We start from the raw sequence: 72,089 nt of genomic DNA, 5'->3' as shown, positions 1-72,089 counted from the left end.
TCCCCAAACTGTTCCTACAAAGTTGGGAGCATGAAATTGTCCAAAATGGGTTCATATGCTGCAGCATTAAGAGTTCCTTTAATTCTTTGCATTTATATAGCGTGTTTCTCACTATTCAAAGCGCTCAGCAATTGCAGGTTAAGGGCCTTGCTCAAGGGCCCAACAGAGCAGAGTCCCTATTGGCATTTACGGGATTCGAACTGCAACCTTCCAATTGCCAGTGCAGATCCCTAGCTTCAGAGCCACCACTCCACCACTTCCTTTCACTAGAACTAAGGGGCCAAGCCCAACCACTGAAAAACAGCCCCACACCATAACCCCCCCTCCAAGTACCATTCTCCTGGGAACCACCAAACCCAGACTCATCCATCGGATTGCCAGACAGAGAAGCAAGATTCGTCACTCCAGAGGACACATCTCCACTGCTTTAGAGTCCACTGCCGGTATGCTTTACACCACTGATCCCGATGCTTTGTAGCTGCTCAGCTATGGAAACCCATTCCATGAAGCTCTCTACGCACTGTTCTTGAGCTAATCTGGACGCCACATGAAGTTTGGAGGTCTGTAACTATTGACTCTGCAGAAAGCTGGCGACTTCTGCACACTGTCTACCTCAGCATGCGATTTTACGTGGCCTTCCACTCCGTGGCTGAGTTGCTGTTGTTCCCAATTGCATCTTTGTTGTTATACCACTAACAGTTGACCATGGAATATTTGGTAGAGAGGAAATTTCACGAATGGACTTATTGCACAGGTAGCATCCTATCATGGTACCACACTTGAATTCACTGATCTCCTGAGAGTGGCCCATTCTTTCACAAATGTTTGTAGAAGCAGTCTGCATGCCTAGGTGCTTGAGTTTATACACCTGTGGCCAAGGAAGTGATCGGAACACCTGAATTCAATGATTTCGAGGGGTGTCCCAATACTTTTGGCAATGTAGTGTAACTACAATACATTTTATACTTTGACATTCTATGGGGTGTTAACATGTATGTATTTAATAATTAATAAGTATATTACCAGTGCATGTTTTATATTATTTGTAATAGCAAGTCTATACACATGTAAATGCTAAATTTAAGGGGATGCAGATTCTACCTCGCTAACACAAAAGTAAGGGAGGAAGTAACTTGGACATGGCGGTTGTTGATCTCAGGAAGTAGGATCAAATACAAGTTATATTTATAACAGTCTAAGTCAAGAGTTAGGGTGAATCAGACCATTCTGCACAAATTCTAGGAAGAATTTATTCTGCTCACTTACACTCAAGTGTCTGAAACTGTAATTGTAAGGACAACTACCAAGTGCTATCACAAATTATTGTGTATTACTATGGAAGCAAAGCCCTGGAATGTTCTTGCAATACTTCCTTGATGAGCAAAAGCACTGCAGTACAAAGCTGAGCCTCTGTAGTGGGTAATGGAGAAAATAAACAAAGTGAAAGCATCTGCTTTTAGTTAAATCTCTCACTTGCGGCTAATGAAGGAAGTGTTACTGTGATGAAATTGTGGAAAAGTCTCCAAAGATCTCATTGCTATGCAGGTGTCATATATTAAATATTTTATATTGTTAATCTGTAATCGTTTGATTGACAATAGCACTTCTGCCTGCAAGTGATGAACCATCAGATCACTGCTATGTTAATTGGATTTCGTGGCTTTTGGTGCAGACAGTAGAGTGTATAAAGTAAAAGATATTGGAGCTCACCTGCTTGAGGACACCTCCAGTACACAGACCCTCGCATTGACTAACTAGGCTGGCTGCACATCGCCATCTTCACAGCTGCTGTCAGGCTGCCCTGCTCTGGCCTTCTCTCCATTTGCTGCACACTGTGCCCATAGTTTGCCTTAACGGTTCACCTGTTTTGCAAAGATGCCTGGCTCCCTACTGTCAGAGTATAAAGAAGAAACATCTAATTATTTTTTTCTTTTAAAACACCTTTGTTTAATAAACTCTAAACATAATTAAAATGCATAAATGACTATGCATTACTGCTATGCGTCTTATTATTTTCTGTTTTTTTTTTTAACTGGCATGTCATGAATTTACTGATTGTCATCAGCAAATCTAGTTATAAAGAAATATTGAGTTCCTTAGAGAAAATCAGTGCCTCTAATATGAATGCCATTTGTAAAATGATTGTTATGCAATGTGTTTATTTAATGAGCTATTACGGTTAGATAGCTCTGAGGAAAGAACATCACTAACTGCTAGTCATTAGAGATACTTTAATATCTAATATTAAATAAAGTCTTCTTTTTCTGTCTGTAAGCCTGACAATTCAGCACAAAAGTATATATTATTGACTTTGATAGTTTGCGTTTTTTTTTTCCCTGACAATTGAAAAAATGTTTCAATCTACTTTAATTGACAAGGAATACCGAACAAAGAGAAAGCTTTCAGCCAGTGTTTGGTCATCAGCTTTATAAAACTCTGCTGCTGCTGCTTAATATGTTTAAATGTGGTAGACGCAGAATATCTTCTGATGCTGGCCTTTTGTAATCTCAGGGCTCTGCTGAGAACTCTAACTAAGAAAACTTGACTGATCATGTCCTTTTAAATGTACTACCGCATACCATTTAATGTTTTTAGGTGCATTGAATTGTATTGTTAACATCTTTACTTTTTGAAACACTCTGTGTTGGTTCTTCCATGTGAAAGGTGCCATTTAAAGTAGCTAACTAATCAATCACTCTTTACCAAATTTCTTAAGAGTTTTTAAATTCTACCATGTTCTAAATTGAGTAACAGCTCAGTGCCTCACCAAAGGATATTAAGGTACTGCAGTAACAAAAAAAGAAACAAAAGAATTTAGGTGTCATCCTTCCATCTATCATTGATCCAATTTAACCCCATTCAGGGTCATGAAGAAAGAGACTATTTTTGTAACATCAAGCACCAGATCATCATTGGGCTAATGCAGAGTTTCCAAATAACAGAAAAACAGAGTACATGGAGAAAACACCCTTGAATACATGGGTAGAAAGTGTAAGCTCCACAAAGATAGTTACCCAATCTATTCAAAAAAAGAAAAAAGCCATTATGTGGTTTTAAAGAGTCTGCAGATGATTTGGGTAAAACAGGATGGACCCATTGGATAAGTTGAAAAGCTAAGAGTCAAATCAAAACTGGTGATGTAAGATGCACATCAGAACTTATCACTCGTATATAAATATATTTATTTTTTATCGGGTGGATAGAATTGCATGAGTCGCTTTGAAATGCTTTAATTGATACAAAATATGAAACAAAACCTGTGCTCAATGGCACCAATAGCAGGAAATCAAGGTGTGTTTACTGGCTCATCAAAAAAGGGTTCCTCTTGTGGAAGTCCAGGTTTTTACTTTCTTATATACGAAGTATAGGGAAAGTATTTTAATCGTCCAAAAATTCGATGTCAAGACTTCGACATTTTAGACCTTCCTCTGATTGAAAATACCATTTTTGGAATTATGTCTGTGTGAGTGTGTGGGTGTGTGTATGTAAACACGATAACTTGAGTACACTTTCACTTAGGTCAACCAAATTTTGCATACAAGTATTAGGTACAAAATGTAGATTTCTTTCAAGTTTTAAACTATTTCCACTAACCGGAATTGGAACCTCACCTTTTATTCATGCAGCTGCACAGTCCGATTTATTCAACTTTACTTTTATAATAATTGTTCAAAATATTATTCATTTGATTTGATTTTTTGTTGATGGTTCTTTAATGTACATATTATAAACATATAATCATTGTCTTGTGGTTTATTCCTCAAATTTCCATCCCCATATCTGACTATATGAGAAAGTCTAGGGGAGACCACTCCAATTTTTTCATTAGCAGACAACCTCCTCTGGGGACTGTTGGGTTTTTTATAGAGACCTGACAAGAAAGGTGGGGCCAGCTCTGGGTGCTGCGGTCAGGTCAGTTGCCCTCTCCAGGTGACTTCTCACAATATATATATATTGTGATAAAAACACAGACCAGACATCATAAAAAGGTTTGGGGCAGCCACCCGTATAATATCCCTGGCTGCAGAAGGTTTTTAAATTGACAGAGATGTTCGCAATACTGAGTCCAAAACAGAACTGATTTCTTGGTGGTAAGATGGCGGCTTTAAAGGCCCATATAGGAAATGACGTCATCGAAGGGGCCGGACTCAGAAGTGATGTCATAGAGGGCCCAGACCCGGAAGTGATGTCATTGCGGGAGGGCGGACCTGGAAGTGACGTCTTCTGAGGTACTGGAACCTGGCAGGATTTCTCGGGAATGGTCTGCAGGGAACTGAGAAAGACAGTTAATGCACCCTTCCACCCCCTGGTCGGATGTGGTATTACCATTACTTAAGCCCTTCATATATATATATGTCCATGACCCTGTATAATGAAAATAAATAAATTACAATGATTTTTTACAAAGATATTGATGTCTTTTCAGTCAGAGGTAATTCAGAGTTGGCTGAACTGCTGGTCCTATTGGTTCCAGGCAGGAAGGAGCAAGTCCAAGAGGGCAGACGACAGAAGTGATGTCAGAGGTGGGATGGCCGTCAATCTTGCGTTCTGCAGAGAAACCAAGAGAGAATGTATTAGCCCACAGCACCAACCCCTGGTTCGCTGGGTATTGGTAACTACCATCACCAGAGCCCATAAGCACATGCATGTGACAATATATAAAATGTTCTTTTATATTATAACTACATTCAAACATAAACAGTAGTACACTCCAGTTTTATCAATAAATGTACCAGGCACAATGTTATTAAAATAACAAAAAAAGCACATTGTGATTGAAAATATACATGATTTAAATTATATTAGATAGATAGATAGATAGATAGATAGATAGATAGATAGATAGATAGATAGATAGATAGATAGATAGATAGATAGATACCGTAAATACCCGTATATAGGACGCATTTTTTTTCTTAAGAAGTAGGCCTAAAAACCCAGGTGCATCTTATACATGGATACTTTTATTACAAAAATTATAAATCTATATATATAATTCACGAGCCCCGCCCACCAACAATTCACTACGCACGACATGACAGAGCTCCACCTGCCAAATCTAACCCTCCTCCTACCACACTCGCAAACTGCTTTACACGCTGCATACAGCGATTCCCAAACGCGAAAAACTTTGATGGCTTGCCGGCCTGCCCACCTGCCTGACTGTTACCAGCATTCACCACAATGCACTGGAGTGTTAAACTATCGCAGCTGATACCTCACAAACTGTCCTTATTCCCCGGATGTCCCTGACCCCATCAGATTCAAATTTACCTTTTACTTTTACACGCAGACAATTTCCTGTTAGATTGGCATTTGCAATGACAATTACGTAATACGGTAAGGCACAGGGACAAACTTTCAAAAACATATGCCTGTATCTGCCAAAACCAGTTTCCAGTCATGGACAATTGTATGTTGCTCTCTCCAGAGTTCTATCTTTTCATTCACTCACAGTAATATCCTCAAACCCACCCCATTTGGACAACTGTGTCTTTCAAGAAGTGTTCAGTCATCAATAAATAATTATGCGGCGTATGCTACGCCGCGGGTTGGCTAGTTTATTACCGTATAATATCAGAAATTTATTATAAAAATTTCAAATTACAATACCATATTCATCAATATTTATCCTCGTCGTCACTGTCCTCATTAAACAAAGCATCCCACTCCTATTGTGCTATACAGTCATCATGATAGTCCAGCTCTTCCTCCTTTTGGTCATCGTCATTGTCGTCGTCGTCAGTGTCGTCCATCCAAAGAATGTCGTCTTCCGTGCCATCTAACATGTTACTGATACAACATTTCTTGAATCCCTTCACCACGGTCTTGATTGGCAATTCTTTCCAGGCGTCTACTATCCATTGGCAGATTGTAGGCATGTCGACTTTCCTCATGTTGCCGCCCTTGGTGAAAGAGTGTTCACCATTAATCATCCATTCGGCCCATTTTTTCTTTAGTGCTGCTTTGAATGGCTTATTCACGATGGCATCCATCGGTTGCAGAATACTGGTCATGTCACTGGGGATGATGACGAGGTCTGTATTGTGTCGCTTCAATCTGGATATTAAACATTGTCGGTTGTATAGCATCGGAAGGCATCTAACACCAGCATCAATCAATCGTTGTTTCCCTAGACCAATGTCACGTTTCATCCATACTGTTTTCAGCCAGTCGTCCATTATGCTGTTATTGAACCATCCTTGTTCTTGCACCCTGACTATCACACCACTCGGGAACTTGTCTTTGGACATGGTTTTCCTCTTGAAGACGATGTACGGTGGTAACTTTGCACCATCAGCCATACACCCAAGCATCACGGTGAAACGGTTCTTTTCATTTCCAGTCGATCGCATAGTGATGGTCCTTGTGCCTTTCATGTTTACTGTGTTCTCGGATAGCAGGTCAAATGTCAACGGAGTTTGGTCGGTGTTTCCAATCTGGCTCATGTCGTAGTTGTATTTCTGACGCATCTTGATGACATAACTTTGAAATTTCGTTAATAACTCCTCGTGGTCGCTGGGTAGTCGCTGACTAATAGTAGTTCTTCGTCTTATTGAAAGCTTATTTCTTCCAAAGAATCTCAGACACCAGTTCATTGACACCTTGAATTCTATGATGTTTTGCTCTTTCGCCAATCTTAGAGCCTGTAAACGAACGGTAGTGGTGCTGACCCCAAGGCAGTCTCGACGGGTATCTTCAATCCATTTAATGAGCGCCTTTTCCAGGTTAGGGTGGTGAGCCTTCGAGCCTCTGTTCGCCCTCTTTACTTTTCGCATTTCTTTGATGGTACTTTCGGCTTTTCTCCATTTTCTGATTACGCATTCTGTCGGACCAAATTGCCGCTCAGTTACCCAGTTCCCGTGTTCTTTTGCGTACGTGATCACTTCCAGTTTAAACTTTGCAGTATAGCTCTGTCGTGTTGTCTTCGCCATGTTGACTGGGTAATAATGAACAGCTATCTTTAAAACTACGTAATGGGATATTGGACTTTATGATCGTGTGAGCGTGTGTCAGTGCCTCTCCTTCGCCTTCGATGGTTGTGTGACGGGAACAGAGAGGAGTGGTTTGAATCCAATTTGAATTTCAAGGTTTGTTTTCAAGCGACAGTCAGTTAGCAGTGCTGCAATTGTAGCTACCGGGGTATGCCTCAGTCCGCACGCGATTAGCCGTTGCCCCCGCACTGGCATTTCACACCATTTCAAATTAATGTATTTTTCAGGTGTAGCATCGTTAATACTGTATCGATTTTGGAGAATGACACAGTGTTTGAAAGCTCATTTTACTATACATCCACCCGTATGCCTTATTGTAACGTTTGGAAATTGTTTTATTTTGAATTTTCACGTCACAGATATGTCATTTTCACCGTCTAGTATGTTTCTCGCTCTTTGTTGTTGTTCAGAGATACTCCAGCCTAACACAAACGCATGGATACAATCACTGGCGCTGGCGGCAGCAGCTTTTAATTAGTACCCTGGTAACTCAAAATCAGGATGTGTCCTATAAACAGGTACACAGGTTTTTAGGGTCAAAAATCCACTGCGTCCTATATATGGTATCGTCCTATATGTGGGTATTTACGGTAGATAGATAGATAGATAGATAGATAGATAGATAGATAGATAGATAGATAGATAGATAGATAGATAGATAGATAGATAGATAGATAGATAGATAGATACTTTGTTCATCAGGTAAGTAGCCAATTTCTGTAGCTTTCTTCTCATATATTCAGTATTTTCATCTTGAGATGCTTGCTATGCTGTATTCACAATATGTATACAGTATATATATATTTTTTTGCTTTAGCCTCTTATCTGTGAATGAGATGCTTGTGTTTCTCTCGTATTTTAACAGTTTGGTGACATCTAGTGGAAAGCACATGGAGTGCAGCAAATATCTTTTTCAAGGAAAACGATAAGTTGTGGATGGCAAAATACAGCAAGTATTATTTGAAGCAGATACTTCAACACAAGTGTGGTCACTGAAATAAATAACTTGCATGAACCTATCCTATGAACCTATAAGAAGCACACAATTCACCTACACTTGTCCAATGTGATCTCAATATCAGAGTCCCTGTTCTGGTGGCACAACGTGTGCAATTTTCCTATCTGGCAGCACCAAGGAGTGAAAAATACTGGGGGCAAAATTTTTTTTCTAATTTTCATTTGATCCTTTTTATGCTTCTGTTGAATTTCTCAATTCAATACAAAATAATCACAAAAAAGTTTCTGTGCTGCATTTTATAATAAACATATAATATTATACAATAAATTATAAAAAATGTGACTGGCACTTAGTGAGGTTATTTATTAATGTCTGAATTTTGACCTTTTCTCATGAATCATTTTTTGATTGTATAAGCAGGCTTCAACATTCAAGCCAACGTTTCTTCACTCCACTTTCAATCCATTTATCCTAGTAAGGACAGTGGTGGCAACATGTTTAAAAAAGCTAGACATTTATTCCAACCGCACCCGAGAAATTTCCTGTAGCTTCCAAGCTGGTCCAAAGATACAAACCCTTCATAATCTCTTGGGCCTCCCTCTCAATCTTTTCCCAGTGGTCCAAGTTCTGTAAACCTTCTGAGGCAAGCATTCACATACCTACTTGAAGACCACCTCAACTGTAACCTCTTGATGTGAAGAAGCAATAGTCCTCTTCTGAGAGTTGTAAATTTATACAGTCATTATTATCACACATGCAGCACCCTCTCATACTACTGAACTCTGTGTTCTGTTAGGGTGTCAGGCTCAAAATTCATGCACAGAACCCTTATTTCACCTGCTTGTAATTGCAGTCTTATTTTTTTGATCACTATTCAAAGGCTGTGACTATAGGTGAAGGTAGGGATGTAGAGTGACCAGTAATTTGACAGCTTCATCTGTAGACTTAGCTGCCTCTTTTGTCACCAAGGTCTTATACAACTTTTGCAAAAATAAGGACCCTTCACTGATTCATTAGTCACAATCACCTCCACCCTTACTCATGAACAAGACATTGAGATACTTGAACTCTTCCACCTGGAGCACCTGTTGTCTGCTAGACAACCCCCTGGCTGGACACCTCCTACAAGAAATGCAGTAAATAAGAATATTAGACTGGCTAAAGGCCTATTGTTTAAAACTGAATTTATCAGAGGCACCAGATTACACGGGTATTGTTGGTAACATATTCACAAGTGATACAATAGCTCCTGTTAGAGCTCAAAGTGCCTGGTGGGGAATGTGGCTCTCCCCTTGTGAAATGAGCTGCGGATGAGAAGTAAGGGTAGGCATTGCACTTTGTTCAATGACCTGTGGGGAAAAAGAGAGATTTAGGGTGGAACGTGAAGACCAGCAGGATGCGAGTTTCATTATTGGGTTTCTCCTAGAATGGAAGTCATGAGGTCTACTCCTGGTTTGATTTGAGGGCTCCGTCCACAATATGAGACAGCCGTATATCTCTCTATTATATAAAAAAAATTCTGTGATGAGACAAGACTTTTTTGAGAGATTTTTTTCAAGTCCCACAAGATGAGACTTTTGACATGAAATTGTTTCAAGTCACCCCCTCCTCTCAACCATATTCAAACACGCACACAGTCCACTCACATCTCATTCGTGTGAATGTTTTTGAAAGACACAGTTCCTGCTCTCTCAGCTCTTATAAATTTTTTCATTTTCCTCACTTTAAGTTCCCAATTAAAAAAGACGTATTATGTCCAAATCTTATTGATGAATTTCATCACAAAGGGTTATCAACAGAAGAAATGAGTACACGGGCAATCCTAGCACCGAGAAACGATGAAGTCAAATGAATTAAAGTGAAAATTGTCGATCGTTTACACGGCAGATTGGTTAAATGTGTATCAATAGACTATGCTGAAACAGTTGGTGGTGATCATGCGAAAGATGAAAACATCAACTTACAATATTCTGAAGAATAACTACAACCGTTAACACCATCAGGTCTACTGTTGAAAGATGGATGTATTCAAGAAAGGTAATGTAGTACATCTTCCCTGGATAACATTAGACAACAGTGGAGATCTTGATATGCCATTCATATTAACAAATCACAGAGACAAACATTTCAAAAAGTCGGTTTATTTATTAGAGAGAAAGAAAAAAAATTCTCTTATGGGCAGTTATATATTGCATTGTCACGATGTGAGTCCAAACACAGAATCAAAATTCAATGCGATATTGACGAAAATTTAATTAACTATGTATATACAGGGTGAGTCAAAATTATGTTAACATTTGAATTGAATGGTGGAAACAATTTATTCACAAAACATACTTCATATGCGCAAGATGATTTACAGGAATGTCTCAACCTGTTCGCCATCATGTTCCACAAATGTACCATATGTGGCACATAAATTGTCCACAAAAATTGTACATAAGTATACCAGCAGAACCATTAGTGTTAACATAATTTTAACTCATCCTGTATATAAAATCACAGTTTTAGCAATCTCATTTTGAATGCTGGTTCACTCACTCTTAAAGTGGACTCTGTACATCCTGCTCCTGACAGTTTCCTTCTATATGCTGAAGATATGCTTGAAGTCCTGAAGACTTTGGCCAACTGTCCACCCACCAGATCCTGGGTAGTCAACTGTAGAGTCATCTGATAGGAAGATGAAATCTATTCATCCTTGTATTCCACAGAATGGACCAGAAGATGAACATAGAAGTAGAAGTAAACAAGCCAATATTCGTGATTGGAAACTACTAATGTGAAAAGTAATCTTTTGTCATAACCAAAACAAGAACAGAAACTAAAAGCCACAAAGATACTTTCCCCACTTTTTTAACTGGGAAAGCCTTCAGGAAAATTGAAATGCAAACTCTGCAATGTGATCCAATATCAGCTACTGAGAATAGTGCTGCCCCCCAGCTCCAACCCCCCGTGTGATGTTACAAGGTGACTTCCAGGTGGGCTCTGTGACAAATAAGATACTACCACAACAGAAAATGGTGGCATCCTTAAATTCAATCAATAATTCAATCAATAATGGTGCAAAATATTTTAACATTGAGAAAATGAAAATAAAATAAAAAGCAGGCCTCGGTTTTGAAACCATAATAACACTGTAAATCAACCAGAAAAACGTCAATAAAGCAAGAAAAATAAATAGGTTATCTAATCATAACAAATGCATGTTTTGATTTGAATGTATTGATTATTCCAGATAGGTACGTAAGTCCTAGACCATGTAAAGCTACATATATAAGATGGAGGATATAGAAATCAGCTCTAGCTAAACTGGGAGCCAGTATTAAGATATATGGACAGGAATTATGTGGTTGTACCTTTTAGTTCTTGTAATGATTCTTGCATCAGCATTTTGAATGAACCGAAAGCTGCATATAGAAGGTTTGAACAGCATGTGAATATTTAAATGTCGTATTTGATCCTACTAGAAAGAGATGCAAGAATTAACTTCTCACTATTGCCGCATTTAGAAAAAGTATAGATTTTTTCCAATTTCAATTTTTCATTGCTTTGTGATGTATGTTTGAAAACAGAATCTGGTGTCAAAGATAATGCCTGAGTTGTGTGCCTATTCATTAAAACTAATGTTTAGCCCTACTGACTTAAAAAGTGAAATAATATTGTTGCAGTCTGTTTCATTCCCCTGAAATAACATTTCTTGTTTTCTGTATTCCAACACAAATAATTATCATTCAACTGCTCTTTTAATTCGCCGACATGATTAATTAAGAACACTATAGGAGAAATAATGCCTTACTGTGACAGACTCAGAGAACTAAACCTGTTTAGTCACAAGCAGAAGAACCTGCAAGGGAACCTAATCTAGGTCTTCAAGGTTCACAAAAGCATTGATAAAAAAGATTATTTAAATTTATCGATGAATATTGTACATGAGGACTGCAGTGAACATTAAGGTGAAGTGAATTTAGTACTGAAGCCAGGAAGCAATTCTATATGTAAACAGTTTTAGAAATCAGGAACAAACCACTGAGACACTCATTTGAAGCAGAAACCTTGACAACGTTTGAGAAGCGTCAAGATGAAATACTGGAACAGTTAAGCTATTAGCTAAAAAAACAAACTTGATGGACTGAATGGTCTCCTCTTGTCTGTCAAATTTCTTATATTCTCATGGTCTAAAGAAACAAACGGGTGAAGTGGCAACACTCTCGTCAATCCATCATAATGAGCTATAATCAACCAAATGGTTTTGCAGTTTATACAACGGGCCTAATATTGGTGTATGCACAAGTCAATAAAAATGACCTTTTAGAATGTTTGCTCAGGGTAAAGCGACAAGAACATAGTGTGTTTTGTTTGAATCAATGACCTTATAGTTTCCACACTATTTTCTTATTGGTCTCACTTCATGCAGCCTTTTAGGGCCTATAAAATTGAGTCCAGAAAGCACTTATTTAGACAAACAGTTGTAGAAGTCTGGAACAAAGCCCTGAGACATTTAGTTAAAGCAGAAACCTTAAAAACTTTTAAAAACAATATGAATGAGATATTAGGGACAATGTGTTATAGATATTAGAGGAAAAAAGAGCTTGATGGACTAAATGGTCTCCTCTCTTTGTCAAATGTCTTAAGTTTCTTGTGTTTCTTCAGCTGGTCTCCTAGCTGTCTGTTAGTTATATGTAGCTTGATGAGTTTGCTGTACTTAACAAGAAGGTTACATTTTTCAGGTTCAAGTTGAGGTTTATGGCCATGTGTACATTGTACAATGAAATTCTTACGAGCCTCTCACACTAGTGACAGTAGTATAAAACCATCAACAGATAATGAATAAAACATCTCATATTAAATTGATACACAGTAAGAAACAAATGAGTATGCTCACACGGTGGCTAAAAGATCAAATTCTAAATTCTTAATCCAGTGTTTAAAAGGGTTTGGCCATCATGAGAATAAGTGTGGATATGGACTGTACAGACAATGAAAACAACAGCATTATCTTGAATAACAAGGATTGACCACAACACCTCACCCCTCTGCCCGGGACGTCCTATTTTCAGGCTGTTACACATGAGAATTGTTAGAAAAAGCAGATGTTTACCATGTTTTCAGTAGTAATTCTACTTTTTTCAAGAGGGTGATGGGCATGGAGAAGGCTGAAAATGTGAATGCCAGTGGAACTTGACTTATAGAGAAGAATAACAAGGGAAGATATTTGCCCCAGTATCTCATGATAGAAGTTAATGCAACCTGTTTTAAATTATTCTGAGCTTTTGAATGTGCAATTTTGGCAACCTGGAATGACACTGTTTACAAAGTTTAGATACCTGTTGTAAATCAAGAAACATCTGAAATGTTTAATGGAGAACTTAACAAAGGTGCTCTGTGAAAGCTTAAAAAAGGGGTCTACATATTCCTTCTTGTCCAGGGCTTTTTTATTTCACTTAGGTTGTTTGAGAAACATCTTGAAGTTATCTGACACCTAGCTCTGGCCCTGAAATAATAATCATATGTCGTAAATCTTAAATAGAATTAATGGAATTCTTGAGCCTCTTGATGATCAGTCTTAGCTTCCACCAACTCCACCTGATTACCGCTTTAACCTATTCTGAATACCAGGCACCTCTTTTGTAGCATTCCATAAAGAACTCAGGTTTCAGTTGTCAGTTCACTCTGAATCTGGCACTTGTACTTCAGATTTTCAATCCTGATTTGACGTTTCACTTCCTTTACTTCCTTTCATGTCCATTCATGGTTTATAGTTTGTTTACAGTTTTAAGTGCTCATTTCTCCATGTTTTGTAGTGTCTTCAACCTTTTCATAATCCACATTATGATGTTAGTATATACGCTAACTGACTGAACAAGGATTACAACACCTCCACTCAGAAAGAAGCGTATAGTATCCATCAAATCATCAATATCAGCATGTGATACTTAACAGATGATCCATTCTGCATATGCAAAGCAGCCTTTCTGGCACTTAACAGAGTCCTGAAGACCACCATATATACTGCAATGAGATGGACAGAGTTATGGAATGAACCCACGTAGGGTTTGGCTTTAGATTTATAACAGCTTCTATTATTCCAATAACTCTGATCAAACACGCTTCAGTGATGAGCTGGGCAAGTGAAATACTGGTAATATGAAGCGATTTCTTCAGAGAAAACTCGTACAAATTGCGCATCCTAAAGTATGGGTGGCAGTGATTCACCCTGGGGATACTGTCAGGAGTCTCATGTACTAATGCTCCTGGATGAATATTATCAGTTGCAGTTTGGGCATGAAAATCTGGTGGGGCCAAACCAGAATTTTCCTTTATGTATACAGCCGTCTCTAACATATAAACTAACTTACTTAACTAATAATATTTATCCCTTCATTGATAAGGACTAGCAAAACAAATAGCAAAGCAAGTTCACACACATTTCACTTGACAAAAAAAAATCAAACAACATGATGCTAGTGACTGTCTATCTCTAAAGGCTCAAGATCAGTGTGGTACCCTAAGACATCATCATCATTATCATTTGACAAAATACATCCATATAGATTTAAATGGTAAGTAAACAGAAATAAAGCGAGACTCACAATCAAATAGGCAATAGATCGAGTGTCAAACCAAGAACGTTAACAAAACACAAAAGTCAAAATTCTCTAAGTTCAGAAACCAGAAATTCAAAAGCAACTGTGTATGCAAAAGATTCTTTTAGAAATTGACCTCCAATTTCAGGCAACCTAGAAGTACATGATGACGACCTTTGCGATGATCACATCAAATGTCACACACTTCCAGCTGTCCTGCAATAGCAATGAGCAGTAGACAAAACAGTCCTCAGTGTGGTCGTGCCTATAAAAAACAAAAAGGTGGTGCAAAAAAGACATGAAACAAAATTAAAGGTGAAAATAACAACAATTAATTCTTCATAGGAAAAACCCTTACACACATTAGATTTTATATACTTGATTTATACCAGAAGGTAAATTAAAACTTTACAGAAGCATAAGAGTAGAAGAAAATACTTTATATATACTAGGGGGCTTTGCCCCCTGCTCGCTTTGCTTGCCAACCCCTGGGTCGCTGCTATGTGTTGCAGTTCTGCTGCTCGCATATGGAGATGCGGATGTACAATTTGAACAGATTTTTATTTTCATGGGAATTGTTACATATGCATAATAGAACTAAATATTTTACATTACAGCAAGTAATTAACCAAATTACAAAATAGTAAAACGTAATAATTTGAAAGTAAATTATGTTTCATGTTGCGTTAGAATTATTTGTTGTATAATACGAGTTTGTTCTGTTTGGCTTTGAAATTAACACGCAAATACTTTTTAAACATACACTTTTACTGTAAAACTTCAGTAAAAACAATCTTTTGAATTAAATTTTCATCAATATCGCATTGAATTTTGATTCTGTGTTTGGACTTTCATTGTGACAATACAACCTATAATGCCCGTGATTGAATTTTGTTTCTTTCTATCAATTAAATAAAACGACTTTTTTGAATGTTTGGCTCTGAGATTTGTTAATTGTCTTTGCAAAAGCTATTCTAACGGGAAACTGTTAATGTTTTAATACGAATGGCATATCAAGATCTCCTTTGTTGTGTAATGTTATCCGCGGAAGATGTACTACATTACCTTTCTTGGGTGCATCCTTCTTTCTACAGTAATTCGTGCGGTGGAAGACTGGACTGTGTTAAAGGTTGTAGATATTCTTCAGGATATTGTAAGTTGATGTTTTCATCTTCCTCACGATCACCACCAACTGTTTCAGCATAGTCTATTGATGCACATTTAACCAATCTGCCATGTAACCGATCGACAATTTTCAAGGAAAATGTTAAAATTTATTAGAACTGAGAGAGCAGGAACTGTGTCTTTCAAAATCATTCACACAAATGAGAGGTGAGAGAACCGTATGCGTGGTTGAATATGGTTGAGAGGAGGGCATGATTTGAAAAATTCTCATGGCCAAAGTCTCGTCTCGCGGGACTTGGAAAAATCTCTTGGAATAAGTCTTGTCTCGTCCCAGGATTTTTTTATATAATACAGATATATATATATATATATATATACATATATATATATACACTAAAGTCAAAAGTTTTAGAACACCACAGTTTTTCTAATTTTTCTTCTACTTTAATCAGTTGAAATGCAATGAATGACCTTCCAGAGATTTAAATTTAGATTTTAGGTTAACAAAAACTGGAAAAAAGGAAACTTCAGAATATTACAAATGGGCCTTCTTCAGGGAACAATTTATACATTACAATCTACAAATATTCTGCAGCAATAAAAGTAAATTTAGCCTTGCAAGTTAAAACAATTTGCACATGTAATGGAAGTCAAAAAGCCATTTGGCCTATATTGTTTTTCTAATTTTAATTAGATTATAATGGCTAATAGAAACAACAACCCAGATATATATTTTTTAACTTTTATTTTTTCATATTTAGTGGGACACGGTGCAATTGTAGAACTGAGACATAATTAACACCAACACCCCTGGAATGGAACTTTCCGAAAGAAAGGAAAGGCAGGTAAGGTTGGGTGTACCCGCAGTTCTGTGATGTCCACTGTGAGGTGAGGGTTTTTTTCATATAGTGTTTCATTTGCTTATATTTTAATATTAAAATGTACATATTTTGCATTACGGTGTACAGTATCTAAATGTTGAGACCCTTTTTGCATTTTATGTTACAGGTATTTTATTTAAAACTTTATATGTTTCTTTAAAATGAAAAGCAGTTCTGTGATGTCCGACGTGAGGGTATCTAAATGCAGACACCCTTTTTGCATTTTATGTTACAGCCAGAGAAATAAACTAATAGGAAACGTTGACAAATAATTGTGTGGTCTCTGTCTTACATCTAAGGAAAAGTAAATAAATGAATCACAACACAGAAGGGTGACAGAGACAGGGGTACCACACAGGTGTCCCAACTTCTTAAAAATTTTCTGTCTGTCTTAAAGCAGAGTTGGAAAAGACCTTGTTTCTACACCCTCAGAAGTACTATTTGGACAATATTACATGGTAGAAAATTGTAAATTCTAGTGATAATGGCAAGAAAACAGCAATTAGCAAATGTAATGAGACAGAGCATTCTTACCCTATGAAGTGTAGGCCTTTCATTTAGAGAAATTGCAAAAAATATCAAAGTGTCAGTGAGTACAGTGGTGTCCTACACAATCCAAAGGCAACTGAAAACTGGAAGAAACTCTGATAGGAAGAGATCTGTCAGACTCAAAGTCACAACAAAATCAGAAGACAAGTTTCTGAGGGTCACCAGCTTGAGTGACAGGCACCTCACAGCACAAGAGCTTCAAGCCCAGCTTAACGGAGGCTGAAAAAAGCAAGTGTCAGTTTCTACTGTGAAGAAGAGACTTTGTGCTGCTGGTTTGACAGGGCGAATGGCAGTAAGAAAGTCATTCCTTATAGGACAAAATAAGAAAGTGAGGCTTGCCTGAGCCATGAAATACTAGCTGTGGACTACCATAGACTGGAAGAAAAATCTTAAGGACTGATGAATCAAAATTTTAAATCTTTGGTTCCTCACACAGGATGTTTGTATGCCCTCGAGTTGATGAAAGGATGGTTCCTCAGTGTGTGACACCAACTGTCAAACATGGAGGAGGAAGCGTGACAGTCTGGGGTTCTTTTTCTGGTGGCAGAGTTGGTGACTGGCCTTCTGAATCAAAATGGTTACCACAGTTTGGCCGTTTTATAAGCAAAAGGTGGCTACTTTGATGAATCAAAAATTTGAATAAAACTTCATAAACTTAATGAAATTTAATAATTATAAATGATTCTTTGACTTATTCTTTAATTCACCAATTTTCATTTGTTCTATGCATTGATTTCATGAAACATTAAGACATTAAATTGTGTGCATTTCCATAAAAACTGAAAAAAGAGGTGTTCTAAAACTTTTGACCGGTGGTGTATGTGTTGTAAACTGTAGGGGTCGCTGTTGTCCCATTAACCCCAACAGACAGATAATCTGGACACCATGTAAAAGTACCAAGAAGTATTTTAATCCTTTGTCTTCTCAGTGACAGTTCCTTATGTACCACAGCCACAATAACACAGGTAAATAAACAATAAATCAATCACAAACACAATATAATTCTCTCCTCCGCACCTCCCAGCAAGCGCTGTCTACCTCCTTCCGACTCTGGCTCGCTTGCTGGGTTTCCAGTAATTCTTTTTATAGTCCTTGTCCCGGAAGTACTTCTGTCCTTCTGCCCATGTGACTTGGTAGCACTTCCTGGTCAGATGGAGAACTGGTCTTTTCTACAGTCCAGAAAAATATTGGAGCTTCCACCCTCGTCACCTGGGAGTACTTCCGGGCTATAGATGAGGCACGAATCCTCCTGTACCTTTACAGCTCCCACTGGTAGCACCCACGGCACCCAACAGGGATGAGCAAACGAACTCCAAGTCCCAAGATGCCCTGCAGGAATCCTAGGCACCACTACATTCCAGGGAAGCTGCCATCTAGTGTTTTGGGTGAGGCAGTGTCCAAAAGTATCTGCCTTTTCCCATCCTTCCATTCTTTGGGTGTCCTGGCCGGGTTGAGCTGCTGGCTGTCCATCACAATATATATTACTAGCAAAATACCCGCGCTTCGCAGCGGAGAAGTAGTGTGTTAAAGAGGTTATGAAAAAAAAAGGAAACATTTTAAAAATAACGTAACATGATTGTCAATGTAATTGTGTTGTCATTGTTATGAGTGTTGCTGTGTTTTATATATATAAAATACACACACACACATATAAACATATATATACATATACATATACACATATATATACATATCTACATATATATATATATATATATATATATATATATATATATATATATATATATATATATATATATATATACATATACACATCCACATATCAACATATATATATACACATATATACACACACACACGCTTTATGGGTGACGATTGTTTTACTGTTTTTATCTTTATTTTATTTTATTGTAGAATCAACTCCTATCTGCGCACACCAGGGCAGCCGTGGGCGGATGCGTATAGTGTATTCACTCCATGTTATCGTGCATTGCGCTGTCAGTGGTATTTTGATAAAAGAATTTGAACAACATATAAGAAGCGTATAAATTATTAAACAGTAAAACATTAACATTTAAGAAGTAAAGTTACATTAAGTACTACTGCAGTGCCTTCGGGTATACCTCATTTTTTGTTTGCCCATTACATGCTTAAATGTATACATTTTTTGGTGCACCTACCGGAGAACACGCGACATATAACCGAGCGTGGGAGAAGCATGGATTTTAAACACGCGTTGAGTTCATCTGCTGGTCTCCCTCGTGGAATAACTGGTAATGTTTGACTAAAATGTACAGCGAGTAAAACGACATTACCTCCTATTTTTTTTTTTACGATCTCTGAGATCTTGCTTTTTTCGGTTCAAGGCTTCATAAGCTGTTTTATGTTGTATGGTGTACTTATCCCAAACCATCATCTTTGAATGTTGCAAGACTTTCGCCTTGTATGTAGATCGGGGTAATTACATTCATTGCATTCCTAGTCTGAATCACAATCTGATTGTATGGGTGGTTACCTGGCACTGTAGGGTTGGCACCCGTCCTTTAAAATACGGAATCGTGCCGCGTTTGAGAATGAAATTGCGCGTCCCGTTTTGAATCAATACTGGACGGGATTTATCCCGTATTTTTTTTATCATTTTTTTTTTAAAGCAGCGTCTCATGCAAATCATCCCACACGCATTTTATGAAGATGCCTCCTTTCCTACTTTTGATTGGGTAATACTTGATGTCATCGTTAGTTTGATTGGTGTTTTTAACTGTCCAGTGAGGAGGGCGTGTCTTTTAAGTAGAGTCTGCAAAGTGTTGGCACTGAGATGTGGCGTCAGCGCCATAGTTGAAGCCCCTAACGTTGCGGTCAGCAAGTCGGCTAACATCCGCCATGTGCCGTCTTTTAGTTGCGAGAAGCAGATCATAGAATGGTTGAAACTGTTGCCCCTAACGTTGCGCCACGGCGTGTGGTTCGTTTATACCTCATGTCTTCTCATTAAACTTTTATCTCGCGAATATGTTATTGCAATCCGCAGCGGGAGCGTTTCTATAAACTTAATTTAAACTTACGTTTTACACCGTGCTTTGTTTCCCTTATGAACATGCTTGTATGCTTAACTCGCTCCGTTCTCAATTGTTTAATTAATTTTTTGCTCTTCGCTGTTTGCGGCTCTTCCTCCATTTCCCCCTACTTCGTTCTTTTATCTCGCGAATATGTTATTGCAATCCTTAACGGGAGCGTTTCAATAAACTGATTGAAAATAGTTTTGCATTTACCTTTTTAGTAAAAGGCGAGCTTTTAAGCCTGAGAAATCACCCCGTAAATGCACACGTTTAATTGGACATGTGTTAATATGTATGGTTACACAGTATTAAAAGACAGTGAACAACGTCAGTTACCTTTGTTCCCGCGTTTGATAAAAGGTGAGCTTTTAAGCCTGAGAAATCACCCCGTAAATGCACACGTTTAATTGCACATGTGTTAATATGTATGCTTACACAGTATTAAAAAACAGTCAAAAATTAACGTCATTTACCTTCGTTCCCGCGTGCGACTCGTGCTGTAAATCTCTTCCTTGTTTTTAGTTCACGTGATTACGTAGGAGGCGTGATGACGCGATACGTGACTCCGCCTCCTCCATTACAGTGTATGGACAAAAAATATGTTCCAGTTATGACCATTACGCTTTGAATTTCGAAATGAAACCTGCCTAATTTTTGTAAGTAAGCAGTAAGGAATGATCCTGCCAAATTTCAGCCTTCTACCTACACGGGAAGTTGGAGAATTAGTGATGAGTGAGTCAGTCAGTCAGTGAGTCAGTCAGTCAGTCAGTGAGGGCTTTGCCTTTTATTAGTATAGATAATTAATCGAAATATACTGTATAATTAATTATGATATATTAAGTACATGTTATAATAAACGAATAGCAACCCCTCAAACACATAAGAACTTCTGGCTTGGATAATGAAAAGCTGGTGTGGTCAACAACAGGTATGTAGGTGGCACTAAGAAGGTGGGACCAGTCCAAATATACCACAGGTAAGACATTACCATTTGAATAATCAGGTCCAGCTTGGTGTGTCCACAAAAGAAACAAGCCGTTCAGGAGTCTGTTCCATCCAAAGTTCAATGGTTGAAGACACCAGCAGTTAGAATGATTCATCTTAAGAGTGTTCACAATGGAGTGAATCATGAGTTTCAAACTAAGCATCAACAGGCTGGTGCAACCCCTTCTAGTTGGTAACGTGGGCAAATTCAGACCTGCACTTCAATTTCTGGATCACACATTTTAGCTATAATTGCAATGTGCTTGTTTTTTTAGTGTATTGTACTCTCATAAGTCTCCACTTCATCTTATCCTATCAGATGTACCCGTGCAACATTAAAAATCATCTGAAATAGGAGGCTTATGCCAGTTCTGCAATACCCAAAATGCCACAATACCTGAACTTGGCGTAACTCGTCATGAGATGTGATATTTCTTTCAACTTAAAAAGTGATAGAGGCTGGCCAGTTTTGAATCGTGTCCACATTATATTTACCCTTGTGATATCTTCCAGCAATGACAGCAGCATATCCTCAATTTAAAAATACATTTTAAAAAATTACAGTAACATAGCAACAAGAAAGAAGTCAAATCGTAATATACCTATAATTAAAAACAAAACAAAGTTGACCAAAATTCAAAAAAGGAAAGCGAGCTTCTGTAAAAAGGCTGCCACATGGTGTGGCATCTAAAAGTGAACTCAGTGATACAATATAAGTTATAAGGGAAAGAAGCTCAAAATAAAATTTAAATACTGAGACTCATAACAAAATGAATGTTCTGCATGCTCATTATGTACAAGTTATTGTTTCTATGGTCCAACTGTTTGACTCTTAATGATACAAAATTCACTAAAACTATAGTTGTAGCTTATTCTGGCATTCAGCTGCCCTCTGTAAATATGTAAATGCCAGGATGGCCTCCTACAGCACCTGTCCAAATTTTTTCATTATTTTCTCACAGCAAAAAAGCGTATGCTTAATAGATTCTTGTGCAGAAACCTCCATCCATTTTCAGAATGTTTATACCAAACTGCGCAATCCACCCAATTCAAGACTCTGCATCTAGAGATTATTCGCCATCTTGTTAGTAACTGATCTTCACTGGAGTTGTACATTTAGCTGTGAAATGTGCACGTCTTTCCCATGTCCGTGAGTTTTCTTCTGGGCTTTCCATTTTTCCACCCACATCCCAATGACAAGTGTGTGAAATTAACTGACAACTCTAGATTAGCCCAGAATGAGCGAAATTTGGTGTGTGACTGTGTTTGTCCAGCAACAGACAGGAGATGACTTGTGCTCAATGCCGCCAGCATATGCACCAGGTCTCCACAACCCTGTAGTGAATAAACCAGTTAGAAAATGGATGGATGTGCAAAATACACAACAACAAAATCATCATACCAAAAACATCTTCTAGAGAAATGGATGAGTCTCGTTCACTTATTTAACTGAGCCATGACTATCAAGTAAGCACTGCTGTTCCAGCTGCATACATGAAAAGAGGAGAACTGCTGAGTCATTGTTTGTGAGCCACAGTCTGGATCCATATGGATTTAATTTGGGGAAGGGGCATACCACACAAATTCTTCAAAGCTGTCACTGGGTTGAAAACTTTCACATCGTGTTTTTATTTTTGAGAAAAACTAAATATGTAATCATTGAGAATTTGATTAACTGTAAAAAAAAGAAAAGTGATTCAAAAGACAACAAATAGTCTAAATAAATATAGCTAATTAGTTTAATTAATGAATTAATTAACCATTAATTTAATGGTTTATACTATATCCCAATCCAGTACAATATTAAAAACGATTAAGAATTGTATAGTTGAGGGTGATGCCCTGCGTTTGCTAACTAAACTCCCCGTTTTATCACAGACCTGTAAAAAACTATCCTGCAGATCAATGAACTTTACACTGTTTACACTGTTGGCTTTTTGCCTGAATGGCAGGACAAAGTGCGCGGCAACTAAGCTCGGTATGAGCGTCTCGGTGGAAGCGCGTAAACCCGTTGCTCTGGGGAATAGCAGGTTAAACGAATAAAGTTCTATCTATCTATATAAAGAAAAATATCATCACTCGCCCATTGCATTCTGAAACTGCTATACTTAGAGAACTGTGTGGTACCTAAAGTCCATATGAGCAGCACCCGGTACAACGAAGGGACCAGACTTTCATAGATGGGGTGCCACCCCGTCTGAGGACACAAACCCCTGCACTATTTTGAGAAGGATCTGCAGTCGACATTTAGGTGTGGGCAAAAAACGAAAAAAAACGGAGGAAAACAAATCACTCGAAATCGCAGAAAATGTACCGACTCCACACAGTCCCTGACCGGAGCTGAAATCCAACCTTTTAGGAACTGTGGCTGACCTTTCCGCTGAGCCACTGTGTCTCCTTCAAAGAATTCCAGCATTATAATATGCCTGCGATCGTGCGTTGCGTAGCCACCACACTATGGCAGCGAATCACCACCCCCACCACCAGCACTCCACCCCCTGGATGATCCTCAAAAGCAGAGTGCGGAAGCCTAACTGCTTCTTCTTACTTGTGGGACTCAAGGGAACCAGCAGGTAGACAGCGACCACTAAAGCGCAAGCATGTCCAACCTCAAGGTACTCTAAGCTCTTTTTTACACGTCTACAAATAAAACCAAGTAGTTTAGCTCCTCTTCTTTCTTTTGGTCGTAGTTAGCATGTCACAAAAATATCTGTGGTTTATACATTACCTGCATGAATATGTGGATGTGTCAGAACAAAGTTTTCACGACTTTGCAAAAAAATTGTTCGAAGTAATACATTTAGAGTGATTTCATTTTAAAATGATTATCATCAGATTGAGTGCAGCTCCGCTTTATTATTAATATATTTTTTTAAATAGCTATTGCCAATTAGCTAAGTAGCCTATTAGATACTTTAGTTTCCGCACACGACAGTGACACGCAGAGACAATGAACCCTTTTTCAAATTTACTGTGACTGGTTTAGTATTTTGCAGATATTAATAAATGTGGAAAAAACTGGCATGGAAAGTTAATGTTACTCTTCTGATACGTGTACAGTATTGTACAAGTACATGTTTCTCGAGCTACTGTGATGTTTCTCTCCTTGCAGAATTAGTTTCATCTGGTGGGCGTTCGTAAAGCAGCCAATCACATAGCGCGAAAGCACATCTGCCCAGCTGTTCGTACTTGTTCGATCTTCGCGAGTTTTCGTAGCTTCGAGTAGCATCGGTTTTGGTTTCTACCTTTAATACATAGTAAAGTATCCCCGTTTTTCAGTTGTAGTATCCAATGCCATTTACCTCCTAAAACAAGTTAACGTATTTTCGTCGTTCACAAACATCTGTGGATCACTTGTATAATTTCGATAATGAATGGATGCATCTTGAGTACATGATTTTGCAAAAATATTATAAAATAGAACGCCGCCTTCTCTTTTATTTCGCACAGTACTAGCATATATCATATAAAACTATTCAGAGGCGTAGCTAGGGTTTTCAGCGCCCAGGGACAACTGAAGATTTCGCGCCACCTCCTGTTTGCCAAAATGCAATGGGGAACATCAATTCGGCGCCCCTGAATGCTGCGCCCGAGGACAGATGTATTATATATATATACGCTATATATATATAGCGAAGGGCGGCACTGACGTCCCAGGAGGCTCCGCGGCGCTGCACCTAAAATTCGTCTGTTATGTTGAATTTCTTTCATGTTGGGTTTCAATCGTGTTTAATGTTGGTTTATAGCTTTAGACAATGGGAGTGTTTAAAGGATTGGGATGCTGCCGGGAATAAAGGATGGGTGTAATTTGAATGTTGCCTTTTGTAGTGATTGTATTACATGCTCAATATTTTAAAAAAATGCTTTTTGCTAAATCGTGTGTGTCTTTTTGTCACTATATATATACCCAAATTGTTATTATGATTTCCACTTCTGTAAAACTTTGACGTGCCACAAATAATTGTTTAAGCAGAGGAATTAACTCTACCCATAAAGACAAATTGGGTATTTATTTTCTTAATGTTAAGAGAATAGCTCAGAAGTTCTGTTTAAAAAGAGTGATGAAATTAGTTGCTTGATAATGTTAAGTTAGTGAATCAAATTTTTTTGCAGTGTTATGTATATATTGTGTGCGCTCGTCCACGCGAAGAGATAGAATGTAATATAATTGTAATTACTCCATAAACACTGACACAAGTACGGCGAGGTGACAGAGTGTCGACGTTTCTCCAAAAGTCATTCTAAACACGTAAAATTACATTTTATTTATGTGCTACCTAAACTATTTCGTCATCGCAAGACGCATTAAGCTCAGCGAATCAGCAGGCGCTTAGTCAGATCCGCTCTGCTGAAATGTGCTGCGAGAAGGCAGCCAGGTGACAACTGCAACTTGTGGAGTTTCATCAATTTGTGTTTTTCTTTTAAAAATTCTATAGTATTTAACTGGATTTGGCAATGAATTCGCCTCTGAAGATCCACGATGCCCTGGTGCACTACCAGAAGGACAGGTAAAGAATGAACTATGCTTACTTCTAGTAATATATGAATAAAGTAAAATGGAGATACAGTAATCAAAGTGTATCGACAGTCATAAATTGTTTTCTGTGACGGTATAATGCAATAACAAAATAAAAATTACTGTAGGAAAGTTTAATCCCAGACTTCCACTTCAGAGCCCAGAGCACTGTGCACCAACAGTTTGTCTAAAAGACATGCAACAGAAACACACAACATAATGCTGAAAAATAAACAGAGTAATATAAATACATTTACACACATATGTACAGGATGGTCTTTGGTTTTGTATTTATTGTATTATATTTATTTATACATTTATTTTGTAGTTACCTCTTTTAACATGTTGTGAAAATCATTGTTTCACACTGTAGGGATGCTAGCATTTGTTCATCAGGTAACTATTATAGATTTATCATTATCATACAAATGACCAATTTGTGAAGTCTAGTTACTGCAAAGGTGCCAAAATGTCAGATGCAGCCTGAGCTTTTGTGTTTAATGTTTTTTATCCATATTGCACAATAATGACTTCATTTCAACCCATACATCTGGTCCAGGGGTGGCACAGTGGAGCAGTGGTAGTCCTGCTGCCTCACATGAAGGAGACCAGGGTTCGTGTCCTGGGTCCTCTCTGTGGCGACTTTGCATGTTCTCCCTGTGTCTGTGTGGGTTTCCTCCAGGTGCTCCAGTTTTCTCCTACTGTCCAAAAACATGCAGATTAGGTTAACTACTAAGTTGCCCCTAGCGTGTGTGTTCACCCTGCAATGGCCTGGTACCATGCCTTGGCTTTGTTCCTGCCTTGCACCCTATGCTAGTTGGGACAGGCTTCACAACACCACCAACCCACAACCCCAGTCTGGATTAAGCAGGTTAGAAAATGACACAACGTCTGGTGTTGTGTGTTTGCCAATCAAAGATAAAACAGCTTAACCGATGTTCAAGAAATTTTGCATGTAGATTGCTGTTGGTCCAAATTAAAATAAAAGCAACCTGAGCTTTTAGAAATTTAAACATTTTGTGCATTATTTCATAAATGGTCGAGATGAAATTCATGACATTTTGCATGTACAGTAGATTACAGTTAACCCAATTTATTATGTAGAATTTATGAAATTTGAAAAGTTTCATTATGGGTGTGGGTGCAATACAGAGAACAACACACAAACTGGTAGCTTTACCCAACTTACATGTCATATGAATGATTCAATTATTCAACCAGCCATCACATTTATTAATGTGGGATTAAACATCTATTCATGAAACCGCAGTAAATGAGAAAATACAAAGGAGTCCTCACAGGTGGCACAGTGGTAGTGCTGCTGCTTCGCAGTAAGGAGACTGTGGAAGATTGTGGGTTTGCTTCCCGGTTCCTCCCTGTGTGGATAGCGCTTTGAGTACTGAGAAAAGCGCTATATAAATGTAATGAATTATTATTATTATTATTAGTGCGTTCATTGTTCCAACCCAGCAAGGACTATCAGAGAGATCGTGTAGCTGACAAGTGGAACACCAACATCTCAGCCAATGGTGTTAAAAGGGTAAACATTTAAAAACCACAACACATTGCACAGACAAACCTGCACAACACCAGGTACTTCAGCTAGGACAGAGTAAACTGTAATGGTGTTTCTTATGATATTGTTCTGTAAAGTGCTTTGTGACATTGTTCATTATACAAAGAGCTATTTCATCAATAAGTACTGAGTGATGACCATAAGCAATAAAATGAGTGTGTTTACTAAATAAAATATTGTCATCTTTGCTAACACAGAACAATCCCCAAGTTTGCCCCTACGGCCTATATGCAGAACAACTATCTGGATCTGCTTTTACATGTTCCCGGCAGACTAATAAGCGAAGGTAAGAATACATTCATTCTTTTAATTTACAGTCAGCAACACAGATATGATAATGGGGGTCTCAAGACATAAATTGGTCATGTACATCATGACTCTTAGCATTATTGTTATTGCTGCTCATTTATATTTCAGGAAACTAACTGAGTACTTCCCACATGCATCTTCTACTCCATAAGCAGTGGACACACGAAGTGCTGCACAAGAAGAACTGCTTTTTTAAGATCAAATTTTTATTTAATTTTTCACCAATAAAAACAAACAGTCACAGAGGTTCAAATAACAAAGGTAATACCACAGTGATAAAATCCAATCCCACCCAGTAAATGCATAAAATCCACGCTCTCTCAAACAAAATTAAGAAAATCAACCGCCAGCAACCCCATAATAACACCCCCACACATCGCTCTGGAGTTTTCAGCTAAAAAGAACTAAGAGACAAACAGCAATGTTAAGGTGCTAAAAAAACAGAAAGGGAAAAAGGAGACTAAAAATAAAAATAGAACAAAAGCTTAGTACATAGGATTTGAGTGCATCATCTGCCGCCTACGGTACCTAGCATAGCTTGACTGATTTAGAAGTATTATTAGTTGTAGCAGCGGATATTTCTAAATAAATGAAATTAAAAAAAATGAAACAACCCAGTGTTGAACTGCCATCAGTTCTGAGGATTTCCCTCTAGACGCAACAATGAGCACCCAATAAGAAGACTTTCTTTTGGGAATAATTAAAAATAATAGAAGGATCATACAATTCTACATTGTCCCTAGTGTGTGCTTGGTGTGTGGGTGTGGGTGTGTGTGCCCTGCGGTGGGCTGGCATTCTGCCAGGGGTTTGTTTCCTGCCTTGCACCCTGTGTTGGCTGGGATTGGCTCCAGCAGACCCCCGTGACCCTGTAGTTAGGATATAGCAGGTTGGATAATGGATGGAGAAGGATCATCAGCAAGGAGAAAGTGTGATGGAAAAATGGAAATTTTACAGTTTAGTTTACAGAAAGCAAATGTGCAACTATAGACCCGAGGGCTAGGATGCATGAAGGAAAATACCAGAAACATCTTGTGAACGTGAATGATACAACAGATCAAGGAGGTGGTGCTGCTTAATCTGTCATGTTATGACCAGTGAGACTCTTGTGGTTCTAAATGACAACACATATTTGTTAACGCAAAAGAGCTTTATAATGCACTTATTTGAAAGGTGATGTATATAGTGGATTCAGAAAGCACTCAGTCACCTATACTTTATTCACATTTTGCTATGTTAAAGCCTTGTGCTAAAATCTTCAAGCAACACTTAATACCCCCAGATTGACAAAACAAAAGCAGGATTTTAGAAAGTTTTGTTAATTTATTAAAAAATAAAAAAACTGAAATATCACATTGACACAAGTATCCAGACTGTTTGCTCTGATGCTTAAAAATTGGTTTAAGTGCATCCCATTCTATTGATCATCATAGAGATGTTTCTACACCTTGGTCTTTAGCCCACATGTTTTCAATTGAACTAACTGGACATGCTTAGGAAAAGGCACACACCTTTGTATATGAACCCCCAGAATTGAGAATGCGTATCGGAACAAAAACCAAGCGTTTAGGTTGAAGGAATTGCCTTTAAACAGGGCTGTGTCATGGCACAGAACTTGGGAAGATCACAAAAAAAAAACCTGCAGCGGTGAAGGTTCCCAAGAGCACAGGGGCCTCTGTAATTCTTAAATGAAAGAATGCTGGGACAGCCATTACTCTCCCTAGAGCTTGTCACCCAACCAAACTGAGCAAGGGCCTTGGTAAAAGAGGTGACCAAGAACTCAATGGTCACTCTGGCTGAGCTTCAGAGAGCCTGTTTGGAGCTGGAAGAAACTTTCAGAAGGTAAACCAACACAGCAGCACTGATCTGGGCTTTACGGCAGAGCACCCTGATGAAATCTCACTTGAAGTTTGCAAAAATGCACCTAAAGGAATCTTAGACTGTGTGAAACAAGATTCTCTGGTCTGAAGAGACCAAGACAAATGTCATGTCTGGGGGAAGCCAGGCACCTCTCATCACCTGGGCAATACCATTCCAGCGAATAAAGTATGGTGGTGGCAGCATAATGCTTTGGGGGTGTTTTTTTAGCAGCTGGGACTGGAAGACTAGTCAGGGTTGAGACAAAGCTAAACAGAGCAAAGTATAGAGAAAACCTGCTCCAAAGTGCTCTGAACCCCAGACTGAGTCAGAGGTTCACCTTTCAACAGATGAATGACCTTAAGCACAAAGCAAAGGCAACACAGGAGTGGCTTAGGGGCCACCTTGGGAATGTCCTTGAATTGCTCAGCCAGAGGCCAGACTTGAGTCCAATTAAACATCTCTGGAAAGACCTGAAAATAGTTGTCCACCAATAATCTATATCCAACCTGACAGAGAAGAAAGGCAGAAGATCCCCAAATTCAGGTGTGCGAAACTTGTTGTGTCACAACCAAAAAAACACCAGGCTGTTATCGCTGCCAGAGATGTTTCAACTAAGTACTGAGTGAAGGGGCTGAATACTGGGTCCATGTAATATTTTAGCTTTTTATTTTTTAGAAATTTGAAAATTTTTCTAAAATCCTGTTTTTGCTTTGCCATTCTGGGGTATTAACCATTGTTTGATGAAAGGAAAGAGGAATTTAAATGATTTTAGTACAAGGCTAAAACATAGCAAAATGTAAAAAAAAGTGAATGGGTCTGAATACTTTCTCAAACCACTGTAAAATCAATAGTGAAGATTGTTATCACCATTTTAATTCTGGTCAGATTTATTAGTTTGAAGATTTCAAATTCTAAAATAGCACAGCTGTTAGGCTTTACTAACTCACTCATGGTTTCCTCCCAGTTGTACCTTTGTGGTTACATATTTGACCAACAATATCAGGAATGTAAGACTTGATATCCTGCGGTGGGTTGGCACCCTGCCCGGGATTGGTTCCTGCCTTGTGCCCTGTGTTGGCTGGGATTGGCTCCAGCAGACCCCCGTGACCCTGTGTTCGGATTCAGCGGGTTGGAAAATGGATGGATGGATGAAGACTTGATATTCATGCTAAAAGTTTAGAAAATGTTATGGATGTAGGTGGCATAGTGTTTAGGGTGGGCACCTCTCAGCCCCAGGACAATGAGTCTCAAACCCATGTAGGGCTGCCTGTCTGGAACACACAGTATATGTTGCATTATTTGGTGACTCTAAATCGTCCCACGAGTGTGAGTGTGTGTGCCAATATGCCCAATGCACCATGCAGGATTGCTTTATGTCCTGCACCTAACACTGCTGGAACCCTAAAAATAAATTAAAACAACTCAGTAAATACATGGATAAATATTTAAATATATTCTTGCATTTCCAATGAGAATAAATCACTGTTTAAAACAAATGTCTTGGTAACATTTTTTAATTTTCTAAAACTTTACCAATTTGTGAATAATGAGTTGGTGTGGAAGCTATTCCCGAATAGAAGCATCAAAAAGGTTTTCCTTGTTCTTCAGTAATTCTTAATCCCTACTGGTAGCTGAAAAAATGTACAGTATAAGAACCTTTGCTTTCCCAGCCAGGACCCCACTCTAGGAGCAAGCATAGCTGCTCATCTCACTTACTTTACTGAACATTTTAAATAAGATCAGGCCATTGAGCCCAACAAAGCTTGTCCAAAGTAACATCAAGTTGAGATCTGAAGGTCCCTAAAGTCCTACTCTCCACCACAATACTTGGTAATTTATTCCATATGTCGGTGCTTCTCTGCATGAAGAAAAACTTTCTACCATTTGTGTGAAATGTACTCTTAACAAGTTTCAAACTGTGCCCCTGTATTCTTGTTGAACTCATTTTAAAGTAACAATCTCAATCCATTCTATCAATTTCTTTCATGATGGTAAACACTTCAAACATGTCACCTATTAATCTCCATTTGCTTAAACTAAAAATGCTCAACACCTTCAATATCTGCTTATAACTCATACCTCTTAGTCCTGGAATTAGCCTAGTCGCCTTTCTCTGGATTTTTTCTGGTGCTGTTATGTCTTTTTTGTTGCCAGGTGACCAAAACTGAACACAGTACTCCAGGTGCGGCCTCACTAGCATGTTATAAAGCTTACGTTTAACCTCCTTCCACTTTTAGTCTAAACATCACAACCTAACATTCTGTCAGCCCTCTTAATGTCTCCTAAACACTGTCTGGAAGTGTGGGTAGTGATGGGTCCACTATGACTCCTACATCCTTCTCTTAAGGTGTACTTTCAAGTTTCAGACTTTCCATTGAGTCACATAATGTGAAACTTGAATGTCAAGGGCTTCTTGTTTTGAAAGCTCCATCAACAGATCACACATTTAAAATAATTATGTGTTTCTGATTACACTTTACAGCTGGCTTTACCGAATCCTGCCTTCAGTTTGCCACAAGCCATTTGCCTCCATGGAGCAGGGCTATTTAACACATAACTGGGATGAAGTTGATCCTGAGCCTAATCAGGTAGAACATTTCTCTACTTTTATTTGTCATTTGTATTAATGATTTGTTTATTTTAATGAAATGTACACTAGTTGAACAACTAGTTGTTTGGAGTTTTTATCTTTCTTCCTCTATCATTCTCATTCCACTACTAAAGATGGATATAAAAATAACAAAAGAACGCTGTCTAATAAATTTAGACCAGAACATTTAGACAAGGTCATCAATCACCTAGGCTTAGGAAGGGTAATATTTGATCCTCCTTCACTTTCAAGGTATCTGGCCCTCAAGCATCTTAAGGGAACACTGCAATCTTGTACCTTGGCTAGACCTCTCTTTCATACTGGTATGCCCACTGTGATAGACGACCGGGGTCCTTGCCTGGTCGGGACACCCTTCTGAGGAGAGGGCAGGGGGAGAGGATATATCAACAGCAGTATCTCCCCCAGGACATTAGAGGGCAGCCTCATATGAAGGAGACAAACCCGACAGAGGGTGCCTGGACAGCTCCGGAGCCATGGTCTACAGCATTTCCACCACACTTGGAAGTGCTGCTGGAAGATGATCAGGGTGCAGTATAAAAGAGGCCGCCTCACTCCATTCAGGGAGTCGGGAGGCAGAAGACAGGACTTTCGAGAGAGGAGTGGAGGCGGCAGAGAAGAAAAGAGAGAAGGACAGGAAGGACTGAGTTATATTGTGCATGTGTGTATTGTGAGCTGGAAAAGACAGTGAAGAAAATAAATGTGTGTGTTTTTGGGACATTGTTGGTCTGTGTGTCTGGGCTTCTTCTACACCACTAAATGCCATTTCAGCAGACATGCATAGGGTACCCCCTTAAAGCAGCCACCCTGTCTGTTCACTCAGGCTCTCTCTCCATTTGCCTGTGTGGCTCACCTGGTGGCTTCTGTGAGTGTTTCTCCTGTTTTGTGCCAACCTGTTGATGCTCCTGCCACTTTCTTGAACTGTTGCCAACAGGGTATGCCCTATAACTGACTAAAAAAATATCTTGACAAGAAATTCTCTTTAAGTTAAAAAATAAGCACGTTAAAAGTGTAATTAAACAAGTTAAAATTCTGCAATAGAAAAATTAGGGAAAAAGAGTGATGGTGTAAAGTGATGTTGAGACTTTAATATGTATTCACCACAACTGAGTTTCTGCATAAGTAGTGTGATATCTGCACCTGAAGATAGGAAACACAAAGTGAATGTACACTTGCTTACCAATAATGCAGTGCACATCCATGTATAAATGTTTCTTTTGATCTTTCTATGTTATAACTAATATTTGAGGTTACATGCTGTTTTTCAGCTCCGATGGATGCCATTCATAGTTCCTAAGTCAAGTGAAAAGAAAGTCGACTTTGTCATGGTAAGTTGTCATTTCTTTTGCTTTTGTTGCTGTGTTAACAAATAATATTAACTTTTGATCCTGAAACTGCAGACAGCAAAATTATCGAAAATATCAAATGCAAAGTTTAATAAAACACAAGAGGATGATACTCAAGTAACATTTCTGTATGGAGGGAAACACCAAGGAGTCCAGAAAATACAATTATTTATTTACCTTAAAGTAGATATAAAAGAGTGAAACATACAGGAAGAAAAAAGTACTAAAAAGCACCTTAAAACACCAAAACTTCCCAACTGTCTCTGTGTGCCAATATGTTCCCTGAACTGTTTTCTCACGCCTTGTCCACTTGCCCATCTCAAGTAACAGCCAAAAAATATCCCCTTCCCCACCCTCTATCATTTTCAGAGTTGGCATTGTTTCCTCCCACCAGCTCAGGCACTCATTTCAATGTAATTCCCAACTCTGCATGCTGTAAGCCTATGAGTATGGGGCAGCTTAAACCCCATTCTGGACTTATTTACTTCAGAAACACCAGACTGGAGCTTCTGCCACCACCACTTGGTCTTCCTTCTCTTCAGTGCGATGCGCGATATTACTGTCAGAGAAAGTTAAAGGCATGTTACCAACGTGCACGCCTGTATTACTGCCAGAGAAAATTAAAGGTATATTACGGACGTACAAGCCAGCGGACATACAAGACAGTATTACTGTCAGAGAAAATTAAAGACACACAATACACGGCGGCAGCCCACGAAGAACGGTCAGCTCAGCAAGTAAACATCAACAAAAGAAAGGCTGAAAGAAAGAAAAATACGACCAACAAAAAGAATGAGGTATAAGTCCCTTGCCATTTAATATAGACTGTTCCTACTAATGTTTATGTACTACTGCTCTAGCGCCCGTTATTGTAACAGGCTTAATGACTAGTATATATAATATATTCATAGCATTCGTAGTCTGAATCACAATCTGATTGTATGGGTGGTTACCTACCAGGTAACGCTTGTGGTTGGTCTGCAAGTCGGCAAGCATCCTCCACGGTGCCCTCTCAGTTGCGAGAAGCAGATCTACATGCCATGGCGCAACGTTAAGAGGTTTCACCTCTGACACTGACGTCCGAGGTTCGATCCCCGAGAGTGGTGCAGTGAGTGTGTACGCCTGATGAGCCCAAATAAGGGCGAAACATGTGTTGTGTACTCTTTGCATTATTTGACAGTAAACTATGCAATATATACAGTGGAACCTCGGTTCACGACCATAATTCGTTCCAAAACTCTGGTCGTAAACCGATTTGGTCGTGAACCGAAGCAATTTCCCCCATAGGATTGTATGTAAATACAATTAATCTGCTCCAGACCATACGAACTGTATGCAAATATATTTTTTTTAAGTTTTTAAACACAAATATAGTTAATTAAACCATAGAATGCACAGCGTAATAGTAAACTAAATGTAAAAACATTGAATAACACTGAGAAAACCTTGAACAACAGAGAAAACTAACACTGCAATAGTTTGCGCTATAGCGCTACCAACTGCTCGCTAAAAACACTTTTTTTTAATGAGTTTTAAGCACAGGGAAAAAAATGAACATTTGAAAAAATCTGTAATTTAATAAACCACCAAGAAAAGTAACATTGCAACAATGCACGCTACGAACCGATCGCTGTAAACAGAAGTGAAAACAAAATCAAGCCCAGTGCATTCTTTAACTGCCTTCCTACCTTATGCGTCCAGCTCTCTCTCTCGCGCTGCTTGTGTGTGTGTGTGTCGTGCTCTCTCGCTCTCACTCTCTTGCTCGCTGCACAGGAAATGCACAGGGAGAGACTGAACATGATGTACAAACTGAAAGGGAAACTGGCTTGTTCGTATACTGAGTGTATGGTCGTGAACCGAGGCAAAAGTTTGGCGAACTTTTTGGTCGTAAACCGATTTGTACATGTACCGAGACGTTCGTGAAGCAAGGTTTCACTGTATATATATATATAAATATATATATATATATAAATATATACATATATACATATATATATATATATATATATATATATATAAATATATACATATATACATATATATATATATATATATATATATATATATATATATATATATATATACATACATATATATATACATATATATATATATATAAATATATACATATATATATATATATATATATATATATAAATAAATATATACATATATATATATATAAATATATAAATATATACATATATATATATATATATATATATATATATATATATATATATATATATATATATATATATATATATATATATATATATAATATATATTATATATATATATATAAATATATATTATATATATATATATATATATATTGGATTTTAGAAGGCCTTTGATAAGGTGTTTAAGCAAACAGAGATTAAGAAATCACATGATCAAAGTATATAAAATGATGAAAGGAATTAGTACAGTGGATCCTTTTACTTTAAAATATGTTCTTCAATAAGAACACATTGGCACATTTGAAAAAATAAGGGCAAGTTTTCTCCCACAAACAACAGACAAATGGAATACATTACCAAGTACTATGGTGGAAAGTAGAACTTTATGGACCTTCAAATCTCGATTTAAAGTTGTTTAGAAGAATGTAGACATATCAACAGCAGTACCTCCCCCAGGACACGAGAGGGCAGCCTCACATGAAGGAGACCAACCCTGAAAGAGGGCGCCTGGACAGCTCCGGAGCCGTGTATAGTATAGACATGTGTTTTGGAACATGTCACAATTGTTCTAATGAAACCTTCAAAAGAGTAGATCTCCAGAGTACACATGCCTCTTGTTCTACTTGAGGAATAGCTGGTTTCTATAAACTACCAGGTGGACTCTAATCCCACCTTTTAGCAACATTCCTTTCTTAGGAGGTATACATGTTCATTCTATTCTTGCAAATATATCAGAACATTTGTGCATGATAAGAGCAAGTAACACTGTAATAAAGTGGTTATGCTGCTGCTGCTTTCTCATATTCACTGCCCTGTGATCATATCATATACTCAAGTGTTAACCGTGTAGAGTTTGCACAGGGTCGAAACTGTTATTCAGTCTATTAGTCTTTGTTTTGATGATCCTATATCTTTTTCCTGATGGCAACAGTTAGAACATGTCATAAGCTGGGTGTGAGGAATCTTTTAAGATGTTTTCTGCTTTCCTGAGGCAGCGAGAGCTGTGCAGTTCATCTAGAGAGGGTAAAGAGCAGCCGATGATCTGCTGGGCAGTTTTTATGATCCGCTGAAGTGTTTTCCTCTTAGATCTCAGAGACTCTATGAAGATAAGAACACTTTGTTTTTAGATGGTAATTGTAAAGTGATATAATGCAAACAATTCTGCAAAGTCTGTAATTTAATTATTTTAACTATTATTACAATTATTTAGTTAAAAGTTTCTATGGAACATTTTAATGAAAAAAATATATTTCTCAAATCATTTTCTTCACAATAAGATTTTCTGCAAAATATTCTTTATTGCAGGGTTTGAATACTTTGTGTGGGGCTGGCGATGTTAGATCTCGCAATGGCATTGCTGTCCATATTTATACCTGCAACATCTCCATGACTGACAAGTAGGTTCTATTTATATATTGTGTGTATATACTGGTGAATTGTAGTGGGGAGCTGGTGAAATGTGTGCAAGGACAGGTGCCTGCATTCATTAGCAGACAGAGAAGAGAGAGGTTGGGAGAATGCACTGATACAGAGCATTACCGCACGCACCACATGATGAACCACCTCAAAGTCCCACATTAGGACCTGAGTACAGCCGTGCAACAAGTGACACCTCAGCACCACCCTAGTTCAAATGGAATGGGACAATGTGAGGTTTTTAGAGTAGCTGGAGTACCAATCCTGCCACCAACCCCTGAGTTTTCCCTGCAAGTTGGAGGTCGGAACACAGCAAAAGGTATCAAAACCCCATCTCCACAACAGGGAGCAGGTTACAACATGGGTGCTTTTTGTGACATTACAGTTTTTCCTTAGAATTAAACCATGTCCAATTCCTTGTGAAAGCAACTGAGCAACCCTTACCCAAGGGATGCTGACTGCATTAGAAAAGCAAAACCACTCTTTGTTAGAAAAGAAGCTACAGGGGACAATAAGTGTAGGAAATATAAGAAAAAGTCAGAAAAAAACTTGAAAACTGTTTTATAGCTTAATCTCAAAAGGTACAAAGAAACAACACAAAGGTAACAAACGAGCCCACACAAAACAAAATCCTATTGCCTTATTGGGTCTTCCTTTTAGATATTTTATCTCTCTCTTTCAGGTATTTTATCTGCTCTGACCTTCCTTCCCTCTCAAATGAGCCTTTGTCCTTTACCAACCCCTATAACCACAGTCTGCCCTGTGTGTACAGGCCAGACTGCAGTCCAGTGTTTGAAGTGGGCTGGTACTCACCACTACTCTGTTCCAGCACTTCTAGATTTTATTGTTTGGAGTATCAGAAGTTTTTCCATGTGTACCAGTAGTGGTTGAAGTCAGCCGATACTCATCAGGACATTGTACCGGCACGTCTACCCTTTACTTTTCAGAGTATGGTCAGTTTTTCTTTCAGGGCCTCCAAACTGACACTACTCACAACCTCTCAGTACTATAATGCTACACGTGTTGGCTGGCAGATGGGAATTGTAGAGAGGGGGTCTCCTGCCTAACATCTCTCCATATACTAGCTTATATCTGTACAAAGGGGACCCCAGCTGAAGAAGGCAAAACACCAGGGGCCTCATGTATAAACAGTGCGTACGCATAGAAATCTTGCGTACGAACGTTTCCACACTCAAATCGCGATGTGTAAAACCTAAACTTGGCGTAAAGCCACGCACATTTCCACAGTACCTCATACCCTGGCGTACGCAATTTCTCCGCTCGGTTTTGCATACTGGCGGCACCCAGCGTCAAAGCAGTGCTACTGTTCCTGTGTGGTCACCCTTTCTTTCTTAGACCCACATTCCTGACTCGGTTTTATAAATACACTGAAACTAACTGCATATTGTTTATTAGTGTAATGCATCTGATTGTAATTAACCTGTAGCAATATAATGGTCCAGGGAATAGCCATAGTATTCCAAATACCATAACTGCTTTAGCGTTGTTACTCTCACATCTTCTTCTTCTTTCAGCTGCTCCCATTAAGGGTTGCCACAGAGGATCATCTTTTTCCATATTACTCTCACTGCACCACTCAGAGTATTTATATCACTGCATCTGAGTGGGGAATCACAGCAGCAGCTGATCGAAAAGAGAATTATCGGTTTACAGCATGAAGCAGACGCTGCCTGAGCCACAGCAAAACGCTTCAAAGACTTTCATGTACGGACCTCACGTTTCAGAAACAGTTTCATCCCAAGAACTCAATCAGTCCATCAAGTGCTCCTTGTAGAACTGTTTGTATTTATAAGTACAATTACCCCACTGTAAACTTGCACTACAGTTATAATATTACACAACCTGCGCCACTTTATAAAGCGCGTATGATGACAATATCATTTTTAAGATGAAATGCAGCAAAATATGTTGCTTATAGTATACAGATAACACTTTAACTTCATTTAAATAATCTGTATTGTTAATAATTAAACATGTGAGGACACGGTGCCGCAGCGCTAGCTAGTTCACGGATAGCTCCTGCCTTGCGCTGTATTATTGCTGGTGCTGATGCGACACTGGAAGGATAGACGGATAGAATAATTCAGCATGTACTACGAAGATATTTCAATGTTCCTTAAAAGTTTTGAAGAATCGGCATTCTAAGCTTACAGATGGCTTAACGTCTATTACAGAGCTGATTGTGTGGCGATTGGGTATTTGGAGAAAGAAAAGTAAGGACAGGAATTGGAGGTTAGTACGTTTGAGAGAGACAGTACTTCTGTAATAAATTATTTTATCGAAGGTCGCACATGGCGCAGCAAGCCTCTTGAGTGAGATATGAACAATCACTGCGCCACCGTGTTCCCATGTTTAATAACATGCTTTCATTCCTATCATCATGAAAAAGATATCACGTATACATCTCAGTATTTTAATTATTCAGAGAGCTGTAATATCACGAATGTAATGGATTCTGTGTCCTGTCGGAGAAAGAGAAAGAACGGAAGCACGTAGTGATTCGCACACATAGAGCACATAGAAGATCAAACACAGAACAAAGCATTTAACGTGCTACTTGAGAAACTAGTAAAATAAACGATTTTAAGATGAAGTTTATGATGTTCTACTTTAATGACAAAATAAACTACGTGATTAAATTGGAAATTTCGAGATTAAAGTTGACATTTCGTGATTTTTTTCCCCACTGTGTGCCTATTTTGTTTCTCTGTACCCTAATAAGCTTTCATATGACACTCAGACGGTCCGCTACGAGTCGCCTTTTCATGCCGACTTTGATATGTGACAACTTCTTTTTTATTTCGGGCACTGTGGGACTTTGTGAACTTGAGCTTTCAAGTTTCTCCAACACTATGTCACTCGATCAACTTTCTTTTGTTGATTATACCACTGTTTAAACCAACAAATAGTACGTTTTTCCTTTGCCTCCACTTGGTATTCGCTTAAATTCTTATATTTTACCCCATGCTTTTCCCATTGTCTTTTCACAGAAGACAATTTATATTGATTTGCATATTCAAAGAGGCGTAATTCTGGGAGGAGTTGGGGCGGGACAGAAGGCACGTGCACGTGCGTTACTTTTCACGCTGATCGGGATTTATGTAGTGGAAGAACGTGAAAGTTTGCGTACGCACAGATTCCTGCATCTGGATTTTTCTGTGTGTACGCACATTCCCGCTTTTGTGCTTACGCCATGTTATAGTGTGAGTTCTACGCACGGTGTTATACATGAGGCCCCTGGAGTACCGCCTGTTCCTTTTTTCCATTTCATCCACTGTTCCCATACACTTTGTTTTGTCCAGCATCTTTCTACAGTGACCACCACTGTAAGTCACTTTACAACTATAACATTAAACAAAATTGGTTTATATACATTCATTTTACAACTGGACCACAAGTAGATCAAGAGACCTTGAGTAAGAGGCAGGGATTGAACCAGCAACCTTCCAATTTACAATCTAACTCATTGGCCGCAGTGCCAAAATATGTGTAATGTTCTTCTGTCACCTACTGCCTACCTGTAGAGCCATGCAGTGGTGTCCTCCGTTTATTATATGCTTTAAACTGACCATGTACTTTCTATAACTTGCAATGCAGTTTTATTGAATATTCAAACCTGTTTCAGTAGAAGCAGGTCACAAACTTGAAAGAACCCCACACTTAGTTCCATATACAGAAAACTACTAGCCCATGGATATGTTTAGAGTTATTACGACCAATCTTTTACATTTACAGTTTTATGCATTAAATGCTTTATTAATAGTTCCAGCTACAATCTTCTTTTACATGTGCTTATTTTGGATAAAAAAATCATACTGCATGTTCAATGTTTATAATCAATAATAAAAGATATTGATAAAACATCTCTGCATATTAAGGACTAGGAAAATAATTGTGCAGTGTCTGTGCCTGACATGCATAACAAGTATTAGGAAGCTGTGCATGTGAAGATGTATGTGCGACTTAATTTAATTAATGTCCATTGTTAAATATTCTTGCAGATGCTTTTACAATTCAGATGGTGATTTTCTTATTGGTGAGTATATTATTATGCCGGATTTGCACCTTTTTCAATAATTAAGATTCTCGAGTGAACTTTCTGTTGATGCCCCTTCAGTGGTTGGCTTCTGTTGTGCGTTTGATGCCATCAGGACAGGCTCTGGTTCAGCTACAACCCTGAACTGGATCAGTAAATGCACAAATCAGAGGTGAACGTTCTACTAAGTCAGATAAAGTGGACCACGTGTTTGGGGGGGGGGGCTGCACATACACGTTTTAGATGGTTTTCATCCATTCTGTAACGGAGTATTAGAATGACAGCATATTAGTTACAGTATACATGGCAGGTAAAGGGCTTAGTTTTGATAAGTCTGAAGTGGGAGTCGTGGTTCACACTGCTATCACACCATCCCAAAAATCTGTGTTCAAATTTAGGTTAGGTCAGTAACATAATGCATTTTTTATCTTCTCAGTATGTCCACATGGGTTTTCCCCAGTCACTCTGGTCACCCAAAGGCTCGGCGTTTAGGTCACTTGGTAACTCTAAGCTGACCAGCTGTGAGTGAGTATGGGTGCAGGTGTGACTGTGCCCTGACTGACTGACACTTCTTCTAAGGCTTGGTCCTGCCTTGTATCAGTGCTGTTAGGGTATATTTTGGCTCCCCAAGATCAAGGAATTAGCAGGTTTAGGGGATGAGTAAATGGACTATTTAAGGAAATTGGTGAACTCCAAATAATGATAAATACAGCGCCATTGTGGGACCACAATAATATTACACATATGAGTTCACAAGAGCCAAGGGTGATGAAGCTATGAACAGATGCAATAATGCCTTGCATAACAGTGTGTGTAAAAGCAACCAGATGATGCAGGGGTCCTTGTTATTGTCCATTACAACATGGCAGGAGGTGGTTACTGGCATAATAGAAAATGATGAGTTGGGTCCATGTACAGTTTTCAAAAAGGATAGAAGACCCACCTTTTCAGACATATTTTAATCCTTGGTACCCCTTGGTTTGTGTGCTTCAACTATCTTGAGCGCTTTAATGAATCTCTTTCACTTTTTTCTCTGCTCCCTAAATCTGCATATCTAACACCTCATGTTTTTCATTCGTGTTCTTACACTTGACAAGGCCAGCATGGTTGTCACACACATTTAGAATAACCAGCCGGACAATTATCTGTAAGGAATTTGAATGTTTTTTCCTTGTGCATGTGTGACTTTTCCTTCTACATCTCAAAAAAGTGTGAATGTGTTCTACAGTGGACTAGTGGACTAGTGTCCTGTGCAGGGTTGGTTTCTGCCCTGTGCCCAATGATGCCAGCATAGGTTATGGCCCCTGTGACTTTCCCACTGTTCATTTTTTTCTTTCTCATCTGATATTTTGCGATTTTATCTTGCTATGTGCTTTCATATGTATCCAACTGAGCTTTCCATTCAGACAAATTAAAGTTAATTTTGACCTTATACAAACTTAACCTATATTGTTTCCCTGGTGTTTATCATTATGCTTTGTAATGTGTCTTCTTCTTCTTTCGCCTGCTCCCATTAGGGGTTGCCACAGTGGATTATCGTAATATGTAAATCACTTTAAATAAAATTATCAGCTATGACTAGGAAATTAGGGAAATCATGTTAGAAGTGTAAAAATACCATGTTATCACCCTAAGCCACAAGTATTTCTATATTATTCTTATTGAGAGTATAGTCGGTCAATTTATTCATCCAGCCATCCATAAATTTCCAAATACACTTAATTCAAGTCAATGTCACTGCAAGCCTCTCCTGGAATAACCAGCCCTCCGGCATGGTGCCAGTTTGTCACAGGGCACACTTTCACAATTTACAGCTACCAGTCAACCTGAAACACATTTTTTTGATGTGAACGGATAATCAGAGGGCCTAAAGGCAAAGGCATGTGGGGAGGAGTGGTGGCTCTGAGGCTAGGGATTTGCACTGGCAATTGGAAGGTTGCCGGTTCGACTCCCATAAACACCAAAAGTGACTTCTACTCCATTGGGCCCTTCAGCAAGACCCTTAACCTGCAATTGCTCCATCCTGAGTATGACGTTAATCTGCATCCAGCCCTGCATTACGCCCTCCAACCTACAGGGAAATCCTGGGGGTTGGTGGCAGAATTGGCAGTCCAGCCACCATAAAAAAACTCCCACTTTTCCATTCCATCTGAACTAGTGTGGTGCTGCTGAGGTGTCACCCATTGCATGGCTGCACTTGGGTCCAAATCTGGGATCCTGAGGTGGTTTGTCATGTGGTGGGCACGGCCATCTCTAAAGGCAAACTACTTTAGATATGGAAATAATGTGCAAACTCCATACTGACTGTGTCCAGGACAAGATCTGAATCCTGCCCGGCAATTACATGGTTAGAAAATGTAAAGAGTTTCTCTGAGATATAACTCTTACTAGTTTGATTTTTGCTTTACCTTATTGGCAGGATGTAACCGTATACAGGGTGCCAATCCATTTCAATGTGTGCACACTTCTACAGCAGCCCAAATCAAAATGCACACTGTTGACATTTGAGAGGAAAACAGAAGGGCTTAAATAAAAACCCTACACAAGTATAGAGAGAGCATGCAAAACATACACAGACAATGACTTGGCCCAGGGTTCAAACCCAGTGTCCTGGGGCCTCATGTATAACGCCGTGCGTAGAACTCACACTATAACATGGCGTAAGCACAAAAGCGGGATTGTGCGTACGCACAGAAAAATCCAGATGCAGGAATCTGTGCGCACGCATACTTTCACGTTCTTCCACTACATAAATCCCGATTTGCGTGAAAAGTAACGCACGTGCACGCGCCTTCTGTCCCGCCCCAACTCCTACCAGAATTACGCCCCTTTGAATATGCAAATCAATATAAATTGCCTTCTGTGAAAAGACAATGGGAAAAGCACGGGAGAAAATATAAGAATTTCAGCGAATACCAAGTGGAGGTAAAGGAAAAACGTACTATTTGTTGGTTTAAGCAGTGGTATAATCAACAAAAGGAAGTTGATCGAGTGACAGTGTGTCGGAGAAACTCGAAGGCTCAACTTCACAACGTCGCACAGTGCCCGAAATAAAAAAGAAATCACATATCAAAGTCGCCGTGAAAAAGCGAGTCGTAGCCCACCGTCTGAGTGTCATATGAAAGCTTATTAGGGTACAGAGAAAAAAACATAGGCACACAGTGGGGAAAAAAGCACGAAATGTCAACTTTAATCTCAAAATTTCCACTTTAATCACGTAGTTTATTTTGCCATTAAAGTAGAACATCATAAACTTCATCTTAAAATTGTTTAATTTACTAGTTTCTCAAATCCCATTGTAACTAAAGTGGCACGTTAAATGCTTTGTTCTGTATTTGATCTTCTATGGGCTCTATGTGTATGAATCACTACCTGCGTTTTAAACGGGCTTTCTCTTTCTCCGACAGGACACATAATCCATTACATTCGTGATATTACAGCTCTCTGAATAATTAAAATACTGAGATGTATACGTGATATCTTTTTCATGATGATAGGAATGAAAGCATGTTATTAAACATGGGAACACGGTGGCGCAGTACTTGTTCACGTCTCACGCAAGAGGCTTGCTGCGCCATGCGCAACCTTCAATGAAATAATTTATCACAGCAGTACTGTCTCTTCAAACGTACTAACCTCCAATTCCTGTCCTTACTTTTCTTTCTCCAAAAACTCAATCGCCACACAATAAGCTATGTAATAGACGTGACGCCATCTGTAAGCTTAGAACTTTGATTCTTCAAAACTTTTAAGGAACATTGAAATATCTTAGTAGTACATGATTAATTATTATATCCGTCTATCTTTCCAGTGTCGCGTCAGCACCAGCAAGAATACAACGCAAGGCAGGAACAATCTCTGAACTAGCTAGCGCTGCAGCACCGTGTCCTCACATGTTTAATTATAAACAATACAGATTATTTAAATGAAGTTAAAGTTTTATCTGTATAATATAATCAACATGTTTTGCTGCATTTCGTCTTAGAAATGAATACCGTCATCACATGTAAATACGCGCTTTATAAAGTGGCGCAGGTTGTGCAATATTATAACTGTAGTGCAAGTTTACAGTGAGGTAATTGTACTTATAAGTCCAAATATTTCTACAAGGAGCACTTGATGGACTGATTTAGTGCCTTTAGAGTTTTTGGGATGAAACTGTTTCTAAACCGCGAAGTCCGTACAGGGACTAAAGCGTTTGCTGTGGCTCAGGCAGCATCTGCTTCATATATATATATATACCGATAATTCTCTTTCCAATCAGCTGCTGCTGTGATTCCCCACTCAGATACAGTGATATAAATACTCCGAGTGGTGCAGTGGGAGTAATGTGGAAAAAGATGATCTGCTGTGGCAACCCTTAACGGGATCAGCTGAAAGAAGATGCAGTGAGAGTTACAACGCTAAAGCAGTTATGGTATTTGGAATACTATGGCTATTCCCTGGACCATTATATTGCTACAGGTTAATTACAATCAGATGCATTACACTAATAAACAATATGCAGTTAATTTCAGTGTATTTATACGCGCCAGGAATGTGGATTTAAGAAAGAAAGGGTGATCACACAGGAACAGTAGCACTGCTTTGACACTGGGTGCTGCCAGTCTGCAAAACCGGGCGGATAAATTGCGTACGCCAAGGAATGAGTTACCGTGGAAATGTGCGTGGCTTTACGCCAAGTTTAGGTTTTATACATCGCGATTTGAGCGTGGAAAGGTTCGTACGCAACATTTCTGTGCGTACGCACCGTTTATACATGAGGCCCCTGGAGATGTGATACGGGAGTATTAGACACTATGCCACTGTCCATCCTTCCATCTTCCTAACCCCCTTATCTGGACAGGATCATGGGAGACAATCCCATAAGGCAGGAGCAACACCTGGACAGAATGCCAGTCCATCACTGGGTGAACACCCACACACACTTGGGCCAATTTAGTAATACCAATAAACCTATCCTGAAGGTCTTTGGATGATGGGAGGAAACCAAAGTACCCTGAGGAAACCCATGTGGCGAAAATGCAGTAGTAATAATAATAATAATAATAATAATACATTTTATTTATATAGTGCCTTTCCCATGCTCAAGGTGCTTAACACCTGAGACGTGAACCCTGTTCTTCTTACTGCGAGGCAGCTGCATTACTGCTGTGCTTCCCACTGGGCCACTACATGCATAGTGCTTATGAGATAAAAAAAAATGATAACAGATGTGTTGAGTTGGCAGAATATCCCAGATTTTGGCCTGAATATACCAATATTCGTGTTTTATTTACCAAATTAGCGATCACCACTTTTGAGCCATTGGCATCCTATTTGTTTGTTTGAAATGTGTGAAGTTTTCTACTTTCTACCTTCCCCTCAAATTCAGTTTTGCCTTGCATATGTTGTTTCAGTACCACAGCTTGGAAAACTACTCATTACAACAGAATTTGGAAAGATGATGGTGGAACCAAATGAAATCTGTGTGATTCAGGTAACACTGAGAATTTTAAAACATGATGGGAAGATTAGCATTTGGTTAGCACTTTTATATTATACAGATCAGTTTCTAGATGCATCTGTTATATATCTATATAAAATCCAATGTCTGTCGGTCTGTCCACTTTTCACAAGAGAACAGATTTAGATCTATTTCTATAATTTGTTTGAGCATTCCGGTTGATTCTGCGACTTCTCTCATCGCTTTAAGTACCATAGTTCGCTTGCTGTACCAATTTATTTCCATGAATCCAACAGAGCAGCTACAGGCCGATGGGAGAGTGGCGAGGCCCTCCTCACTCACATGCCAGCCTCCGTTCGAGTCGCTCTACCTCTCGCCACGTGCTGGAGTGTACCTTGCCTCCACTTAGCTAGCAATACCTGTTTGTTCGACAGACATTATCATCTGCAGATTGTTAAGGAGTAACGTTTTTGATAGAGAGATCAGAGCTACGTGTGTTTTAGAGGGTAGCTGCTGATTGCCAGAGATATCACAGCCACGTGCTCTTCCCCTATGTGGGGGAGCTGAACATGATCAGATGCAGTGCCAATGTTTGACTTTGGAGTGTACATACCTACCTTCTGCTTGGCCAGAATTACAATTTTTTTTTTTTGTTATTGATTTTTTTAAAGTTTGTCCTGGTTCACTACTACGTGAGTGGAGGCACAGGGGACAGCTAGTACAGTATAAATGAATGTGGCACATATTACATGTTCATTGTGTGTGTGCTTTTATTGAGCATTATTTTCCATTTGATTTTAATAACTGAGAAGGGGTGCCCAGTCTGCAAGAGGCTGCTATTCACAAAGTACCCACTAGGGTGGTTTGTCCTGCCATGTTCCTCTACGTCAGTGTTTCCCAAACTCGGTCCGGGGGTCACACTGTGACTGCAGGTTTTTGTTCCAATCAGATTCCTAATCAGTAACAACACCTGATAGCACTGATCTCATTTAATTAGCTGGGGTTTTTTTTCTTTTATTCGACATTCAGAAAAGCATAGCTGCATGATTTTTACATTTATAAGACATTTAGAAATATTTCTGCTTTTGCTATAGATTTAAATGCTTGTTGATTTCATTATACTTTGCCCTTTCTCTGTGCAGTTTTTTCCCCCCTTGTTGTATCTTATTAATGACAATTTAAAACGAACAGATCAGACACCCAGGCAAACAACACCAAATAATCAAAGGCTGCAACTACTTTAGAGTCAGACCCACTAATTAGTAAATAATGGATTAATTAAACAATTAGAAGACCTAGAAAAGTAGAATGAAAATCAAGATGAAAATACTGTTAAAAAGAAAAAAATACATTATTCCTATATAACTGCTTGGTACATTTACTTTTTTTTTTTTTTAGCAAACTTAGTTTTCTAATTTCTATATTGTTCCCTAAACACAGAACTTGGGAAATATCAGTTCATTTAATTAGCCCAGGAGTTCAATTAAAAACAGAAGTTGGTTGGAACAAAAACCTGCAGCCACAGGGGTTCACCAGGACCGAGTTTGGGAAACACTGCTCCACGTGGTGTCCATGCTCCAGTACATTCTTGGATATTGAGCGCTCTTTCACGCTATGCTGAACTTGTAAATAGGAGATGTGTAATACAGAAGTTAAATAGAACTGAACTATATACCATTTCCAAAATATTTTGTTACCAACTAAGTAACCACTGGAAATCTAAACAGACAGTTTTTGTATTTACTTTGTGTTGTAGAAATGCATCCTCAATAAATGTACCTGCAGATGGATGTGGGGGCCGGGACTGCAGCATAAAGTACCAAATGTGACACAAATATTCTAATAGCACCACAGCTTTCTCAAACCCATCCTAACAGTGGATTTAAGGTTTAACTTGGGGAGGACACCATTTGATAATATACCCAGTTACATACTTTAACTAATTTAATAAATCTAGCTTGGGTCTAAATCTACTTAAACAGCCTCAAAATGTTGCCACTCTCATTTTACTAGCCAGAAGCACAAATTCTTATTCTGATCTCATTTCACACCCATTAACTAAACAACAGAAACACTTCTATAGAATGGAGATGCACAACAACCGGATCATTTTATTTTAAAGTACAATTCATTTTTTGGTTCTACCCCAACTTTTTCTTTTTGTCTTAAAAGTAGAACTGGCAAAGGCAATTTGATTCTCACCTCAGACCAATTAGATGGTGTTCTTCCTCACAGACTATAGATGAATGTTTCAACTTTTATAAGACCTGCTGTTAGGTCCAAGGTGTAATAAACAGTTTCATGTTTGTTTGTAGCAAGGAATGTGTTTCAAGGTTGATGTATTTGGCGAGACCAGAGGGTACATCCTGGAGGTGTTTGGAGCCCATTTTGAACTTCCAGATCTTGGACCAATTGGTAGCTAAACAATTTGTCTACTTCACTTTATTTCTTTACTATTATAGCAACCCCCTCACCATAACATATCCTCTGGCAGGTGCCAACGGCTTGGCCAATCCCAGAGACTTCCTGGTTCCTGTTGCGTGTTATGAAGATTACAAGGCTCCCAGTGGATATACACTTGTGAACAAATACCAGGGAAAGCTGTTTGCAGCTCAGCAGGTAAATGATCGCAGAATTAACTATTAGGAATCATAATGAATCAAGGATAACACTTCGTACTCTTCACATTCATGTACTTTTTTCAGTTTTAAAAGTGTAATCATCCACATTACCATTAGACAATACACATAGCTGAGCTATGAACAGTCAATAATACTAAATCAGAGGTGTAAATTAATTGGTACTGTAGGTACGCACACAATGAAGTCTCAGTCACAGCTCAAGCAAAAGACTGCATGACAGCTAACATGTCAACATGGCCCACAGGCAAAAAATACTTGCAAGTCTGTTGATGCAGCATTTAATTTTTGTTGTATATGTTAAGAGTCTTCCTATTTGATACTTTTCATGTTCTAGGATGGAAATACTGTTTTGTTTGTATTAATCACATCAGTGAACAAAGAATCTACCTATTTATATCACAGGGTTTCTCTCCATTCAATGTGGTCGCCTGGCATGGAAATTATACCCCCTACAAATACAACCTAAAGAATTTCATGGTGATAAACTGTGTTGCTTTTGACCATGCAGTGAGTATTCAATATTCTCAAAATTATATATAATTAGAGTTATCAAAGGTTCCAAAATTATATATTAGAACATTTTTTCCTAGATATTGGCATGTCACAGGAAAGGGTATATTGCACTGAATTATCCTGTAAGAGATGATTACTGTAATAATTTCTGAAAATTATTAATATTTATTATCTAGGTATATATTAATAAAGAATTGTGTTGTGATCTCCTTTAATAGTCATTTCATGCAGATTTACTTTACACTCCATTTAAATTAACATTTGGATAAATTCCACTCAGTATATTTGTAGGCTCTGATTTTTGCAGATTACCTGGAGCCACACATTAGTGCATTAACCAATGTGCTGCTGCCAGATGTTCATTTTATCTTATAGTGAGGTCTGGTACATCATAATATATTACATAATTAGGAAGTATACATTTAAATCTACTCTATATATACAAAATCCTAAGCCTAAAAGTGCAATGATTTTGTGTAACGATTTTATGTGACGTTTTTTGTCATGCTTTAAATCGGGCTTATTTTAAAACCTACATATAGATGTTTGGTGTCATTCATTTCAGAATTTATCTAACTTTAATGTGACATTGTTAGATTTTCAGATTCTTATTCCGTTTTTAAATTATAAACTAAAATATCAAGAACTCACATCCCATGAGACGAGACTTTGTGCCAAAAGATTTAACCAAGCCCGGGGCCAGAAATAAAAGACCAAGAGTAGGACAGCTGCTGTACAGACTTTTAAATGTTGATGAGATGAGATGCAGATCACACAGCATGGCAGCAGCAGCAAGCCAGCAGCTGATCGAGCAAAGAGGAGGTAAAAAAAAAACTGTATTTGTTTCCCATTGTATCACCGTTTAAGAGGGGGTTTCAGAGGAGCGACTGTGTCTTCTTGGGGTGCGTTCAGCCCCCCTCTTCATAACGTGAGCGGCAGAGGCGCAAAGTGGCTGGCACATAGCACTGGCCACAGGGGTTGGCGAGCAAAGCGAGTAGGGGGTAAGCCCCCTAGTAATGTATATAAAATAAAACAACCAAACAATCTGTAACAACCTTACCAGACCTCACTTTCCTGAGTTGCTCTGACAGGGCAGGCTTTTCAAAGGACAGCTTCACAAATCTGTTCCACTTTCTGCATCACTAATTCACCAAATGATTTAAGAGGGTGCAGATAAAACAAGTGTTTTCTTTTATGTGTAGAGACTGAGAGAAAAATGTTTGATAAAGAAGATAAGTAAGAGATTTAGTGAATCTCCCCATGTGTTAAAAAGTATAGTAAAAACACCCACTTTCTAGACTGTCCACATATATTTTGCAATCTGAATCTGAATAAATAGGAGATTGAGCTTCAGCATTGTTTGTCTTTCATTTTCAGGATATTACAAAAAAGACGTTAATAAGGTCTATATAGGTGTTAAATACTGTGACCAAAAGACTTAATATCAAGATGTCAAAGCAGAGAGAAGGATTCGTCATATTAAAAAATTATGGTGACATGCTGTTTTACAGGACCCATCAATCTTTACTGTGGTGACAGCAAAGTCAACACGACCTGGAGTGGCCATTGCAGATTTTGTTATCTTCCCTCCCCGCTGGGGAGTGGCAAACCACACATTCAGACCTCCCTACTATCACAGTAAGATTCTTTTACAGATTACTGTAAGTCTTTTTAATGTTTAGTATCTGATAATAAAGTGTTTTCCCTCAGAATGTTGTTGGAGATGAAATAAATAGTAATCTTACACAAACTTATAGTTAACATTATGCTTGTTAAGAACTAAAAGAATATAAACTGTAACCAACATCAACATATTGGGTGATCAATTTCACAAAAGATTGTCTGAAAGAGAATATTGGAAATATTAGTCAGGAGCATTGGGTGCCAAAAACGGCAATTGTTCTCAAGAGTTTCAAGCTGAATGGTAGATTAGAAACAATGAACAGTTTAAGAGCAGGATAACAAAACATTTTTGGGAACTTGATTTGTCACATCCCATTCTATTGAGACAAAGTGCATTTTGCTTTTGTTTACTTTGTTTTGTTTTGCTTTTTTTTCATTTTGGTCATTTGAGTTTCTTCAGAAATTCTTTTTTACTTCAACAAAGCAAATATAAATGATTTTGTCAAACCAATGACTACAAATTGGCCCAATAAGGGTGTGTAAGTGAATGTGGCCTGATCTGCCTCTTGCCATTTTAATTTGGTTGGTCTCTTTCATGATTTCTTTCATCTCTGTGATCATTCCTCCTGAAAAAACATCTAAATTCGGAATCTAGCTATTCTTTCTGCTAGTTCTTCCCTGTGTGCACAATCCAGTTTATGTTATTTGTAACAAAATGACAGCATGTTCTTCACATCTGGCATTCAACCTGCAACTTTACTATGCACAATTTGGTTATCTACCTTATTTCTGTGTCATCCTCAAATATTCCTCTCTGTAAGTGTTAAGCTTTTCAATGGCTTTGTATTTCTCACTTTGCTGCTATTTTGCAATAGGCCCATTCAGCTTCTCACATCTAATGCTGCATTCAAATGCTAAGGGACATATAAGTAAGAAAACGCTTACCACTGGGATATTTTCTGTGACTTCCATTGCAAGTGGTAGCTCCCATAACAATTACTTTGTACACAGAATTAGCCAAGCTGTGAAGTTATGCTGACCTCTTATCTCATTTCATTTTAATTAAAATAAAAAAAAATAATAACCAGATCATTTAATAATGTAATTTTCTGTTCACAATGTATTTAGTGTGAGGTAATACAGTGCATCCGGAAAGTATTCACAGTGCATCACTTTTTCCACATTTTGTTATGTTACAGCCTTATTCCAAAATGGATTAAATTCATTTTTTTCCTCAGAATTCTACATATAACACCCCATAATAACAACGTGAAAAAAGTTTTCTTGAGATTTTTGCAAATTTATTAAAAATAAAAAAATTGAGAAAGCACATGTACATAAATAAGTATTCACAGCCTTTGCCATGAAGCTCGAAATTGAGCTCAGGTGCATCCTGTTTCCCCTGATCATCTTTGAGATGTTTCTGCAGCTTAACTGGAGTCCACCTGTGGTAAATTCAGTTGACTGGACATGATTTGGAAAGGCACACACCTGTCTATATAAGGTCCCACAGTTGACAGTTCATGCCAGAGCACAAACCAAGCATGAAGACAAAGGAATTGTCTGTAGACATCCAAGACAGGATTATCTCGAGGCACAAATCTGGGGAAGGTTACAGAAAAATTTCTGCTGCTTTGAAGGTTCCAATGAGCACAGTGGCCTCCATCATCCGTAAGTGGAAGAAGTTCAAAACCACCAGGACTCTTCCTAGAGCTGGCCGGCCATCTAAACTGAGCGATCAGGGGAGAAGGGCCTTAGTCAGGGAGGTGACCAAGAACCCGATGGTCACTCTGTCAGAGCTCCAGAGGTCCTCTGTGGAGAGAGGAGAACCTTCCAGAAGGACAACCATCTCTGCAGCAATCCACCAATCAGGCCTGTATGGTAGAGTGGCCAGACTGAAGCCACTCCTTAGTAAAAGGCACATGGCAGCCCGCCTGGAGTTTGCCAAAAGGCACCTGAAGGACTCTCAGACCATGAGAAAGAAAATTCTCTGGTCTGATGAGACAAAGATTGAACTCTTTGGCGTGAATGCCAGGCGTCACGTTTGGAGGAAACCTGGCGCCATTCCTACAGTGAAGCATGGTGGTGGCATCATCATGCTGTGGGGATGTTTTTCAGCGGCAGGAACTGGGAGACTAGTCAGGATAAAGGGAAAGATGACTGCAGCAATGTACAGAGACATCCTGGATGAAAACCTGCTCCAGAGCGCTCTTGACCTCAGACTGGGGCAACGATTCATCTTTCAGCAGGACAATGACCCTAAGCACACAGCCAAGATATCAAAGGAGTGGCTTCAGGACAACTCTGTGAATGTCCTTGAGTGGCCCAGCCAGAGCCCAGACTTGAGTCCGATTGAACATCTCTGGAGAGATCTTAAAATGGCTGTGCACCGACACTTCCCATCCAACCTGATGGAGCTTGAGAGGTGCTGCAAAGAGGAAAGGGCGAAACTGGCCAAGGATAGGTGTGCCAAGCTTGTGGCATCATATTCACAAAGACTTGAGGCTGTAATTGCTGCCAAAGGTGCATCGACAAAGTATTGAGCAAAGGCTGTGAATACTTATGTACATGTGATTTCTCAGTTTTTTTATTTTTAATAAATTTGCAAAAACCTCAAGTAAACTTTTTTCACGTTGTGATTATGGGGTGTTGTGTGCAGAATTCTGAGGAAAAAAATGAATTTAATCCATTTTGGAATAAGGCTGTAACATTACAAAATGTGGAAAAAGTGATGTGCTGTGAATACTTTCTGGATGCACTGTAAGCGCTTATTGTGTTTATTTTCTATTTTATTTGCTCAGAAAGAAATCAGAACTAATCTTTAATTGCTTTTTGTGAGAATCGGGCTACAAATCAGCAACAACCTTGCACTTTACCACCAACTGGTTATTCATGTGAAGAGGGAGGTGGGAGGGTGACTCCAAACATTCTTATGTCACATAAATACAACATAAGCCCTCCCCCCCCCTTTATTAATGTCTCCTCTCTCTTCTTCTCCACACTGCTATTAAGTTCTCTTTACTTGTGTTTACTTATAATGGTGTTGTTTGCTAAATAACTGTATAGAAAATATTAATTAATGTAATACTTTACTTAGTAGATCCTCTGAGAAAGAATCTCCTTTATAACAAAGCTGGCATAAAACATGCTGTGGAATAAGTTTAAGCACCTATCCACTAGTGCAATTTGGAAGCCATTGTGCAATCTCCCTAAATGGAACAGTTGTTTTCTGTTGTAGATACCATGTGTGTTGCAAAATGCAAAGTTATTATACGTGAGTGCTTAGGTATTTAAAAAGTAATAGTTATTTTAATATTTTTATAAAATAAATATAATTTGCACAAATATGTCACAAAAATGTGAAGCAATATTTTTAGAAACTAAAATGCAGATTATAAAAAGGATAGAGGCTGGATTAAAAAAAATGCCACATAGCAGACTCATTGGAGTTAGCATCCGGCCATTAAAAGGCCAAGTGCAGAGTGTGTAGGAAGTCATGGGGATAAAGACCACTTAGCTGCAAGCATTTAGGAGGTGCTTGTCCTCTGCTAAAATTAATTGGCTTTGGCAAATCTCCTTGGGTATTCTGGTTTGGTTTGGCTCACACAGCTGGAGAAAGTGAGACACCATAAGTGACGTTTGAGTAGGTGCCAGGGACATGAATGTGCAGGCAGTGCATGAGGCAGACAAGAATGCAAGAATGGAGCCACGTAGAAGGAGCTGGAAAATATTGGGGCAGCAGCACTGTTGAAGGGTATCCAAGTAAGGAGGCTATAATAAACAATGATGAACCCGTGGTCCAAGATCTTCTCAGTACATATCCAAATTCTCCTTATGATACATCAATATACAATAATGAGGTTTCATATTAAACACTACAGTCATGAAACACATCTGCTTTGTTAATTGAGGTATTACAGTATACCATTTTCAGAACTGGAATTCTAGCAGCCAGTGAGGTGAAAGGGAGCGTGTCTGATCAGATATATCCACACGGTACGTCAATCTCCCTTGAAGATATTGTGATGAAAGGTGGAATAGCAGGCAATGATGCATTTCAAAATCCACTGTTTGTCACTAATTTTTGTGTTTTGTTTTTATAATATTGTACAAAGGGGCCAACATCTATTAAATATCAATTTATCAATAATTAAAATTAATCTTGAGCTATGCCATTAATATACGTCAGCTATGGTACATTTGTGGTAAAAGGTGCTATGACTTTGTACTCAAAACAGAAGTCACTTCAATCATATATTCAATTTATTCTGAACTTTCAAGAAAACCAATGGTTCTCAAACTCTGTCCTGTATCATTGTCAGTTCTGATCATTTTTACAAACAGTTCATTAATCTGGGTCCTACGTTTGTCTTTAAGTCATGTTTAGCTGGTTGCTTAATTTAACTCTCTAACTTTAAAAAGTGTGATATGATTTTGTGATCATTTTATAATATTAAGTAATATTACAACTTCACCCTGATTCAGATAGGCAAGTACAGAAAACAAATGAACCATGAAAATGAATAAACCTGTGTGTTTTATTAATTCTGTTGTCATTTTAAGAATGTTCTCTAGTCAAGTTTTTTTATTTACTTTAAAAATAATTTCCTTTATGATTGACAATAAACAAACAGCAGACACCGTGTGCAGTGTGTTTTCTAAACAGGAGCTGCTAACTCAGCTCCAATCACACCTCAAGTGCCTGCTTTAATAATATGCATTGTGAAAGAAAATAAAAAATGACCAATTTGAAAAAGTAACATTAGGATAATAAAAGTTTTCCTGTGAAAGAAACACCCTAATCTTTGCTAGATTCCATTGAAAAGTAACACAAACTCTGAAACAGAATGTCTGGATTGGCATGTACAATAAAAGAATTGTACAACCACAACATTTTAATTAACATAAAAGGTCCATTTATGAGCAGAATTAATGAATCAGAACAAAAATCAAAAGGCCGTGGCCATCACGTTTCAAGATGCCTCAATACAGGCAATGCTAACGAACCGCTAATCTACCATTTTCACTTAAAGGTTTCATGTGCCTAAATGGGCACTGCCACATAGAGGCACACCTACCAACATCCACCACAGTACTGGGCAAGTGTGTTTAGATATTTGACACCCAATGATAATATGACCATTTAGGAAGCATTAACCTGCCAATCACTGGGCAGAAATAGTGGGAGAAAATTGCTTAAAGAGTGCTATGCTTGACACTTAGCAGCGCTGGAAGAGACACCATTTATTCTTTTTGTCATCCACTATAACTAATGCTTTTAGATACTTTGCTGGTTTCATCTATCTAATTTGTGAGTTTTTGAGAAGAAAAAATAAACTGGGCCTGATTGTCCTTTCTTTCCTTTTGACACATTTCAATCTTTTATATTTGCTTTATAAGCAATTTTTACCAATGAACACTCACAATTGCTTACATTTTACAGGGATTCTTCCTTCACATCTTTATCATCATTATAAATTTTCAAATGACCATTTAGTAATTATTATTTCAGAAAACATTTTTTGCTTTTTTTGTAATTGCTCTTACCATCCAATCCAAAATGCAGTGGACTGCTTTGCATTGTAAGTGTATGTGCTTTGTCAAGAAACTATATGGTTATGTTTACTAGGCTACATTAAAGAAACAATGAATGATTTAAGTCTGATTTTAAGTATAAAATACTTTTACAGTTTATCCCTGGCACAATTTATTAAAGAATAACAATAAAGATAAACAATTAAAGAGGAGGAATTGGAAGGCAGTAGTTAGTGCTGCTACCCCACAAAGCCAGTATCCACGGCTAGAAATCCTATGCTGAGTTTGCCACATCCTAATTTTGGCAAGAATTTACAAGGATAAAACATTGGAAGGGCTTTCAAAACAACATCCGGTATTGCAGATAAGTGAGACTTATTAACTTAGTGCTTTGAGTGCTGAGAAAAGCATTATATAAATGTAATTAATTATTATTTTATTATTTAAACTCCATGTTTTAGGTATTAAGCTAATGTTATCTTTACTGTGTGACAATTTATTCTTCAGCATCCTTTAATTTTAAATAACATCATTTTAGTCAAGTGTACAGAGTACAGTAAAAATCAGTAAAAAAGTAAAAATATGCTTATTGACATGTTGACACTCTCCGGCACAAAGGTTGAGTATAACTACTTTACCTTGAAACATCTGTCTTCTTACCTGAAACATTTCAGAACACATTTGTCAGCATAACAAAAAGCAGATAAATACCTTGAACACTAAAACGATGCCCTATTAGGTATATCAGCTTACCTGCATTAGTTGACAGGAACTAATACTCGAGTATCTTCGGTTTTTCTTTGAATTAAATGCACCTGTAATGATAAGAAATGACTGTTTCCCCAAGCTGCTTTCCCTCATTCAGAGTGGCTCACATGTATGAAAACATTCATCAAAACAATGTAAATATGTCAATTAACATGATATTGCTTTTAGGGAACTGCATGAGTGAATTTATGGGCTTGATTAAAGGCCATTATGAGGCTAAAGAACAAGGGTTTCAACCAGGAGGAGGCAGTCTCCATAGCATCATGACACCACATGGACCAGATGCCGACTGTTTCGAGAAGGCAAGCACAGCAGACCTACAGCCAGAGCGAGTTGCTGAAGGGACCATGGTATGTACACTGTGCTAGAATATGGAGTGTAGCAAAACCCATTACTGTTAAAGAAACAAAGTGCAATTTTTTTCTTAAATATTTCGCCTCCATTTCTTTTACAAAAATGCTAAGAATATTTTACAGTTTACCAAAAAGAAGTTAATGGATTAATTAAGCATTACTTTGGGGGGAGGAGGAGTTACTTATATTCATTAAATGATCTGTTGTTTTTGCTTATCTGCCTTATCCATATTTCACAATAGTCAGTACATATATTAAGTCCATTATAGGAAAATGTCATGTATACACATTAAATTAGGCAGCTAAGATACTGTGTTTGGTGCAAGTGAAAACAAAAACAAAGAAAAAGTGGCTATCAGTAAGGGGCCGATGGCACCGCTGGCAAAGAAATGTGTGGTCTTCCATATATTAAACAGGAATTGCTTGTACTATGGAGCGCACAATGTGGACTTGTACGTATTTTTTACAGTTTCATTTTTCTGTGCACTTTCTAAGGTTTATCCTGCATTACTGTTTTTCAGGCATTTATGTTTGAGTCATCATTCAGCATGGCAGTGACAAAATGGGGCTTAGAGACCTGCAATCGATTGGATAAAAATTACCAAAAGTGCTGGGAACCACTAAAAAGTCATTTTAATCCCAACTGGAAGAGTAGCACCAAATAATCTAAGATGGGCAGCCTCCTCTTTCGTCTGATACAGTAATCTTTACAAATAATTAATTCTACCAAGATACTTAGAGTATCCTGCACTGTTGCCTCCTCGGTTATAATATGAAAATAAAATAATCTTGTAAACTCTTCTGAAACCCTAGCATTAAGTCATTCTTGTCTAACAATTAATCTGTTTTACAGGCTGCTGAAAAGATGTCGTTCATATCTATTTACAGGCTGTATAGAAATGGCTGTATATTAAAAGAGCAAAATGAAAATACATTCTGCCAACACTTTCTTAGTGCTGCATGTGCCAATTCATTATTTAGGTGGTTGTGATCAATAAAACTTTACTCTTTTGGGGGTCTCTGCCACAACTAATAAATCAAACCTGCCAATGCTGATGAAACAAGATGGGAAAAAAATATCAATAAAGAGCAGCTCAAATGAAAGAAAAACATGCTAACCTGGCTCAGGTGAGTCAAATAGCGGGTGTATTATCCGTATCATCAAACTTTCTTAAACTGTTTCTAAATAATGGTGCATTAGCAAAATATACAATAACAACATATACACCCACATAATGTACAGAGCACACATTAACCCAAGGCTGCTCTTAGTTTGCCTGCCCATTATTATCAAACTGCACAACACAAAGAAATCTCTTAATTAAGAATAATAAGGTTAAACAGACATAAAACATAAAACATCTGCATCCATTTTCCAAATGACAAAGTAAACAGAAGAAAAAAGACCTCATAGGGAGACACAGCTAACAAAGCACTAAGCAAATCACCAACTGGCTGTGTTTCTTTCTACTGTAAAACAAAGTTACTAATTAAAACAAAAACAGGGAAATCAGAGTGCTATCTTAGTTCATTAGGAGACAGAACTTTTACACATATAAAAATGTAGTGTGATTTGTTTTTATTCTTGCTATTAGGACAGTGTGGTGGCACAGTGGTTAATGCAGAAGCCTCATGAATCCAGCATCTTGGATTGTAATCTGCAGTACTGTCATTGTTCACATTTTGTTTCATGTTCTCTACGTGTTCCTGTGGGTTTTCTCTCCCACATCCCCAAAGACATGCATGTTAGGTTATTTAGTGATTCAGATTTGGTACAGGGATGCGACGTGCATAAGTGGGCCCGGTGACGGACTGATTCCTGCCTCGCACCCACTGTTGCCAGAATATGCTTCAGCCTCTTATAAACCTGAGCTGAATAACTTAGACTTGAGAGTGTTAAGTTATGTTAAATATTATTATTTTAGATTTGGCTGATTCAATCATCCAAAAGCAGGATACAATTGCTCATATGCAGTTTTTACAGCTGTACCACAGATGGTCTTAGTGACATACACGGGGTGTCAAACTGCACCAAGGGTAGCAATTTAGCCATTTCAAATCCAAAGCCCTTCTCTCCACCTCCATAAACACTTATATCTAGCTAAATATTTTTTTTCCTTCTTGTTGTCCAGGATTGCAGTTATGAAGAAATGTTTAGAGGAATATTTTACATGCTACTTGGTTATTGTTTGGAGAGCAGGCACAGTCCTTTTAATTTTTGAACAATGTAGGTAACTGGTAATGTTCCTTTTGTCTTTACAACTCTAAATGTCAGCATTCAAACAGGTTCATAGGTGTACATCTTGATTTCCCACAAAAGAAACAAGCATTCTGTTGATTCTACAATTGTCTTAACTAACTATAAGTTATGTTTTAACATTCTAGTTTGATGTGCTGTTGGCTTCATGTACAAAATGACTGACACTCTTCTATTCTATAGCACAGTTCACAAAATAAAATCAACACACAATCTAAATCAGCATTGCAGCACTTGGGCAACAAGCAGCTAGCCCTTAATGGCAGACAATGTGGGATACAGATCTACAGCAATGGCAAACAGATTGATCACCTTTTTACCTTCTCACATACAAATTATAGGGAAAGTATTGTAATCTTCCAAAGATTCGATGTCGAGATTTTGATGAATCTCGACGTTTTAGACATCCCTGACTTTCTCGTATACAAAGTGTAGGGAAAGTATTGGAATCCTCCACAAATTCCATTTTGATGAATCTCGACGTTTTAGACCTCTCTGAGTCCAAAAATACCATTTGAAATATGTCTGTGTGTGCATGTAAAAACAATAACTTGAGCACGCTTTCATTTAAGTCAACTAAATTTTGCATACAAGTATTGGGTACAAAACATAGATTTCTATCAACTTTTGAGCTATTTCTGTTAACTGGAAGTGGTAATTTACCACTTTATTCGTGTAGCTGCAGAGTCCGATTTATTCAAATTTACTTTTATAATAATTGTTCAAAATATTATTCATTTGATTTGATTTGTTGTTGATGGTTCTTTAATTTACATAATATAAAAATATAATCATTGTCTTGTGGTTTATTCCTCAAATATCCATCCTCATATCTGAGTATACAAGAGAGCTGAGGGGAGACCACTCCCGATTTTTAACCCTGGGTTATCAAGTCTAGGTCTCCATTAAGGTCAATGCAAAGACAGATCTGGGCAAACATAATAATTAAATTAAAAGCTCATCCCGCTAAACATTCCTCCTACCTTACTGTAACTAAAGTATTCATTTCTATTTACCATTCAGTTACTACAGCAGGACAAAGAAAATATGACTACAATGTATTACTGTATAATAAAGCACTAAAACCAGAAATTCAAATTAGTTCACTATGCAATGTCATCCATTTTGTTATAATGTACATGCTGAATACAAAAAAATATGCCAAGTGACTACCTTGGACTACCAAGGTGCCTCAGCAGCATTAGAATCTATGGGAATGGATTCCTCTCATTGCCAATCTCTGACCTAGTGGAGGAATTCAAATGTGCCATGGCAAGGCTGGTCATGTCCTTCACAGAATCTCAGGACCCGGTAGTGAGAGAAATTGCTCCTAACCTGGCAACAGGGAAGAAGTGGACTCCAACCTCAGCTGTGCTGGAAGCTAAATCTGTCTGCCAGCACCAACATATAGTTGGCCACATCTACAAAGGCAGAAGAGGCTTTGGCCTGGAAACAATAACCTGGCAGAAGGCAACCCCAAATGAATGTCAGACCATGGGTATAGAGGAGGTGTGCCAACAGGAAGAAACACACAGTTGGTCAAAAGGCAAAGGACAAGTGAGACAAGGCCACTGGATGAGGTGGGATGGTGCTGAAAAGAGGAAAATCACATTAAATGAACTGTGGAGCATGGAGTCAAATAGGTTGAGTTTTATCATCAAGGCCACATATAACCCCCTGCCCTCTCCCATAAACTTAAATCTCTGGCTGGGACAGAATCCGGTTTGTCCTCTGTGTACAGCTCCAGCAACCCTTAAGTACATCTTGGTCAGATGCAAGACCAGCTTAACACAAGATGAATACACCTGGCAACACAATCAAGTGTTAAAGCACTTCGCAGTAGAACGTCAATGCAATCGACTAACCATCAACACCATAACTATTAACAACCAGGCAGTGCACTAACAAATTCCATCGTTTATCAAGGAGGGATAAAAAACTGAAGACAAACCCCTCAACTGACAAGTCAGGACCACTGAATGCAGCCAGGGACTGGCAAATGTGCGTAGACCTAGGCCAGAGACTCGTTTTTCCATCAGAGATTGCAACAAGCACCTTGCGACCAGACCAGGTCCTCGGTTCCCACTCCAACAAACATGCCTGCATCATTGATCTAACTGTCCCATGGGATGATGTGGTCGATGAAGCTGATGAACGCAAGAAGCTGTGGTTCTTCAACCTAGCAGCTGAAGCAGAGGACAGAGTGTGGAAAGTGAAATACACCCCGGTGAAGTGGGGTTCAGGGGCTTTGTAGTCAGTTCAACAGCAGAGTTCCTTAGAGAAATAGGTGTCAGAGGGCAGGCCAAAAGGAAAGCAATCAAAGAGCTGCCCACCACCGCTGAAAGTAGCAGCCATTGGCTGTGACAGAAAAGGAAAGATGCTGTTTGGATAGCCAAGGTGACCAGCTGACAACAAGACACATGCCCAGGTCTGATCAGCCAGTGGTGGGCCTGCCTTAGCAAAGGATGTCTTGTGATAAAAGGCCGAAACACCCAATGATTCGGAGGTGCACAACTGACGATGTGTGCTTGTGGTAGTAACATCGCCTAGTGGCCATCTTCTTCGGAAGACAATTGTGCTGCAGAAACATTATGGATTGTAACATCCAGTCCTGTTTTTGAAATACAACTGCTATTTGGCACCAAAAGTACAAAATGGAATAAGACAGTTTGCAAAATAAATGAATTAGTCGTTAATCATCCATCTAGAGCTTCCTAGTATCAATCAATCACACATATGATTAAATGGCCAAATATGAAATGTATGAACCAAAGCAGTGTCATAAATTAACAAGGATCCAACAGTTTTCTGAATTTGCCTTAAATTTAATGGCACTAAAATACAATATGCTCTTGTGCAACAAATGAGTAAACTTACACTGCTAGCTAAGTTACAGCATGGAAGCAAAGCCATAAACGTTAGCATTGCAATTTTCAAAAACCTGAATCACTCTTCACTGTGATAAATTAAAACATTTTTTAGATTTCTAATGGTAACATTGAACTTTTTTGTCTCATTTTCATGATTTTACACAAGGAGGCACTCTAGCTAGCATTGCCTCCTCACAACTCAGAAGCGCTTGATTTAATGCAAGCGTGGGCACTGCCAGTGCAGGCATTGCAGGTTCTCCCATGTCTGCTTGGTTATCCTGCCACACTGCAAAGATGTGTGTTTTAGGTTTTTTGGTGTTCCTAAAAATACCCTGAATGAGTCAGCGAAGATATTAACATGCGTGTGCCCCTCAACAGACTGGCATCTCATCCACAATTGTACCCATCTTTACACCCAATGTTCCTGAAATAGACTCTCATTCCCAAAACACTAACCTAGATAAGAGGGTTAGAAAAAGGGATGGATAGCATGATGGATGTACCTACACTGGTCCAAAAATGAGCAAATAAAAAATTTAATGAAAATGTAAAACTCCCTTGAGATCACATTTGAAAGAGAATAGTCTTAATGAGGTTTTTGGCAGCCATGTCACATACTTACAAACATTACAGTGAAAAAATATATTTTACCCTTCTGATTTTCTACGTTACATAAAATATATTTGGGTCAATTCCTTATGTTGTTTGTTTTAAAAAAAAGTTTGTTGTTTCCTTTATTTGGTTTGAAGTGTAAGCTAATCACACATGGCCGTCTTCCAGCGTTAAAGTGTTTCTACCCCACTAGTAAAATCAATCCAATTGAAAAGATAAATAGGAACAACTGGTTTCAATACTGCTGTCAAAAAGCAGGCCTCAAACAGGTTGGCACTGCCCAACATAAATCTGAGTAACATTGGTTGGTACTATCAAAGTAATCAGCACTCGTTTTCTAAAGTCACAACATGCTATCATCAAAAGAAGTTTCTGAAAACCTCCAAATGTATTTCTCTGAAAAAGACAAAGTTTAAGTTCTGGTAAATAGTCTAATACTCTTCATTAATGTGGATGTCCTGTCAAAATGTATCCAAGACCAAGAAAAACAAAGCAACATCAAGGAATCTGCAGACCTCTACCATCATGTAAAGTCAAACTTGCAAGGCCTGGCAAAAACCGAGCCTAAAGTAGTCAATCATTGCTCATTAAGTACATGAATATTTACCCAAACGTTTCCAAAATTAAACCAAATACTCCTCAGGAGTGGTGGACCTATCTTCTACAAACAGATTAATCAAAAGTGTAAGTTTTGACCAACTTGTGGGCTATTAAGTCTGGAAACAAGTAAAAACCGCATTGCGCTATTAAAACATCAGACTAAGCATAACAATATTAGTGTCAGAGTTTGAGGATAACGAATTCTTCTCTGATTCAACATACACTGGTAAGGCCACATCAGAATGGTTAGGAGAAAAAAAAAATCTTTAAAAGAGCTGGAAAGCAGTAGATAAAATAAAGTCTTATATATTGTGTAAAAGCTGTGGTAGGGTGTGGAAGAAAGAGCTCTTAAGCAGTTTGTTACGTTTGTGCACACCCTCGACAGCACCATTGCAGTTATTGTTGGAAAGGAATAACAAGCTAGAGACCCAAGGTAGCATTCAGGTTTTCCATGTGATGATTACCTGGTACAATCTCATGCAACAAATATAGCACAAATATAAAGTATATCAGATCTGACCCAAGCATCTAGAGGTGCAGCCATTTCCATAAAAAACAATTGGCAAAAAGCTGCATATAAAAAAATCTGTAATTTATTATTTCTTCCAAGCATAAATGAGTGGGATGACCAATAGGTGAATTTCCATCCATCCATCCATTTTCCAACCCGCTGAATCCGAACACAGGGTCACGGGGGTCTGCTGGAGCCAATCCCAGCCAACACAGGGCACAAGGCAGGAAACAATCCTGGGCAGGGTGCCAACCCACCGCAGGACACACACAAACACACCCACACACCAAGCACACACTAGGGCCAATTTAGAATCGCCAATCCACCGAACCTGCATGTCTTTGGACTGTGGGAGGAAACCGGAGCGCCCGGAGGAAACCCACGCAGACACGGGGAGAACATGCAAACTCCACGCAGGGAGGACCCGGGAAGCAAACCCGGGTCTCCTAACTGCGAGGCAGCAGCGCTACCACTGCGCCACCGTGCCGCCTGCTTAGGTGAATTTCCCCTTGGGATTAATAAAGTATCTATCTATCTATCTATCTATCTATCTATCTATCTATCTATCTATCTATCTATCTATCTATCTATCTATCTATCTAGACAGCACAAGAAATTGTTGATTGACAAGAGGTAACCTCAGCTACTTCATAATCTTAATTACTACAGGGTAAAATAGCATAGGTGGAGGTGAGGAGGAAAAAATATTCTTTTTTATTCTTATTATTTATTATTGCATTTGAGCATTGAGTGCGTTATCTCACCCATTTTGTGATTTGGATAAAAAAATGTAGTGCTTATGAAAATCCAGCAGGTGGCGGTCTGTTTTTTTTTTTTTCCTTCTGTCATGTGCACCAAAATAATCTTCAGAATGAGTCTTACGTATTTGTGCAAGGGGAGTGATGGCTACCGCTGACCAAGAGTGGCATTTGGGGGTGGCAAGTGGGACAACCACCCCAGGCCCCACGCGCCTAAGGGGGCCCAGCTTTTGAGGTCCGCATATCCCGTTTGAGCGGATGCGTCAAGTTATATTCTCTAGTTATATTTTGATAAAGTCCGCGTGTTATCTTGCAAAAATTTAGCTGAATATACTATAATAAGAAAATCCAGTATATGTTAACATTATTTTTATTAAATTCCCGCATCAAGCTTATACAGTCCACACACACCGGTAACAGCGTTTGACGTAACCGGACCCGCAGCCCTAGGCCCCGCACACCCCTAGGGCGGCGCTGACATCAGCATTGCTGTAGATCAAGGGTGTCTAACAGATTCCGAAAGGCCGCTGGGTTTTGTACCAGTCACTTTAGTTAGTAACCAGTCACCACTGTTAAATAAATAGACTTCTTCTGTCTTAATTTTAAGTGACTTGCTCTTTAAACTTCACAGCCCACTCTTTATCCCTTCTTTCTTACTTTAACCAGCAGCCAAACAGTAAGATGCAATGTGAGCTAACAGATGACCACCAAGCCAAGAAGATGCTTGAAACGTGCATATGCAACTTCCCACAGAAACACTGGGAAACCTGAAGGGGAAACAAGAGTATATTTATAATAACTCTGACCCATGTGTATGCAACATTTCAGAGAAACTGGGAAATGATGACACCCTTGATCAAGTAGAGAAATGGGGCAAAACCAAGCTAAATGATGACTCACGTGAATAATAATTCATTTCACTGAGCCGTTTTTATAATGTGCGTTGACGTGACAAACATATCACACCTCAAAAGTGAGAAACGTACTGACTGTATCTTAATTCCCTTTTAAGAGGGTTAATGCTGCGTATTTTCACCGAAGAACTTTTTATTTTTTCTTCAGTTTAAATCGGGTGCCTATTGTCACTTTTCAGGGAGCTGGCTGACAGATCCAGAATATCTCAGCCAAGCTTCACTCCATCATGCCAGCTGTGCTGGAAGCCATTAGCTGACCAACAAGGCACTACATCCAGTTTTCGTATGCTGTGGGTGTACATACCTAAAATATAACACATTTTTGCCAACATGAAAAAGGCAATTTGCAACAGTGTCTGGCTTTCCTAACATAATCAGAGGAATTTATTGCACTCATATTGCAATAAGGGATTTACTGAGAAGGACCCTGCTTTTGTTAAGCATGAGAAGTCAACAAGTCAACTGTGATGTCAAAATGAGACTGATATTCTGAGACAAAGAGCTTTCAGACGTGATGGTACTGCTTGTGGTGAATGGCTTATTGGTTAGAAGTAGCTAAACCCTCAGCGCTTCATATGGCCTGTACTATTTACTTTAACAACAATCATGTTGTTACATGTACCAGGTGATAGATGCTAGCCTGTACACCTTTCCCTGATCCCCAAGAAACAGATGAGAGGCGCTATAATGCCACGCGTGATCTCGTGCTCTCAATTACAGAGTGCAGCCGGACACTCTCTGCGTATCAGGTGGGAAGCTGCTCTACCAGTCAATGACGTTCTGCCGCATTGTGATTGCATATGTGTGAGGTTGATTAGCATAGTCCATATATGGCTGTTTCAGGGCTGCGTTCAAGAGAGCATTCACATACACACATTTACAAAATGAATGTGATCTATAAAGGGTCAACTGCATATAAATGTGCACACATCAAGTTTTATAAATCAATTTTTTTTGGCTTAAGCATTTTCCTGTTTTTTTTTGTGTGCATTTATTTTCATGCTTGAACCCATGCAACGAAACGAGGCTCTAGGAGTGTCAAATTCAGTCCCTGAAAGACCATTATTTTTTGCAACAATCAACTTAATAATAAGAAGCCATTTACCACCATTAACGAGACACAATGTACTGTTCATGAGATACAATGTATATATATATTTCACTAAGACCATGGCAAGCAAGACGGAGCCCCACCCACCAACAATTCACTAAGCAGCCGACTATGGCACGCAAGACAGAGACCATGGGATACGCACGACAGAGCCACGCCTGCCAACTCACAGAGCCCCGCCCGCCAACTCTAACCCTCCTCCCGAGTCCACCCTCGCTCTCGAGGCATGCACACTGCCTGCTCATGTGCCAGCACGCAACACCTCACCAAACACTGCCTCAGTCGCTTTCGTCTCTGCTACAGTCCACATGCATCTCTGAGCCACGTTAACTTTTCATTGTTCTTTTCGGTTCCGGCTGCCTTTCTATAAATAATCCACCAAGTCTCCCAACCATGGGATACGCACGCACGCAAGACAGAGCCCCGCCCGCCAACTCTAACCCTCCTCCCACGTTCCATTATCTTCACATTGTTTTCCTTTTATTTCTGATCCCGTTCAACAACTATATGGCGACATCGACTTCTCAACTGTGACTCCGGAACAACTCAGTATGCAAGCTATATTAAGCGTCACCAACGAAGACTCGCTACACCTTAATGAACAAGTACTGAAACTTATCCCTACCGACGAAGTAACTTTCACCAGCATTGACTCCATCGTCAAAGACGATCCCGCAAATCAACTTTCATTCCCCAAAGAATTTCTTAACAGTCTTACTCCCACTGGCATGCCTCCGCATAAACTCAAAATTAAAATTGGTTCAGTGGTCATGCTTCTCAGAAACCTCATGCCAGCAAGAAGTCTCTGTAATGGCACTAGACTGACTGTTACCAGCATTCACCGCAATGTACTGGAGTGTTAAACAATCGCAGCTCCTACCTCACAAACTGTCCTTATTCCCCGGATATCCCTGACCCCATCAGATTCAAATTTGCCTTTTACTTTTACATGCAGACAATTTCCTGTTAGATTGGCCTTTGCAATGACAATTAATAAGGCACAGGGCCAAACTTTCAAAAAGATATGCCTGTATCTGCCAAGACCAGTTTTCAGTCACGGACAATTGTATGTTGCTCTCTCCAGAGTTCCATAATTTCATTCACTCACAGTCGTATCCCCAAACCCACCCCATTTGGACAACTGTGTCTTTCAGGAAGTGTTCAGCCATCAAAAAATAATTGTGCGGCGAGTTGGCTAGTATTTAATTATATGGTTAGCAAGTATATGCTAATTCTGCTACACTACTCATTTACAAAACTGTTGATCTTCTTTTTTCTGAGACCACTATCAACATGTTTACTGGACCAGAACAAGTTGTTTTGTTAATCGTGATCGCATTTAAAAAAAACATTTTTAAAAATTGTTATTTAAGACACACTGACTAAGCTGCATCGATTAATTATTTTTTGAGAACTTTATTCCTTACCAAGCGCCAGGAATCAAGTGACTTAAATTAAGTGTCCGCCCTTTCATAAATAATACCCTCATATCATACCACCTGTTATCATTTTTTACTTCTCTCTGTTTTATTAAAGTTAACACTTAACATTTACACTGACAGTGATATCTTAGGAATCTATTTAGTTTTGAATGAGAATTATTCGTTTAATTAACAAAGTATTCGTTTCCCACTTTAATCTTCTAGTAATATTCTTGGAAACAAAAACGTTTATATTATTGTTATTGTATGGCCATTATTATTTGGCTATGCACAGCTCTGCTGTCATTATGGAAATAAACGTTTTCTCGTGTTCCTATATGTTACGGACACGCTTATTTGGGTCGTCCAAAGGTCTGCCGTGGGTTGGCACCCTGCCCAGGATTGGTTCCTGCCTTGTGTCCTGTGTTGGCTGGGATTGGCTCCAGCAGACCCCCGTGACCCTGTGTTCGGATTCAACGGGTTGGAAAATGGATGGATGGATGGATCCAAAGGTTTAAGAACCTCTGCGCCTCCCAGCGCTGTGTGTGCTGCTGCTGATAACGCTGACGGTTCTTCTCTGAGGACGGTTGTGATGACTGAAGTGATTCTGTTTGAATGGCGGCTAAAGCTACAGAAGAGGTACAGTAAGAAACGCAACCTAATGTAACTAACTAGCCCACATTCGCTAGTCACGTAGCGTAGCTGGCAAGTTAAGCTTAGTCACTTTACATGGATTATGTTTTATAACTGTAACTAAGGTTAATTATAAGCTTCTGTTCAACCTGTTTTTCATACATAAAATAAATGTACCTTTGCCAGTTCATCTGTAAATGGATGACTACTTGACTGATAGGGAGCTGAACAGAAGACAAAAATGTGTGAATACTTAAAGTATGATTGTGTATTAGTATAAGCCATTTACTCCTGTGTAAATGTTTGATTTGTTATGTGATTAGTTTAAAGTGGAATATTGAAAATTAAATCTGGGTTGTGGTGCAACAGGACCATTAAGATTTTGCAATACACCATTCACTCTTAATTATTATATAATAATTATAGACAGAATATTCCTATAAGTTTATAATTATTAAGTACAATACAAGGTATTTATCAGCAGTAGGCTACTGCAGAGGTTTCCTTCGAATTAGAATTTGGCAAATTGGTATTCAATAGGCCAAAGAATAATCCGATTTCTGCTCTCTCTACAATAATATCCCTATTACGTAATCCTAATAGTATATTAATAACTGCAAATTGCCCATGGTGTAGACTTTAAATGTGCTACCTCATGAGATTTACTGGCCCTTTCTGGCCACCCAGCTAAAAATCTGGAGGCTCCCCTGTCTGCGGCAGGACGTGAAGGTAGCATATTAACAAAAATGAGGTCAAATATCTGAGCAAGAAATCTGGAACAATGTTGTATGTACACAACAATTGTGACAATAACCGAGACGTGGTAACCGAAAGCAACAACAGATTGATAGATGATTACCCAATAGTTGGTTGAATAATTGTAGTCAAGCCACGCCCCTCACCCATAGCCCCGCCTGTTATATTTTTAGGTCAAGTCAAAGCTGTGTCAGAGTTCATTTGTTAACGTTGTTCGGGAGTGTTCGAGCTTTTGAATTTTTCGTTATTTACGGGCAGAATTTTGTTTTAGAATTTGTAGTGTAAAGTGAAGTATTTCCTTCAACAACTGGCAAAAAGTCTTTTTTATAAGCTTAGATTATAGAGAGCATCAAATATGGAAAAAGACGAGAGTTCCGAACAGTATGAAGAGATGGAATCAGACGATGACTTAAGCCCGGGGGATGACAGCAGCGAGGTGAAGGTGCGTGTTGAAGACATGGAGGCGACGTTTCAGCGGCCTATCTTGACAAAACTCTTTGCATTAGAACATTCCGAGGTGGTGGACGATTTCTTGCGGAACTTCTTAATTAAAGCAGGGATGAACAAGACCTTCGCCAGCTTTCAGTCCGAGTGGTATGAAATTATGCCAGGTTTGTTAACTGTGAAGCAGATGTGTTCGGCTCCCGACATTCACACTCACAACCAGCTTCTTGAAAGCGAAATCAAACGGCTTACTAAGGAGATCGAGTGTTTCAAAGCAACGGCTGTGCAAAGAGAGAAGATGTTGGTGGATTTACGGAAGAAACGAGATTTCCATCGAGTGCAGCGCAGACACGTGGAGGAGGAGAAAAAGTACCTGATCGATGACATTAAACGGCTGATGCGGTTCTATTCTTATTATAATACGACACCGTTTAACAACCACCAGTGACCGATCTGGAATGAACATCAAATCGTAGACTAAAAGCATCGCAGCTCCAGGCGCCTTCGGGGGTCCAAGGTGTGCCCTCTCAAGGAAATTCTATTGAACTGTGGAAGAGGAATATTTAAAGACCAGGATGACATCCTTTGAAAACAGAGCCCACTTACAACTGGAATATATGCTTACTTTCCAGTCGCTTGCGGGAAGACATCTGCACTTTGTTACAAAGGGATGTTTTAAAAGAGGCACCAGATTTACAAGTACGTTTTACTTCCATGAAAATGGTAGTTTGGTGATACAGTCAAATAGTGCCTATCGAGTTAAGTTCAGATTCTAATTCTATGATGTCAAAAACGTCGAGAGAAGTTCATTTTTAGCGTAGTGGCCCAATGTGGCCTGTCTTTTTCAAACAAGTTACATCTTATTTGTCTTGCTACATTCAGAGTCGTTATTTTTATGTCGTTCAAAAACAGTGTAACTTAAGTCCAACCATAACTGCCCTAGAAATCATTTAATTTAACTGAGATTTTTGTAATGTGCTCAGTTTATTATAGGACCAGACCTAGTGATTGGCAAAGAGATGCATGATGTTTTAAAATATCATGTAGGCACACACAGGAACATGCACTGACACACTGAAAGACATTTGTAAGTGAGATAGTTGACAACTTGTTGTTCTCAGTTTGTAAGCACTTATTCTTCAAAGTTGTTTCTTCTGGCATTATACCCCTCTGCAAATTTACTTTATCACACTCAGTTTGATAGCTTCTTATATTTTAATCTCTAAACTTAATCCCAAGGATTTCCCAAGATCCTCCACTGGATGACCATTTCTAAATTCTGTCAAAGAAAAAAAAAAGCAGTTTCTCATGACGCACAGAATTTTCTCCCTTTTAGATTAATTGCATTGTAACCGGGTTTTCCA

At 38.7% G+C, this 72,089-nt stretch overlaps 1 protein-coding gene across 1 annotated transcript; it reads left to right on the top strand.

Annotated features, from left to right (window-relative positions):
- The first annotated feature begins 23,546 nt into the window (after positions 1-23,546).
- Positions 23,547-58,645, top strand: hgd (homogentisate 1,2-dioxygenase). Its single transcript, XM_028799414.2, has 14 exons — positions 23,547-23,705; positions 25,527-25,598; positions 27,380-27,468; positions 31,831-31,936; positions 33,225-33,284; positions 36,791-36,882; positions 40,924-40,958; positions 46,358-46,437; positions 48,720-48,819; positions 48,899-49,023; positions 49,449-49,553; positions 51,071-51,197; positions 57,654-57,835; positions 58,360-58,645. Exons 1-14 carry the CDS (start codon positions 23,691-23,693, stop codon positions 58,501-58,503), a joined length of 1,332 nt encoding a protein of 443 aa, XP_028655247.1. The 5' UTR covers positions 23,547-23,690; the 3' UTR covers positions 58,504-58,645.
- Positions 58,646-72,089: the final 13,444 nt, after the last annotated feature.

This window comes from Erpetoichthys calabaricus, chromosome 4 (assembly GCF_900747795.2).
Source record: "Erpetoichthys calabaricus chromosome 4, fErpCal1.3, whole genome shotgun sequence".
Lineage (NCBI taxonomy): Eukaryota > Metazoa > Chordata > Cladistia > Polypteriformes > Polypteridae > Erpetoichthys > Erpetoichthys calabaricus.
The sequence above is the reverse complement of the archived record's forward strand: the minus strand, read 5'-3'. Positions and strand labels throughout refer to the sequence as shown.

Bases quoted from the DNA above. Each gene is read 5' to 3' on its own strand.
- hgd (XM_028799414.2), top strand. The intron at 36,883-40,923 runs GTAGGTTCTATT...ATATTCTTGCAG, and splicing joins AACATCTCCATGACTGACAA to ATGCTTTTACAATTCAGATG. The intron at 49,554-51,070 runs GTGAGTATTCAA...GCTGTTTTACAG, and splicing joins GTGTTGCTTTTGACCATGCA to GACCCATCAATCTTTACTGT.